General features: G+C 48.7%; 3 protein-coding genes and 1 long non-coding RNA gene across 16 annotated transcripts in view; 3 read left to right on the forward strand and 1 right to left on the reverse strand.

Moving 5' to 3' along the window:
- Nucleotides 1-8026: 8026 nt before the first annotated feature.
- On the reverse strand, nucleotides 8027-10475 carry GPR27 (G protein-coupled receptor 27). The gene has a single exon (XM_013091796.5). The coding sequence runs from the start codon at nucleotides 10032-10034 to the stop codon at nucleotides 8892-8894; it is 1143 nt and encodes a 380-aa protein (XP_012947250.2). The 5' UTR covers nucleotides 10035-10475; the 3' UTR covers nucleotides 8027-8891.
- Nucleotides 10476-21348: 10873 nt separating this feature from the next.
- Nucleotides 21349-42238, forward strand: EIF4E3 (eukaryotic translation initiation factor 4E family member 3). Of its 3 annotated transcripts, none has more exons than XM_013091797.5 (7): nucleotides 21349-21423; nucleotides 31562-31634; nucleotides 33487-33581; nucleotides 35575-35635; nucleotides 38711-38777; nucleotides 40169-40324; nucleotides 40860-42238. In XM_013091797.5, exons 3-7 carry the CDS (start codon nucleotides 33556-33558, stop codon nucleotides 40904-40906), a joined length of 357 nt encoding a protein of 118 aa, XP_012947251.1. In that variant the 5' UTR covers nucleotides 21349-21423; nucleotides 31562-31634; nucleotides 33487-33555; the 3' UTR covers nucleotides 40907-42238. The 3 variants fall into 3 exon arrangements, with proteins under 3 accessions (XP_012947251.1, XP_027323441.2, XP_071900250.1); XM_027467640.3 differs by lacking the exon at nucleotides 21349-21423 and adding an exon at nucleotides 23675-23866; XM_072044149.1 differs by lacking the exon at nucleotides 21349-21423 and adding an exon at nucleotides 29395-29456.
- Nucleotides 42239-53248: 11010 nt separating this feature from the next.
- Nucleotides 53249-55933, forward strand: LOC106014435 (uncharacterized). Its single transcript, XR_002398441.4, has 3 exons — nucleotides 53249-53847; nucleotides 53938-53995; nucleotides 55312-55933. It is a non-coding gene; the product is annotated as an uncharacterized lncRNA (long non-coding RNA).
- Nucleotides 55934-66742: 10809 nt separating this feature from the next.
- FOXP1 (forkhead box P1) overlaps nucleotides 66743-69508 on the forward strand; it is a 364496-nt gene continuing 361730 nt past the window's right edge. For 4 of the 11 annotated variants that reach the window (XM_072044450.1, XM_072044454.1, XM_072044448.1 and 1 more), the window contains exon 1: nucleotides 66744-67043. The gene's annotated coding sequence lies outside the window, so the exon portion shown is untranslated. Of the gene's footprint in view, nucleotides 67044-68140; nucleotides 68482-69012; nucleotides 69094-69508 lie in introns of those variants that run through there. The other 7 variants (XM_038186088.2, XM_072044467.1, XM_072044462.1 and 4 more) reach the window with 6 other exon arrangements.

A 69508-nucleotide genomic window follows, 5' to 3' on the forward strand; every position in this document is an offset into this window, starting at 1 on the left:
AAACTCCCACAGTCCTAGAAACACCTTTGAAGAAGGGAAAAGTCTCATTCTCAGCACACACAGCTTGCCAGGTGCTGGAGAGCCTGCTGTTAATGCCTGGCTTTATTCACTCTGCTTAGGAGAGCTGTGCTAATGCTCAGCTTAATTTGATTAATACTGGAGCAATATTATTAATTATTAATACAAACATGTGTATTAATTTTTAATGTTATATTAATATTGATATTACAGATATGTTACAGAATAATGATGATATCACACCAAATGGGAGGAATTTCCATGTTTTTCACTAGGTTTTGGCTCAGCGGGAAGGGACACCACCATACACAACAGGCTGCTGCCTTCGTTTGGTTACGTGCTTATTAGGAGGGGTGAAGTGAGGTGCTTTGGTCTGTGGGTGCACAGGTGGGAGGGCAGGTGTGCACCTGTAAGCCTGCGGGCTGGGGAGCAGGAGAAAACCCAGCTGAGGCTCAACCTCATCTGCATCCTCCTGCCCACAATTCTCCCCTGGGAAAGGTTGTCACTGCTTAAAAAAGGTTGCAAAGTCTTTGAGTGTGGGGGTGGCACAAAATAAATCCTCCTGGTTCCTTGGCAAGTGGGATTCAGCTCTGAGCAGGTCTATAGTGTGGAGACATAACCCTAACTGCACTGGCTGTACAGGAGGGGTAAGAGAAGGGAGAAGAGTCAATTTAAGGATAGAGGTCATGCTGCAGGTTTGGAAAGCTCCAAAGAAGAGCGTGTACCTGTGTGGGGCAACTCTAAGGTAAGTGGAATGCATGGTTGTGGTTTTGTTCCTATGTCTGTGTAGGTAACCTGGAAGTCCTGCATTTCCCATTATATTGTAGCTCTAGCACGTAGGGTGATCTCATAATGTACCTCATAAAAAGGCCCTTTGCTGGCCTGCCTTGTCAGCATAACGAGCCGTAATGATATACAGCACCAGCGAGCGGGACTGCAGCCTGAGGGCCTCGCGGGTGCCCTCCCACCCCAGTAGCTCTCTGATTTGTTATTACTGCACAGATGGAAACTCAAAAGAAACAGAAGGTGCTAAGAGTCCCTTGATTTAAACAAGATGTCTCAGGAATTTGATCTTGACAATGTGTAACATGTTTTCCAGAAGGAATTAGAAAATTGCAGGAAGAGAAAAGACTGTGCAAATACAGGAGGATTTTGATAATAGCAAAATCAATGTGCCTCTCTCTATTAGATAGAAACGAAATGCCAAACCAGCAGGGGTGCAGCTGTTAGACTGATCAATGCTCTGAGCACGGGAAGGGAGATGAGTTTAATGCACATCAAACTTACAGCAGATCATCTGCAGCTTGTCAGGGAGAGCCGCAGCTGCGTGTGGAGCCAGCCCAGGGCAGGAGGCTGCTTTTTGCTGGTTTGGTGGGGAGGAATTCCCCGTGATCCAGCTGCCTGCAAGGACAGACGGCAGCCTTTGGGTCTCCTGGGGCTGTGGGGAGCCTCCAGGTGCAGGAGGCTGGAGCAGAGCGAGCCCAGCCTGCATGGAGGGAGGGCGGCGTGCTTCGCTTCATGGTGCAGGCCTCCGAGGCCTCCCCGCCGCTGAGCCTCCGCCACCAGCTCACAACACGTGGAAGGGATTAGATGTGGCTTTAAATGCAAGGCAGCTCTGTAAACCCCACGGCTGTAAGGCTGCTCAGCGGCAGACTGGAAGTGTGGCCGGGTTCCAGCGACGTGAGCAGGACCCAGCCCTCCTTATGTACTCTTGCCCTCGCACACGTGAGCGTGCTGCATGCTGCTTCGTGTGGGTGGACACGGTCTTGCTGTGAGGAGCTCACGGATGGGCAGAGCTCCTGTTTGCTTCAGGGGGTGCCTGCTGGGGCCTCTCTCCCTTTATTCCTCTGTTAGTGTACGGCAGAGCCCATCTCTGGAACAGCCAACCCGAGGGGAGGCTCTGGTGAGGCAGCTGCAAGCATGCTCGGCCTCTCCAAAAATTTCTCTGCATCCTGTCAAGTCAGCAGATCTTTCCTCCAAAAATTTCTTCTCTCACGTGGCTGAAACTTTTAACAGGAAGGCACATACCCCTGCTCCTTTCAATTCCATGGCAAAGCTTCCTGGCTGCTGAGTTGTCATAACTTCACCTCCACCTTGGTCTCATTGAACTCTTCAGCATTGCTAACAAACCTTTCACGTATTGCCACAGAGCCCTCCATTACCTGGGTGTGGTTTCCAGCAGCGCTTACACTCAGATACTGCACAAACAGAGCAAGGAGAAGGCCTCCTGGCTGAGTGTTTGGGATCTACTGGGAAGAATCACAGGGACATCCATGCCCGGCTGTGTGCAGGTCCTGCGGGGCCTGGTTTCTGCCACCTCCACCATCTTGGCGCCCGGAGGCAGCAGTAGCGTCGGCCTGGCCGTGCCCTCCTCCCTGCCATGTCGTGGCTCCGAATTGTGTCCCCACATGCAGCACTGCCAGCTCCTTGGCTCAGGTGCCTGCCTTCTCCCCCTTGAGTCACCATGAACAGATTGCACGGCCATCCACCTTCCTCCACACCCAGATGTCTCCTGTGAGGCCCGCTGCCGGGGCAGCTCGCTCCACAGGGATATCCCCTCTGCACCCTCCTTGGTTCTGGTGCTGGTTTGTGAGACCTGAGGAGAAGGGGAAGGAGCAGAAAGAACCCGGCTGATTTACTCAGCTATCGAGCTCGTCAACTGCTTCCTTTCCATCACCCTCCTTCAAGCGCTCGGGTGACAGATGGGAACAGATTGAGCGGTTCGACGGAGGGAGGTAATATTCTACTAAATCATTCCTCGCTCTCTCACTGTCTGAAAGCACCCAGACCTCAGCCCTGGCTTCTGAGCCTGGCGTATTTCCCCCCTCTGGATTTTTTTTCATAACAAAGCCATTTGAGCTCTACCTCTGCTAAAATTTCCAAGAGAAGCCGGTGCTGGTATTTATAAGACAAAACGGGTGTTGTAACACAGGGAAAGGAAGGAGTGAATCACCCTGAGACAGAAAGGACGCTGATGCTGTTTGCTGGCATCCCTGAATTTTGCCACCCCGTGTGCCCAGCTGAGCCCCGGGCACAGCCCCGGCTCCCGGGCAGGCTGGCCGTGGGCTGGCACGCAGGCTCCTGCTGCACAGCTCACAGATGGAGCATCCATTGCTTCCCTGGATGACTTGTTCCAACGGTTAATCATTCTCACACAAACACAGGGTTTTGTTTTTTAATGACACATCAGTCAGTAACATTGAGAGGCTTTAGGAAGCGGTTTCTCTTCACCGGGTGATCTCTTTTTTTTTTTTTTTTTTCCTCTTCCTACTCCATTAGCGCTGTGATGACTGCCTAAAATTAGCCGGGACTTCACAGCTTCCCCTTGCCCTTGCAAGACTAGCTTTGAACTTGAAAGCCTCCTACACGAAGTGCTCTCTGGTATCAACCTGGTCACAGCAGAGGTGAAAAATGTGGCACTGAAGAAAGTGGCTTTCCGATAAATACATCCACAGTAAAACCATGCATGACTCACAAGATCAAAGACGCAGTGCAAGAACCGAGGTCATTAAACATGAATAGAAATACAGAAATGCAACAGCTTGCATTAAAGGCTTAGCTTGACTTTAAAGTGAAGTGATGAAAGCTTATGTAGTCAGTGATTGTTCACCCCTGATAATGCTCTGCTTTTGCCACCGGTAGTTCTGGGCTTTACAGAGGTGAGTAGGAATAATTAATCATTTGTCGGATAAAGCACCGAGGCATGGGGCAATCAATGATTCGTACCAAGTGAAGACAGGCTCAGGGCTGCTCAGCATCATCAGCCCTAGGGAAAACCCAGAGTGGTGCAGACATCAGGCCTGTCTGAAATTCAGCCTGAGGCTTCCAGCTCGACAGCTGACAGGTGAGTAAGGATTTAATCCACACAAGGTGCTTTGAATGACATGGTGCTGGAGGTCACAGGCAGGGAAAGGGATTTGGGGTAAGGCTTCCATCAGCATGGCCTCAGCCCAACGTGACTCTATGCCAGCTTTTACGAGCCCATCTGCACTGCTGGTCTTTGGCTCCATTCCTTGGGTTGCTGTACATGTTATCATACTCTGAAGCCCACCAACCCCACTGCATGGGAGATGGTTCCTTGTTCATGTCACAGCAGAGTTAATTGTAGCCTGGGTAGTGTTTTGAGCAACGCTAAAAGAAGCTGTGCTAAAGTTGGAGATTTTAGCCGACCTCTGTCAGAAAACAGCCCCCTGCTGTGTTTCTGGTAATACTTTGATTTGAGGCATGGCTAACTAATAAGGTTTCTGGGGTATTCTGCTATCACAGAATCACCTAATCTGCAGCCTAAATTGGTGCAGTGCCTTGAGATGCCATCCCCTTCTGCCAATATGTGTGTGTCACTGTCCGAGCCTCTGCTTTGCTGGGGTGGTTTGCTGGCAACTCTGAGCAAGTGCAGGCGCTGCACTGAGCAAGGTAACTGTGTGCAACCGTGTGGGCAGGTGGCGGAGATCCAGCCAAGCCCCGCGCATCCTTTGCTGGGAAGGGAGGGACGATGCCAGCTCTGCTCTCCTCTGAGCTCAGCACAACGTGTCCTAGGGCAGCCCCGCAGCATATGGCAGAGCAGCCTTCTGGAGGTGTAGCTGTATCACATCCAGGTAGAGCCCTAGGAAAGAATTGTTGCTACCGGAATAAGCCAAAATCCTGCCCTTTTCCTTAAGGCTACTGATCTCACACCATTCTGGGAAGCAGCCTTGTCTCCCCTGGTGCAGACCTGGCACTGGCAAAGCAAACAGAGAGAGCTCATGGGCTACACATCCCTGCTCATCCTCCAACGCTGAATATATGACATCTACCCAACATCATAATTTGGCTGGGGTCAAATATTTCAGCCCCTTTCCCAGCAAACTTTCCAAATCTGACCAGCAGAGACAGAGGCACCCCGCTGCACTTCAAGCTTCGAGTGTTGCAAAGCAGAGATCGCCATAGCCAGTACTTGCTGAGATTTCAGATCAGTGTCATTTTTCACGCTGGTCTGACATGTAAGTTTATGCTAAAACCTCCACTGACTTCAGCACAGCAAGATTTCTACTGGGAATGTTTGCAAGGAATGTGTTAAATACCTGGTGAGTGAGTGAAGATGCCAGCAGCGATCAAGATTTTCCAGTGCGGCACAGCTCACGGAGCAACTGCAATTCTTCACCACAGATATGCAAAAGCAAGCGTGCTGTGACCTCTGAGCCAGACAGTGGAAAGTCTCCAGGGGAGATGATGATGGTATTTCCCGTGATACTGAGCACTCTTGTTGCCCAGAAGACGGAAAACTATCATATATATGTCCTGTACGGGAGGGGTACAGAGAGGATGTGATCTACATCAACCACAGGCAGGTGGAGGAGGTGAGAGCCCTGCAGCTCATCAAGCCCCCAAGGACTTTGTGTTTCGGTCAGAGGGGCTGGGGATGGGTTCAGAGCATCTGAGTTTTTGCAGATGAGCTCAGCACTTGCACAACAGGCTGCAATAGCTTCCCATGTGGATGTGGGAAGTAATTGTTAACACCCAGCTCCTGCTGAGTCTCATCCATTAGCACTTTGAGCCAGACCAGCAGCACTCGTGTTTTGGTGGGCAGCTGAGGACACGGAGGCTTGCAGTCGCTGCTCAGAAGTCCCAGCAGCATCAGGGAGGGCTCTCCGTGCCCAGCCCATTCTCCTTCACTTTATTTCTCTACCGCTGTTATTCAGAGCAAGTTTGCATCCCCTCTGACACCCCTTCTCCGATCTTGGCCAAAGCAGTTAATCTATGACCCACTTTCCCCACATGCAGATGCTGCGAGAACGTGTCGGTGCTGTGCTTTGGAAACGCTGCCTTTTTCCACAACTCCCTTATCTCTTCTCAGATTCCAGAAGGAATAGTTATCCTCTGGTGTCCCTCCAGCCCTCCCCTGCTTGGCGTGCTCTCTCGGTGAGTGCTCAGCCAGCAGGCTAGACTAGCAGTGGTGTTTGGTGGTGTGCCTGTGCCGAGCACTGTTTCATTTTCCACCATCTATCTGTCCTTGGTATTTAGTTTCACATTTTCTGGAGCGCAGCTCTATTGTACAACGCCTGCCCGAGCCTTGCATTAAAGCTACTGGAGATCCTTCTTGTTTGTACTAGCATAGCCAGGATCACAACCTGCTTTATATTAGAAGTACCTAACATATCAAATTAACCTCAAACAGCACCAATTCTGCCCTCAGAGTATATCAGAAGGCCTGGGACAGCCCAGAATGCTAGATGCAAGAAAAAGGTACGGTAAAGATACCCATCCTAAACTTCTTGGCATCCTGTCACTGCAGCAAGGCCAGGTCTGGTTGCCCCTGATGGTGACAGCAAAGCATCTCTTCTTTTTGGCAGGTAAGAACCAGCCTCACCCCCCTGCGATGGCACGGCTGAGGTGCCCACGTGCACAGGCAGGCACTCAATTCAGCAGCGTGGCTTCGGTTCCCCGAGTCTAAATACACCCAGCAGGTCACCCGAAGGCGACTTGTCATCCCGCATCTAGGACTGACTGTACAACTTGTGCCTAATCTTTCTAGAAGTGAAAATCATGCAGCTTTTAAGGATGTTTTAAAATAACTATTCTCCCATCTCTGTGGTTTAAATAGAATCATAACCATACTACTTATAGCTCGAATGCCAAAACATCTGACACTTTTAATAGACTAAGAGGGGAAAAAAAAACGTGGACTGTTTCCTAATCCTGCTGGTACCAGAAGGCAAGACTTTACATGGAGATCACAGTTCTAGCCCCCTGATAGATGCTTTTATCTGCATAAGAAGTTTCTTAAGTTTTAAGAAAATACAACTCTGTAAAAGTTGGAATTCCACTGAAAAGACCTAAAACAGGCATGAAAGGGATACTTGGAATACAATTCCCAGCAACAGCACTGATGCCTTGCATGTACATCTCCATAATGCAACTCTACCTGATTACTCATCAAGATTTACTAAGCTGTGATCCAGCTTCTCAGGATGAAAATTTAATTAGCACTGAGAGCCAGCTTCTGCTGTGATCTGAAGGTATTGACAGCTTTCCTTCGATACCCAGATGCATTTTCACTAACAGCTTTGGAAATTATCATTAAGACTGCTGCTCCTGGCCCCTGCCCACCTTCTCTGTGGTTGCACGAAAGCTCAAACCGCAAACTTCTCCTCCAAGAAAGGCTGCCTCTGTGGTGTTCAAATCTGAGTTACAGGAGGTAAGGAGAAAAGGCAGGACAGCAAACCACAGGCTGTGCCTGGCTTTATTCCCTGCAGCTGCCACCTTGCCCCCTCTTGCTCCAGCTGTCACACACATCTCTGCTGCGCTCGCGCCGCAGTCACTACAGCCATGTCCCCACTGATGTCTAACGACTTTGGACTACTCTCTGCAGAAATGCTCTCAGCACAGACGCAATTTCTTCATGGAAATTGAGCTCATCTCTGTCATTTTGTGTGCGACTGGCTACAGAGCTGCGATGATCGATGTTTGTTAAATGTTACATGATACATCTGAAAGCAAGCACGGCTTCCTCTGAGACGGCTAAAAAAGTTGTGTCAGGATCCTGCCATCAGGCTGCCAGTTAAAGTACTTTCAAAGAAGTCTTTCTAGAACGATGAAGCAAGTCAACATGCCACGCTTATTAAACTTAAATGACCCGTTAAGAGTTGACAAATGAATAAAGCATTGACCAAGCCACCATGTTACGGAACTGCTTTGCCGACTAAAATTAGTGATCCACAATTATCTGCTCTCCTCTATCGTTATCAGAGGAGCAGTTACCTAAAACAGAAGTTTGCTTTCAGTAGACAGAGAGAATTGCGCTATTTAAACCTGTTGCCCATCATGAACTTAAGTCTCCTTAAAAATAGCATCAGTCACTTTTATTGGTATAAACACCTAAATTGAGATCTAACAGCAAATAAGGATTGTGCTTGTCCATAATAACTTCGGCTGTGAAATCTACTCAGACACAAGACATACAACCTTCCATATACATAAGTTATTTGTCAGCAAAAGCAGAATGCTGCCATTCTGAAACAATTACATACAGTAAAAGTTTTCAATATTTTATTAAAGAAAACAGTCAAAATGTACAAGTATTACCCAGGTTTGTAGATAACTTCCTATAAAGGCAGTAAAATATGAATTTCAATCTAGGTTTTAAAAACTGCTATAGTTGATTATTTTTAAAGTTGGTATTTTAAAATCACATTTCACAAATAGTTCTGAAATATTACCAAATGAATAGTGCAACAAGAAAATTTAAATTAGTTCTACACTGTTTGCATGTCAAGCAAAAGTTATAAGTAACTGCTTCAAATACTCAAACCATTTGAGAATGAATGTACCCACAGCTCCCACCAAAAACTGACTTCTGACCACATTAGGAATGTCCTCTTCTTGTTCTTCACTGGAAATCAAATAATAATAAAACAACACCTCTTGAGGTCATCAAAAATAACTTTAGTATAAAATTGTCTTGGCCTTTATCAAATATTACATGAGTAAAATTGTTAAGCCTTTATCAAAACAGACAGGAATAGGAAAAAAAAATGTCATGGCCTTAATCCGTATCTGTTGGAATCATGTCTAGAAACGTTAGAAGCAAGACCAGAAACTTGGAGCCCTGTTTTGTTTTTAAAAACCACACAATCACAAAGAAAAACAGCTTCTTACAGCCTAAGGTTTGGGGGTGTTCTGCTCGAGTACCTGTTCCCATAGACAGCAATCTTTTATGTTCTGAAGAGAGCATACGCAAAATATAGAAAAATAAATAAAATAGCTTCTTACAGCCTAAGGTTTGGGTGCTGGGTGGTGGTTTAGTACGTCCCCCACAGGTCACACTCTCTCGAGACCGTATGCAGAAACGTGGAAAACGATGTCCACCTTTCTTTTTTAGACTGAGAAAAGCCCCCCTACATCCCAAAGCTCTTGAGATCGCAAAGGATGGTGCCCTGGGTGCTCTGGATGCTTTGGCAGCAGGGGAAGTGGGCTCGGAGACAGACCCTGAGCTCCTTGTTGAAGATGAAGCAAAGGATGGGGTTGACCCCAGCCTGGGCAAACGTCATCCAGACGGAGGTGGTCAGGTAGACCTGGGGGATGGAGCTGGCCTTAATGAAGACCCGCAGGTAGCAGGCCACGATGTAGGGGGACCAGAGGAGCAGGAAGAGCAAGGTGATCATGTAGAACATCTTGCAGAGCCTTTTCTCCATCTTGAACTCCTCCAGCACCAGCAGCCTCTTGATCTGGCTGTGGGTGGCCTGCCTTATGCCCACGAGGGTGGGCGGCGTGGGCCCCCTGCCGAAGCCAGCCGTCCAGTTCGCAGCCGCTTGGCCCGTGGCCCCCGGCCCGTGGAAGGTCCAATTTTGGCTGATGGCCGGTACCAGCTGGGCCGGCTTCATCTTGCGGTGGCCGTGGATGAAGAAGAGCAGCTTGATGTAGACCAGGTGGGTGGCGGCGATGACGGCCGCCAGCATGAGCATGAAGCCCAGCGTGTCGTTGGCCTTGACGTAGCGGTGCTCGAAGATGCACTGCTCCTCCTCCCGGATGAACTTGTAGGTGCCCACGTCGAAGACGGGCGGGAAGGCCATGGCCATGGAGAGAGTCCACACCATGCACACCACGGCCAGGCAGGTCCAGCCCGTCATGCGCTTGGCGTAGAAGCGGTGGTGGGCGATGGCCATGTAGCGCGTCACCCCCACGCAGAAGAGCAGGAAGGCGGCGTGGAAGCAGAAGAGCACGGCCAGGAAGGCCAGCACCTTGCAGCTCAGCGGCCCGTGGGGCCAGGCGGCCCCGCTGCGCACCGACAGCATGACGAAGGGGAAGCAGGCCAGCGAGCGGAGCCCGTCGGCCAGGCAGAGGTCCAGCAGCAGGTAGTACGGGGCGCGGTGCAGGTGCCGGTCCTTGAGGATGAGCCAAGCGAAGAGCACGTTGCCCGCCAGGCTCACGCACAGGATCAAGCCCAGCGTGGCCAGCTTCAGCCCGGAGGCGCTCAGCAGGCCGCCAGCGCTGGGCAGGTGCGGGCTGCTGCTGCTCCCCAGCTCGCTGCTGTTCGCCATCGGGTCCTTCCTCCTCCTCCTCCTCTTCCTCCTCCTCCTCCTCCTCGCAGCAGGGCCGGGGGCTCAGCGCCTCGGCAGCGCACCGAGACCCCCCCCGCCGCCCGGCACCCCCATGCCCGCCGCCGCCGGCCTCCTCCCCGGCCTCCCTCCTCCTCCTCCTCCTCTTCCTCCTCTTCCTCCTCCGCCGCCCCCCGGGCGAGGAGCGGCGCTGCGGCCGGGCTCCCCCCGGGCCATGCGGCTCCGCCGCCCCCTCAGGGCCGCGCCCCGCGCCGCCGCCGCCGCCCCATGCAGGGGGGGGCGCAGGGGGCCGGGAGCGGTGCGGAGCGGAGCGGTGCGGAGCCCCCCGCCCCTTACCGCCGCCCTGCAGCTGCTGCGGGGCCGGCGAGGACAATGGGGTAAAGCCCCGTCCGTCCGTCTGTCTGTCTGTCCGCCCGTCCCTCCCTCCTCTTCCCTCCGCCTTCCCTCCGCCCCCCCCGCGCAGCCCGGCCCCTGCGCAGCGCGGGGCTCCGGCGGGCGCGCAGCGGCGCGGAGCGGTGCGGAGGTCCCGCTGCTGCGGCGGGGATGGGGAGGGACAAAATAGGATCCGATGGGATGGATGGGATGGCACGGGACGCGGCGGGGTCTGTGGGATGGGGATGTGCGGTCACCGCCCCCCGGGTGGTCCCCAGGAGCCGCCCAGGGGTGAAGGGATGGATACGGGTAGGGGCGCGGTGCAGGTGGGTGCGCACCCAGGGATGTGCCCGCTGGGACCTGTTGTATGGGCAAAGTGCTGCAGCGTGTCTGTAGGGCAGGGGGGTGCACACTTTGCCCGTGCTGCAGCCACAGGTGTGTTTTGGATGGATTTAGGCGGCCCCGAGGGTGGTGCGCAGGGGAAGCGAACCCAGCAGTGCCTGTTGCTGCTGAGTGACCTGGCACGCTGTGCTGGGGGGCTGAAGGGGACGGAGCTCCCCTACAGACATCTCAGCATGCACAACAAGAAGAAGCTGCCTCTGCAAGTCAGAACGCTGACATTTGGGGTCTGACACGGGTTCCTGAAAAGAAAGGGAGGGGAGGTGGCAAAGGGAGGGGAGACAGCAAAATGTCGCTAAGCCACAGTGATGCTTTCTGTGTTTCTGCGCTGTGCAGGGGCTCACCCAGCTCCCGGGCTGGGTTTTATGATTGCACGGTTCTGTACGGGGCATGGGGAGAGCTGGGGGTGGGTTCTGTGCCTTTGGCCTGACTCGCACAGTGCTGATGCCCCTGCACTCTTGGTGTGGGTTCACAGTGAGCAGTTTAATTAGCACAGGCCGGTGAGGTGCAGGCGCTTGTCCTCTCTCTCCCACTTTGCCATCCGTGTGTATTTAGGGCAAGGCCTCTCCATGCACCCTGCAAGGCACACACCGCCCCACAGCCCTGGGTGCTGGAGATGCTAATGCAATTATTGCACTGCTTCTGAATTTCCTTCATGGCCTCCTGTGAAGGGCAAGTCTGAAATGCTTTCAAGCGTTCTATTAAAAGCCCTCAGTAAATTAAGCATTATTCCAGAAACGATAGCAATTAAATCATCTGCATCAGCCCCAAAAGCTGCATCAGCCCCAGAGCTTGCTGGCTGGTTGCAGAAAGTCTCCGTAGAGCCTGCCAAGGGCCAGGTCCTGGCCTCAGGTGTGCCACCAGCTGCCCAGAGCTCAGCTCAGCGTCCAGACACTGGTGGGACCAACTGCAGACTTTGGCCCAAAGTTTGGCTGAGATCTCCATCACATGCAGGACATCGCTCACCCATGGGTCAGGTTTTTATCTGCTCTTTATTGCTAGCATTCAGAGAGCAAAAAAATCCTGAAAGGGGAAAAAAAAAATAAAAAAGGCAGATAATTGAGGCTGCTTTTTGCTTCCTACCAGCACATCTGAGCTGTTCTCAGTTGTTAGGTTTCTCATTTGCACCGAGGTTGTACTGTGACAGGGAATTGCCCACGGGTTGTTCAGTGCTCTGTGCGATTTCCCAGGCATTTCTCACATCACTGCGGCAGGCAGTGACGAGCATCGGGTGCGTGGTGTCCCCTTGGCAGCTGGCACCAGGAGCAGCCTTTCTGGAGGACACGGGGAACCTCGAGCCTGGGCTGTCCCCAGCACGAGGCAGGGCCGGGTTACAGGATGCCCTCACATCAGGGTGCCAGCAGCCTGAGCACTTTGCCAAACCCAAGCACCAGGATTAATTGTCCTTGGGGTGTGTGGCTTTTTGGAGGAGCAGAGGAGACCTTATGGCCTCCGTGAGCTTTGCTATCTCTGAGATCAAGTGAGCAGAAGGGCCCAGCACACCTGCTTCCCTCCTCCGTGCCTGCAGGAGGGCTTCTCCTCTCGCTGAACGCCCGCCAGCGCAGCTGAGCTGGCTCGGGAGCTGCCGTAATTCACTGCTATCCTGCCAGGTCGGCAGCAAATTGCTAGCTCATCTTTCTCCCACCTGTAGCAAGGGGAGGGCTGGTAGGGATCGGTGGTTCAGCCATCTCCCCCGGCTGCTCCTGTGATGGGGCAGCTGTACAGCGCTATAGGGTGCGAGGCAGGGGTGTGGGGTTTCCTCGTGCAGCCTGCGGAGAGGTACAGTGCTGTAGGGACAGCTAAAAGGAACGGGAAAATAAGGGGCGGTTGGGGGGCTAGCAGTCCTCACAGGAACAGGCTGCTTACCTCCCCGAGGGGCTGAGGTGGGGCAGAGCAGCCACAATAACCACCCATTACACCCCAGAGCCCAGCCAGGTGCTCGGTGCTGTTGTGGACAGGACATCCCCACACCTCAGGGCACCTCACATCCTCTGTGTCAGACCCTCTGGGCTCCAGCAAGCACCTCACCCAGACTCTGTCTCCGTTCAGACATTTGGGCAGTGTCACATTTACAGCACCTGCAGATCAGAATTGGCTCCGTGGCCCAAAAATGAGAGCTGGGATATTTAGTGACCCCTTCAGAAAGTTGCCTGCAGAGCTCTTCCAGCAGGCACTGGGATACCTGGGGAGGTGTGAGGAGTTGGCATGGCCTGGACACGGCACGGGACCAAAACCCTGGCTCTCACCTCCCTTTGCCCAGACAGGGATGGAAAAATGAGGTATATATTGATTTGGGCACAGCCAGACACGAGCCAAATCCATCGCAGCAGTCATGGGGAACAGTTAATTTCCAGAGATTGTAATGAGCGCGTTCAGCTATTTCCCTTTCTCACTCCAATCACTTCCACAAAACGAGCTTAATGAAGAGCTATTCTCTGCCCACAAAATGGTGCTGCACGAGCTAGATGGGTTCCTCTGACCTTTCCATGTGCTTTGCTTGAATTGGCTGCCTCTTCACGTTCTGCGCTCCCTGCCTCCAGTGAGAAAGGCAGCTGAAATGCAGAACCTGAAAGAAAACACTGTGGCGTGTTGCCTTTTTCCACCAGTCCCCGGTCTTCTTTGCTATTTATTATTGTTGGTGTTACTTGTGTTCTTGCGCCTGGGAGCTCTGCATAATGCTTCTGGAAAGAGCAATGCCCTGTGTCCCCTGGTACCACTGTGGCAGGAATCAAAATGCTACCAAAATGCTAGTGGCGTCAGGGAAGCAGCAGGAAATGTTGGGGTATGCCCAAAGGTTGGGAACGAGCCCCTGCCCTGGCAGAGACACCTCTGGGAAGTGGGGCAGGTAGGAGCAGGCAGCACAGACAATTTTGCCATCACGCACAGTTCAGGCAAGGAGAAGTTTCCAGGCAGAGCAACCAAGGAGATGCAAAGGTCCATCCGTAGCAGCAAAAGAGAACAGGGACCCGAGTCAGAGCGCACAGGAGAGCTCCAGACCCTTCTTACCAACTTGCTGCGAGTCCCAGACAACTCTTCTGACACTCATTATTCGTGTTATGTGAGTCAGGGGCAGGATGCTACAGCAGCAAAACAAAAAGCTCTCCCCTTTCCAGGGGAACTTAAAATCTGACTGTGAGATGAGAGAGAGCAGAGCCCTGGAGAGAGAAGGGGGAGTGGGAACGGTATCGGCATCGCCACGGCCATCGCTCATCGCTGCCGAGGGAGGAGGGAGCGCGAGAAGATAATGAGGCAGTTTTGTGGGTGTTTACAAGGATCATGATAATGCCTGGTGACAGCGGCAGAGCAGAGAAATGACACATTAAGGTAATGTTTGGGCACTGGTTAATGCGAAAATAGTGCGAGAAGTTTTAAGCCTGCAAAATTTGCACTACTACCTAAAATAACTGCTTTGCACAGGAGTCATGCTTACCCTCTGTAAAAGCAGGGCGCAGCCACGTTACACGCCACCAAAGAATGAGGGCAGCTTTGAAACAAGAGTGAAAACCTCCGGTCCTACTCCTTGCCTGCGGAGGGTCCAGGTGTCAGGTCGGGGATGGGGTCCTGGGGACGGCCATCAGGCTGAGGCAGTGCAGCTCGGTGGTCAGCAGAGCAACCACAAAGGGCTTGGGATGCGGTTTTGTTCACAGAAGTGTTTGTGCAAAATGCCCAGATGACACCAAGGCGGGCAGGGGTATTGATGTCCCCGCTGAATCCAGACCTGCTGCATGGCAGCGCCGACTCTGCGGGCGAGCAGTCCCCGAGCTGCATGCGGCTGGAAGAGCAGTACCTGGCAGCTCGCTATCACACCGTGCCAGGGCTCCTTCCCGGCTGTCTAATACTTCACACGCTCTCTTGGGGAGGGAGGAGAGAGGAGTGGAGGAGTATATTTGGCACAGCAGGGAAGTGGACTCGGGTCTTTTCCATCCCTGAGCGCTGTGCTGCTGCGGGGAGAGCCAGCCTACTTCCACGCCGGCACTAATCCTCCTCCACAGCGAGCTGAACGTTTTGAACTCCAACAACTCCTCTCATTTCTCCCCCATGTGATTGTGAGTCAGGCTGCGATTCTCTATTCTTCTCCATAATTGAGTAGGAGATTATTTTGACTGGAAATAACCAGACACAGGTATCATGGCTGTGAATGCCTCCATGCGTGCCACTTGCTGGAAGTTCAGAGCGTTCTGCAGAGGGAGCTGGTCTTGAAAGAGTTTGCTCAATGGAGAGGGAAGAAAAGCAGAGGGGAAGAATAGCTCCTTGTGCTCGCTTCCCTTGCTGCCTCTTCGAAACGTAACCCTCTGCGTGTCGGTGACACGCTGTTCTTCAGAAGCAGCACTTTTGTGGAAGAGCTCCCCGGTGACACGAGGCACAACCGCAGCCAGACAGGCGATGCCACCGGCATCACAGCTTTCCATGGGCACTTTTAGCTGCTGCTCCAGGCCCACAGTTACAGAAAATCACAGAAAGGCATTCCTCAAAAATTCTGGGGGGGAATCTCCCCATGCCCCCTGTTTCTTCTCCTCCTTTTCCCTTGGCTACAGGCCACCTGCCTGGGTTGCACTTCACACCTTTGTCCTGGGGCCACCCAGTGACTGCGTGGGGCGCTGGGTGAGACACGCAGATGTGATGCATCTGACTTCTCCTCCGCCTTTTATGCATTAGCTGGGTATAAATTAGCCCTGCAGCACTCTTGCAAGGTATAACCAGGAGCAAAAACTCCGTATGCATCTCTAAGCTTTTTGTTTGGTTGCTTACCTATGAGCAGTGCTGGCATTAATGTAACCATCACAGAGGGTTACTGGAGGTGCTAGTACTGGGATCCTGTCCTGTTGGCATCATCAGTTCAACAGGGGGCTTACCAGTAAAAATCTTTCAATATAACCTCTAGTGAGGAAAGATCACATGAAATAATGACTTAAATTGCAATTATACAGTGTTGGTTTTGTTTTCTTTCTTTTTTATTTTTCTTCATAGCTCTATAGAAAGTGCTTAGGCAAGCATTTTGCACTGTAGTTGCACAGATAATATTTTTCTAACATTTTCTAATATGCTTGTTGCCCAAAGGTTTTTCCATACTGACATTAGGTGCTGGCATTGGTTCACTTTGCTCCCACTTCCAGTGTCCAGTAATTGTTCAGAGTCTGCCTCAACTCTCATTTTCCCTCTTTTTTTGTATGATAAATGTTGTTTGTGCTTTTTTCTAACGTTATGCTCTTCCCATACAGACACTTCTGATACCATCTTTTAACTTGAGGAAATACAATCTGAGATGTGATATCTCTGCTGCTGTATTGCCCTTATACATCACCTTTCCTCTTGATTTATACCCAGTGCACAGCTTAGGCTGAAGCCAGAAGGACTTTCTCCTAGCTCAGCACAGTGCAAACGGACATCCCCTCCTTTCCTGCTGCCTTCCCCACACACCGGTGGTTGAAACGAAAGGAAAGGCAATGCAAAAACTTTCTGTGTGACTAAAACTGTAAGATTTAACAGCATAAATGAGTCCATGAGCACTGCTTCAGTGTTAAGTTCTTAGGTAAGCTGCTGCTGTTTGTTCAGAGGAAGCCTTTGCCGGGGTGTAGGAGTGGGATGCAATTAGCACGGTGTATTACCGTGACCCTAAGCGGAGCAGAACAGGTGCTCGGATATTGGTTCAACTCCTTCCCAAACTGCTTCTGAAGCAGTAAAACCAATTCAGCTCGATGTCTGGAATTAAAATCAAGCCGTCATTGGATTCATGTTCAAGGACTGAGAGTCGCTAACTAACCCTTCTGTGTTTAAATTGCTTCTTCAACAAAGGCGTTCGCTCTTTGTTTAATTGTGAACTGTAGAAATAGCACGTAAAAGGGATTTGCAATTTGGAAGCATTTGTGGGTCTCAACCAACTTTGTGGGCTAAGTAAAGTGTGAGAAACATTTTTTACCATGCTATTCTATCAACTGAGCTTTTAAGACAGCCTAATGAAAAGGAATTTAATATTTTAATAGCATTTTCTCTCTGGAAAAAAAAAAAAAAGGTCTTGCTAACTTATTGAAGCAGGGCTTGAAATAACAGACAAAAACTGTCAGCAAAGCTGTGATGTAGTCTGGAGCTAAGTGAAAATTGTGACCAAAATCCAAGCCTACCCAAGCCCTGAGTTAAATGCCAAAATGCCGCAGGATTCCTCGGATCATCATGCAAGCTGTTAAGGATAACAAGCAGCTTATTTGTTTGACGTTCTACCCCCAGCCCCCCACCTTTTTTTTCTTTTTTTTTGGTTGTTCCTTTTGTGCTAAGTTTTTTATTTTGGGAGGATTAGGTACCTGGCAGGAGGAGGGTACAGCCTTTTGGGAAGACCCAGCAGGATTTCACATTTTCTGTGGTCTTGAAAAAAAATTGTGGTTAAATAAAAGCAAAGCTTAGGAAAAGAAAAAAAGAGAAAAAAAAAAGAAAAAAAAAAAGGCATTGGTTATGTACATAGTACAAAGCCTCTGTACAGCATTTAAATGCAATTTTTACCTTTACAGAAAGGACGCGGTGATTGGAAGGGCCATGGAGAGCTGTGTGGATTTCATCCACGCAATGCGTGGGTCAGGCCTTGGGAAATAAACCCCATTTGCCATGTTCTTTGAGGCCATTTGCAGCTTTTCTTCCCCGAGGAGGGACCCGGCTCTGTTACCGATAAATAAAGTGGAAATTTTGACACCAATTTCAAAGGGAGCTAAACTGAGCTCCATGAAAAGGGAGTGCTAGCATGCAATGCTCCTTTTCTTTTTGCTTATTAATGCAACTAATTAAATGTTTGTATTTTTTAAGCACTAACTGGTTTTTGATGGTTGTTTAGAGACTTTGAGAAAGTCAATAATTTTGATGAAATAAGACTGTAGGCTCCAGAACAAAGTCCACAAGGAATCCGTGATGTTGCTAGGATACAGCTATTAGTATTTTCAGTGGCTGGGATATTTTTTGGTGGGTTTTGTTTGTTTGTTTGTTTGTTGTTGTTTAATAGAGTGGTCCTCACTTCTCCTACAAACAATAAAATATGTGATTGCCTGATCTCATTTACATGGCCTTGTCTCAGTCACAGCAACTAAGCCGAATTTGACCCATGAGTTTCTTTTATTTCAGAAGAAGCAACACCAGGAGTAATTTTGACCTGAGCTATACAGAGCACTTTTTATCTGGAGCTGGATGTCTTGGAGGTGCAGGATCAATGTCACAGTATGAAGTCAGTCTCCCTCTAGTGGTTTATTTCCAGAGGGGCCCTTGGTTTTGCTGGCTTCAGTGAGTACGGAATTTGCTGGCGTGTGATGCAGAAAGTTCAGTGACCCTCTATAAGCAGCATCGAACTAATAATGTACAACAGGTGAGTATAAAACCTGCTAAAACAAAACCAAAACCACTGCATTTTCTATGTTTTTCTATTTTACAATCTTTATATTTCTTGCAATATCAATACAAGATGAAGCTTTCCATCCCTGGCTTACTCTGCAGTCCAGGCTAACATGCTTGCTCGGTGTGTAGGATGAGACCCTTGCACATTGTTTCCTTCAGCTGTGCACCAGGCTGCCTGTAAAAAAAAAAAAGATCAGTATTTAATCTCATGTTCCACATCAAAGCAGCTGCCAGATGTGGTGCCAATAACATTCTTTTTGATTTAATATAACACAGAATAGCATGGTGGATGATGCTATTTTGGGATCGCCGTGTTTGGGGAAGCAATATCTAAGTGAAACACTGCAGATATTTTACTGGGAAATAAGGAAAGGAAAGCTGCTTGGAGCTTGTTTCCAATGTATAATTCAGCTCAGATTTGAGGTCCGTCAGGTTTCTCTCATTTCTGCCTGTAATCTCATCTTTGCTAGGCATTTGTTTCTTTAACACCTAAGATAGATCCAGTACCTTAAAAATGTAGGCAATGGGAAGGTGGAGGGATGAAAGCAGAAGCCTACAATCCAAAGCTAAGTTAGAAATTCAGGTCTAACACCTGATGCATGGGTTTTGATGCTGAGGTGAGCCAGTTCAGCTCCCCAAAAATGGATGGGTCAAGAATAAAGATCTAATGTAAGGCATACTTAGTTCAATAAATGCCTTTACTTAACTGTAAAGGGCTGAGCCCTCCTTCATGAGCAATGGTAACCAACAGGGCTGTGACTGCAATGCATCAAATTGCCTGGAAAGACTGATACCTTGAGCTAGCACACTGATCTGAGGCAGGTAGAGAGCTGGTGCTGCTTTCTTCGTGAGCGTATTCACTTCTGGCAAAAATCCTCCTGGATTTTTCCTTGCTTTTTCACATACCAGGGATGCTATTTGGCCTTGCTTTTTGCTTTATAAACTGTAACACAGAGAAAGCTTGGAGAAATTTAGGATTACCTGCCCCAGAGGTGAGCAAGCTCCCATTCAATTTTCATAGGTCCCTGGAACGGGAGGTTATAAGATGCCAGCGTCTCTCTGTGCCGCACTGTACAGTTATGCAACAGCTTTAAGGGGCAGGTTTTACTTTTGTTTGACTTTTACTTAATGGCCAGCTTGTGTTGGGCAATCAGGACTTCCGCATCCCTTAGGAGATCGTTTAAAACACTTTCCTTCATACGCTGCTGTGTAAAAGCTGCACAGTGGTTCCTGTTAGAGTGGTTTTGGAGCCTTTTTTTTTTTTTTTGACCTTCATTTTTGTTTTCACTTTTCAGGCTGAAGTTTCCACATATAATGTCTGGGCCAAAGGTGATTTGGTTTTGCTTTTTAACTTGAGCAACTAATTTTGTTTATATAAAGAATAGGCCTTTACTCCTTTTTCACAGCTCCACAGCTAAAAAAGTGGATGTAGAAATTCAGTATGCACATACTCCTGCCTGAGATTTCTTCTAGCGTCACTCAGAGACAGAAAGTTAATAGTAGCCCTATGTTTGTGAGGAGGTTACGGACACTTATGGGATGTCCACAGATGTAGGTTCGTGCCCCTGAAGGAAGCCTTCGGTGGCAGGCAGCTTGCAGCAGTCGGAGGGGTGAGGAGCCTGTCCTGTGGAGCAGTGCTCGGTGCTTGCTGTCCCAGGCAGGACTGGGCTCAAGGCTGCCAGAAAAACTGGGGCAGCGAGACAGTTTGTTTTGAACAAAACAAAGTTATGCAATACCATTTAGTTCTGACATGTTCCCAATAAGCAGCAAATGAAGAACTCACTAAATACAGTATATCTCTGGCCATATCATTTGAATATAACTTGTTTCCATGACAACCTCCGCTTAACAGCTTGGCTGATATGAAATCATTCCTAGATGGGGGAGCTTTTGCCAAAAGCATTTGGATTCAACACTTTAATATCATGCTTTAGGTTTTAAAAAACATTTATTTAAGCCTTTGGAAGCAAATATCAAATCAAATCCCTTCCTCACCTCTGCTTTGGCTTTCGGTTGATCAGTTTATCTTCCTGGGAAGCTATCAGAAGCAGCTCCCGTGTTACTTAATATGCTTCTGAAGTCACAGGCAGTGTTTCAAGAGCCAGCGATCGTGACACCAGCGTTTGGTACAGAAATTACATTTCATGGCTGTTGGCTCAGTCTGCGAGCCGGCGGGGCACCGGCAGCAGCAGCTGGGCACAGCAGCCAGGGCTTGTGCGCCAGCCAGCTCCCAAGTCCATGAAGGTTTTATGCTGCAGCTGGCTCTGGCTCGAAGTAAAAGACCAGCTTCGGCTAGGCAGAGGTCTTCCCCAACATTTCACACGGTTATTTTTTTATTAGGAGCACCGAATAAACAAAAGCAGGTTATCTGCTTGGTGTTTGCTGAGGTGCCATACCTATCGCCTCGGAAATAGCCGTGGGAGGCTTCCAGCGTGGAAGCGCAACACGACTGCTCATATGGCGCTTGTTCCCTTCCTCGCTCGCAGGTGCTAAACTGTGTTAAAACGCAGCTAAAATAAGCCTAATGCTTTGCTAATATTTCTCATGCATGCAGGCATTGTAGTTGCCACAGCGATGTTATACAACTGCCAGCAAGGGAAGGGATGGTCCTGAATGTTTGAGGAGGCTGCCTGCCCCTCCAGCCACGGCCACGTTCCGCTGCAGGGATCTTCCCCTCGAGCTGGGAGCAGGGGCTGTGCAAAGAGCCACCCGAGCAGGCAAATAGCAGCTCAAGCACGTGTGATACAGCCGGTGCTGCCAAGGCTCTGGGATCAGCACAGATGATAAGGGCAGGGTGTTAAATGTCAAGTAAGACCATGGAAAGAGTTATGTTCAGTGTTCCAGCTATAGTGTGCTTGCTTCAACTTTAAATAGCCCCAGCAAGAAAGTACTTGGACCCTTGGGGCAAAGAGGTTCACGTGCTTAAAACTGAGTTCAGGAAAGCAGTGGCCCACTCAGAATGGGCCAAAATGGTATTTCCCACTCCACTTTTTTTTCCCTACTATTTTTTTCCTCATATTATTTTTTTTCTTTTTTTTTTTTTTTCTTTCCCACCAATGGTTACCTGGGAATGTTTCAGCTGTTACCCATCTGCAATCAGCTGATCTGATCTGCCTGCTGACTCCTGCTCTTGGCTGCCTGGTTCTGCTTTATAAGACCTTTCATGGCAGACAATCCCCCCTTTGCCTAGAGATTCTGCAAGCAAAGTGAGGATGTAGCTGGGATGGGACAAGTAAGTAAGGGATAGAGACAGGCAGTCCTGCTGTGGTGGTGAGCTGTAGTCACCTTGTCTCTGTGCTGCCTTGGAGCACGGAGTTGCACCATAACGCAATTTGTGTATTGTAGGTCTGCTTGAGAAGGTGCAAAAGCACAGGAGATGGCATCAGCAGGGTTTCTTTAAAAATGAACATTCTAGATATGAGGCAAATATCAGTGAAATACATTTTTAATTAAAGTTCATAAATCTGTCTAAAAGTGCTACTAATTTCCTGGAACTCAATCTCCAAAATGTTTTTGTTCAAGGCATGCTGGCAATGCGGGAAGGCTGAGCAGGATCAGGATGTTGTTCTCACCACTGTTTCTCCTTGTGAGATCCACCTCAGGAGACTTGTTCTTGCCTCTGTGTCACGACTTCTTAGAAACGTCTGTAGGCAAGGGCTGCGTGTGCTAATTCAATGCATCCTGTGATTGCCCTTCCTCCACAGCCAGATTAATTTACTGTTATCTGAGATTCCCATGATGTACCTTGTGCCGCTGTGAGGCCTGGTGTTTACCGCTGTAAACAAGAAACAAATAGAGGCTTTACATGTCTCATTTGGAGTAATGATACAGGCTCTGCTGCCTGGTATTCACTCAGTGTCTTGGAGGTGTGGGGGCTGTACTTTGATATTGTTCCTTACAGCTCAGGTTGTTTGTAACATGGTAATTTGTTTTCAACCTGAGCTATAATGTTTTAAATGATGAACTGCTTGCTGATGGTGGAATCTGGAGGCTTTTGCTGGAGCGTGTGGTTCCTGACAGAGGCAGGCAGTGGATTCAAGGAGTTAGCTGTGTAGTATGTGCTTGTGGTCTTGGCCTTATTTCCAGCAAGATTGGCTGCATAGACAAAAATAGGCACTGCACTGGCAACCTCAGCAGGGCACCAGAAATGCCACTGGCATGGAGGCTGTCTGCCGCAGGCCCAGAGGCGAAGTGTGCCCTTCAGGAAATCACCACCCTGCTACCTTCTCTTCTTCTCCAGCTCTCCTGTGAAAACCCAGGCCTGCTGTGCCTAGATACAACCATTTAATGTAGTACTTTGTTCAGGATGAACGTTTTTGGTGGGTGCACCATTAACACAGCGGGAGAAAGCTTGGAGTGGGCATACCAATGAATTTCAGACTCCAAGCTTTCCCAAGCAGTCATTATCTTGTCTTCTATTTAAAGAGCAGTAAATTAAATTGCAAGAGATGGTGCAACTGGTTTTCCAGATCTTATTTAATTTGGCTAAGTAGTTAGCATTTTCCATCTGCACAACATAATCATTAACTTTTTTTGTTTCTTCACTGTCACTGTACAGACTGCTTTTTATGGGTGATCTCTGGCCTTACTTACTGTTAGATTTCATTTTTTAAAGGAGTGTGGCTTCACTGATTTTTCTTTTAGGAAGAAGTGCATATAAAATTATTCATCCTACTAAATGTGTTTGCAAGGAATCCTATGTGATTCATGGTCTTTGATCCTGCTATCGCTTATGTGGGTGTTTAACTTTACTATTGTGCATAGTCCCACCGGGGAGAATCTTAAATTAAGAAATACTATTATAAAAATACTGTGAGATTTTTAAAGCACGCATCCATGCTGGATTATGGGAAACGTCTCCCTTTAAAAGAAGCATGTAAATTAAATAGGAGGGGGAGAAGATGAGAAGACAGATAAATATCGCCCTGTCCGAGTCAGCTGTGTGCTCAAGTCACATCTATCACTGCCTGTCACCACCTCTCTGTCCCTGTGTCCCTCTGGTCCCTGTGTGCAGTTTGGGGTGGTAGAATGTAAGAAAGACATAAAACTGTGTCCAAGGGAGGTTTATGCAGATGGGGAAGGTGTGTGAGGAGTGCTGAGGTCCCTGGGTCCAGCCCCGAGCAGAGCAGGCCGAGGGGAGGCCTCATGGCGGCCTGCAGCTCCCTCACAGGGAGCGGGAGGGGCAGGCGCTGAGCTCTGCTCTCTGGGGACAGTGACAGGACCCGAGGGGACGGCATGGAGCTGGGACAGGGGAGGGTCAGGCTGGGGGTTAGGGACAGGGTCTGCACCCAGAGGTGGTCAGGAACAGGGACAGGCTGCCCAGGGACATCAGCACAGCCCCGAGCCCTGAGCTCACGAGGCGTTAAGGCACGGCTCCCAGCCACAGGGTCTGCTTTTCGGGCTGCCCCCCTCCACCAGCCGGCTCGTCCCCTCCCGTCCTTCCTCTCTTCCCCTCCTCCCCGCGTCCCTTGTCCCCTCCCCGCGCCCTCTCCCGTCCCGCCCCCCCGATGCGGGCGGCGCTGCGGGGCCGGCCGGGGCAGGGACATGGCGCTCAGCCCCCCCGCCGGCCCCCCGGGCCCGGAGCCCCCCAGCTCCCCGGAGGGGCTGCCAGGAGGGCCGGGGGGGCTGGGGCTGCCGCTGCCCCTGCACTCGCCCTGGACCTTCTGGCTCGATAAGTGAGTGGGGGAGCCGTGGGGGGCGGTGGTTATCGGGGGGCTGGCTTCGGGGGGGAGAACTTCTGGATGTAACATTCATTTGCTGGGTGTCCCCCCCCCTTTACGCTTTCAGCCAGCTGTTAATAAAAGCACTTTCCGAGCCAGTTTTGCTTTTGTGGTTCCCGATGCCGGCGCCCCGGGTGTTGCTTTAAGCCCTAAATTTAGCCGTGACGCGAGGGAGGGGGCCCTGGGCTACGCGGGGGTTTGGGGTCACCGTGCCGAGCCCTGGCCAAAAATGAAGCTGAAATCCCGGCCTGCTCGCCTGTCTGCTCCCGGACTGTGCTTTTGTCTCGTTATTAACCTTCTGTATCGCCCCTTCCACCTTCTGGTGTGTTTCTCCTCTCCCTCAACCAGGAGGAGAAGTTCTCTCCCCGCAAGCCTTGCTGCATGCTGACCTCTTTCCTTGCCCTGTCCTGAGCTTCTCTTCCCCTCTTCTGTCCCTTTTTTTATTTCCTGATGGAGAAATAGCATGACATTGACGAAAGCAGGCAAATGGTCTCAGGTCCAGCAAACCAAACCTTGTGAGTGACCCCACAAATCATGCCTGGTTCACCCCTTTGAACCCTGACTTCGTTTCGGTCAGGCTCAGGGTCTGAATCGTGTTTTCTGTTTGTTTGGTTACTTCTAAAAAAACAGCATTTGGACCACTTCCGAAGCAAGCTATCACAAAGATCTGCTTGTTTACATGAGCACGGGGAGATAAGCATGTCCAGCTTGTATAATTTATGCCAGAAGTTAAAAATCCATTTCACGTTACTGACCTGTATCGTGAGCCCCTCACCCCCAAGTCCTGGTTCAGCTGCATTTCAGGCATTAAAACTCAGCTATTCTGCTCACTTTTCTTTCTCTCTCTTTCTGATCCCTTCTAAGTGCATTTAATTAGGTAGTGTTGTTCTTCCTTACCTTACAAAACCAAAAGTGAATGTATATTTTAAAAAAATTGTCACCAGGCGTCAGCGTGTCTTCAGCCTTACCTACACTCAGCACAGTTTTGTTTACCAGCTGCCTTGTTTACCAGCAACAGTAGCAGAATAATGACAGGGAACAATATTACTATTTTTTTTTTAATGTAAGTCATTAAAAAGCACCCAAGAGAGCTCTTAATGGACGACTAGGAGCTCAGATTACTGCAGTGTGTGGAGGTTTGTGTGTCCACAGAGTCCCACTGAAGCATCTGTACTGTTTATTGGTACACCCACACGGTTTGCTGGGGGACTGGTGCTAAGGTTTGCATGGGATGAACTTTCTGTAGAATGCAACTGAGCATTTTTAACTTACTTCAGTAACGCCTAGTGTGGAGCAGTGGTGTTGTGTCATGCGATGGTACTGCTTCTGAGTGCCTCTACGTATTACAGGGGTTTGGGGCTGAAATGCAAGAGGAAGTGAAATTTGAGGGTAAGTAGATGTTGAGATGGAGATGTAGAGGTAGGCATCTTTCTATCCCTCTATGGTGAGAGATCCATGGCACACGTTCTAAGATCACCAACATGTGTCTTTTCATTAAGTCACACTCTTAAAGTAAATATCCAGGAAGCAGCACTTCCTCTAGCAGCTTGTGACATGCTTCCAAGTGATTCACTTGGGTTTAATGGCCTCATTTTTACCTTAGTGTCCCGGATTCATCTCCCACCTCAGAAGTAAATGCCTTTGTTTTATCCACATTAGCACTTGTTTCTCTAAATGCCTTGGCGTAGGTTTAAGCTCTGAGGGCTGCAATCCTGTGACCAGGTTCTGGTTCACTGTCATTATCACACGCATATCACGGGCCAGTTGCATTTCCTGGAAGTGCTAAGCCTTCTTTCTTGGTACATGTCTAAAATATTAACAGTTGGATTTCACTTTCTTATATCTGACCCCGTGTATGCTTTAGGAAAGTGAGAATGATGAAAGTGTTTGGGAAAATATTATTCACTAGTTTGACAAGTAAGATCCCATGAATGATCTTCAAATGCTCACAGGCCATTTCACATACAGAGACAGAAGCTGTCATTTTTTCCTGTTAAAAGAAATGAGATTTTTTTTTTTAAAAAGTTCATGTTTTAAGGTGATATACCAAGTGTTCTAAAACAGAGGCTTTAGATCTGCTGTTTTGTGTGTCCATTCTGCAGGTTTCTGAGTTGATACCTGCATGTCTTATTTGTAGTGCTTTGCGTGCCATATCCTGGTGATGTTACAAGGTCTGGAGAATTTCAGCAGGTCATGGGGATGCCTTTGGTACCACCTTGGGAAGCTGATTCCTGCTGGTGGCTCTTCACACTCCTGCTCTTGTCAGTGTGGCTGTGAATTAGTGCACAGTTCTGCTTGTAGTTGTCTCTGGCTTTTAAATGAAAGATCGCATTTCTAGTTTTTGCAATATACTTTATTGTAAAAAAAAAAAAATAATAATAAAAAATAGACGATACATGTACTGTGATAATACCTCAATGAATGTAATAATTTAAAAACGAACCAGGTTAGGCACTTGAAACTATCCCTTAATGGGATTTGGGATTGTAGATCTAGATACAATATGTGTGTAAATATGAAGATAGTAAACTGATTTGGCTTTTTGATGTGTATGTTTGGGCACAATGCAAGTATCCTACCTGGCGTTGTGTGCCCTCTCATGATCAAAGCTGCACTAAGTAAGCCTTTCCCTGCTAAAATAATAGAAGATACCAGTACTAATAGCTGTCTGCTTTTTTCAGCCTCTCAATGAGAAGCCAGAGGTTTTGTCAGTGGTTACAGTTCGTGGTCCAGAGTTTGTGTATGCACTTGCAGTGATGAAGATGTCACACATCCTTGCAGAAAGACGTCTTTTGAAGATCTAAGTGCGTCTGAGCTGACAGTTCTGCTGACATGCCACTTTCAGTCAACAGCGAGGAAAATACGGGTACCCTTCTTTACAAATCGCTGCTATCAGAAATTGAACGCAGATCACAAAAGCCTAGTACAGAAGTCTCATTTCCAGATAAGCGCTGTCACAGATGCGCTCATGTCAGTGGAAGTGTGTGTGAGTGTATGCACACAGCAGTGCTGGTTTCATTGTAGGGGCTTGTCTGCCTTTTCTTCTTGCCTCACTTCAACAGTGCTTTTTAGGTAATTTTGTTTATGGTTCAACTCTTCTGTATCATTGAGAGGAAGAATATGCTAATGAATGTTGTCAAATGTAATGCAATGTTAATAGACAACTCCAGGAAAGTGAAAACATTCTCACATAAATACACCCCTATATGCTGATTTTCCTCTCCCCAGTTTATAGTGTTGAGATCTATATAAATAATGCTTAGTAGACAACTGAGCTGTTTTCATAATAATTGTGAATCATTATAACTGAACACATCAAATATTGGAAACTAAACTTAATAATTTCCCTTCTTCCCTATAGCAAAATCCTATTTATCTGGAATCATCTATTTCATCTATTAAAGCTCATGAGTAGGTGGCTTACAATGAAAAATGATGGTTAATATTATAAAAACGTTCAACCTGGTAAATGCATTTTGACAGGCTTTGATGGCTTGAAATCAGTCTTTGTCTGCATTCAGGATGGATTGCCAGATTTATTTAGTTGCCACAGCATGTTTTTGAGTTTAAGCTTTGCAAGTAAATATTTTGCTTATTCGTACCCAAACCAGTGTGTCTCAGCACTGACAGTGGTATCTTCAAAAGTGCTCGGCAGCTTTTAAAGCTCCCGCTAAAGCCGTGGAGCGATTCCCGCTGGGAAACAAAGGCCAGTGTGAGTACGTATGAAAAAAAAAAAAAAACTTCTATCCTTGGCTCTTCGCAGGGAAACAGAAGAGCTACAGTTCAGCGTCACATTAACATAAGCACAACCACCTGGAGGTTTATTCATGCATAAAACAATGGAATTTATCTTTGTCTCTTGTTCTTTATTCATGCTGGAATAATAAAGGAGTAGCTAAGCAAGCTGGCAGTAGGATGCAGTTTGGGTAGGTTATTTCTGGTTCCATGCTCCACTTCTTCCTAATGCCCCTGCAGTTTACTGGGGTGGGCCTGACCTCGTTAGGCAACTCAGTTCTTCCAGAAGTTGCACTGAAACTTCTCCCATAAATATTCTGAAGGTGCAGGAAGGTGCTGGGAATCGCAGGGCATGGAGCAGGAGAGCTGCTGAATATTTCATGTGCAGGCTCCGTGGGGAAGCTGGGTGTGCATTAATGGGTTGGTGGCCCAGGGGCTGACATGCCCACCTCCAAAAAAGCCTTCTGTGTCCAGCTGCTTTCTGACACAGCCTTTTCCCTCCTGCTTCTTCGTGTTTGCAGTGCTTGTTGAGTTGATTCAAAACAGCACCATGGCAATAATTCAAAATTCATTGTGGCACATCAGCTTGATGTTACTGTTGATGGCAGTAAAACTATCCCAAATGGAGGAGCCCCACAGTGACCTGCAAATACAGACCCTTAAACAAAGCTTTCTGTTTTGTAGTAGAATATGTATTGAGTTTTTTCAGCAAGGTACACAAACATTTTATTACTCCTAGCTTACATTGCAAGTGTTTGTTGGAATACGTACAGAAATAGGAATATCTACAGGTTTCTTCATTAGGAACTCATCTAACACTTGTGCTAGTTTAATCTAAACTTATTCTGTGTACTTAGTTAAAAAGAAATAATTTCTTGGGTTTCGAGGCACACAACCCGCTCAATTGTCATCTGTATTATCTGCTGAGTTCCTGGGAGGCTGTGGCAGAACAGCTGCAGTTCATTGCTGTCAGCAATCTGCCATTTTGAATGAAATGCACTTTTTCCTTCTCTGGCTGTCTGTGATTTAAAATCCCGTTTCTGTCCTATACTCACGCGTTCAACCCAATTTGTGCAGGTGTAACTTCTGCAGCAAATGGTCCTGAAACTTTTAAATTGCTGCATGCTGTCATTTTATCATTTACAGCCCCTTCTGTAGTATTTGCTTAATAAGGTTTAGGGGTTCATGCTCAGACCCATAAATCAGTGGCACTTCTCAGAGCTGGGTGAGAGGCTGACATAATGCAGTGTAATCTTGTGGGCACAGAGTGCTTGCCAGGCAGGTTACTAAGAATAAATGAGTAGTCAGTCATCTTAACTTTTAAAACAAATGATTTGCTGGTTGATTGGTGTTTTCTGCCAGGTGATAATGTTTTTTTTTTTCCCAGACAAATATCAAAATGAACCATTTGATGACCTTGGAGTGGAATATTGTCTTTCATTCTTAGCTGATCTTTAAAATGGCGTTAAAATAACTACACGGCTACCGTGATTATCTAGATAACCTTTGAAAGCTATCATTACAGACTGGGTTTCTCTTTCATTTGAATAGACCTTACCATGGCAGCATCTCGGGAGCAGTATCAGTGTGAGCATGCAGAGAAGATGCCACACGTTGTACAGCAGAGTTAACCCCGTAGGTGTTGGTGATCTGCAGTCAGCAAACTGGCAGTAGCATGCAAGAGAAGAAATTCTTTGAACGGTGGTTTGAAACAAGAAGAGGCAAAACTTACTCATGTTTTGCCTATTAAAGGTTGATAGTACATGACACGCAGTGAGATGTGCTACTTCTGGTCAGCAGCAAGGAAAAAGTAAGTGATAGTTTGCAAATCCACAATTCCTCATTGACAAAAACACCTCCTGCTGAGTTTCCATCTCCTTTAACTTACTGCTTTCATTGTTTTTTGTGTTTGAAAGTTGGCTTTGGTTTTGTTAAATATCGTGGATTTTTCTTTTTGCTCTTTAATGATGAGTGCAGAGCACAAAGATGCCACCAGTCACTATAATAATTCCTTCTGAGCACACTGAAAGCTTTGTTTGTTGTTATTTTCACATTATCAGTCTTTCCCATGGGAGTTTTTGTAGTTCATGAACCACAGGACTCAGACCTGCGCTATATTGATTTCTTGTCTGTTTTTTATAATCTCTAGTTAAATTAATTACTGAAATTGGGGCATCAAATGCCCTGTTTTCTTGTTGAGTCCATTACAGTGATGTAGTCTTGTATCCAGTGATCATTAGCTAGGCTGTCCTATGCTGGAAAAGATGGAGGACTTTCTCTGCTGCTTTTGTGTGCACTTTAAAGTCATTTTGCTTTGATAGGAGCCCCCCAAGAAACCTGGGGGCCAGCATTAAAGTTCAGTTGATCTGGTGCGGCTTCAGCAGTTTTGCTTGCTTAATTATTTCATTTCTTCTGTGTGGACTCCCCTTCTGCCCCAGAGCCTGAATTACATCTGTAACAACCGAGAGTTGTTGTAGTGCTTTACGTGCCATTCAGATGTACTGGGACAAGCAGCTGCAGAGATGGGAGGGTTACTAGGGTCTGGTTTGCCCTTATCCTGGGATCTTTCTCCAGAAGGTACCCGAGCATCAGCTGGATTCCCCTCTGTCTCCTCTGCTTCTGTTTTGGGGTTCAGTCTTCTGAATGCCATCCTTCCTGTGCAATGGGAGGTTGCTTTGTGATCTTCGTTCTGCTTTACAAATCCTGTGTCAACTTCTGAGGAGGAAAATGCTTCTGGTTTTAACAAATTGAACAAGCCCTGGAAATGCTGACCTCGTTCGCACTAAGTGTGCCGGAGGGTGTGTGCTGGGATTGTCAGGTTGGTGGTGGAGCGAGGACACCTGGGGATGTGGTGGATGTGCTGCCCTGCATTGCACACACCTGAGAGATGGCACAAAGGCTGAAAAGGACACGGTACTGCAGTGCCTAAAGGCAGCAGCCCTGGTTGGGATGGGAACATGGGAATGGTCGGTGTGAGGGTGACCCAGAGAAGCTCACCCTGTCTGGTGTACAGCAGCGTAGCCCTGCGCCCTGGGTGTGAAACAAGCCCAAGCACCTCCTGGCTTTGTGGCAAGCGCCAGCAGCAGACACAGCTTGCAGAATGAATTATTGCTGGTGGAAGGACTGCCTGAAATCCCAAATTTACCGTGTGGGTTGCGTTAGGTGGCTCACAGCACTGAATCCAGGAGCTGTCCTTTGGCATTCCGCATTCCCACAGCCCGTACGCGTCTCCCATAAAACACTGAAGTGCTCTGCAGTGAGATCAGCTCAGTGTAACAGCAGTACACCAGTGAGCCCTGCATCTTTTTCTCCTTCCATCCATCTGAGGGATGCAGGAGCAGGGCCGGGGGCTCCTGGTGCTGCGCTGGGCTGGAGCCCGCTGCCACCTGGCGGCCACTGCCCCCCCCTGCGGCACGCCGGGGGTCTCGGGGTGCCGGGGGTCTCGGGGTGCCCCTGGCTCTTGGCAAGCACTGGCAAACAGCCTGGGGATGCAAGCTTGGGTCTGCAGGTTCCAGACAAATAACTTTTTTTCTAACAGCTGAGAAGTGTGGCGTGGCAGTTAGCAGCATCCATGTTTTTGGTTTAAAATCTGAATTTTACCTGCTTACTGAAAGTGATTTCATAAAACAGCAGCTGGGGTTGGTCTTTATAGGTCCCTTCCAACCGAATGACTATTAAATTCTATTACAAAATCCCAATTTACCTGGTAAATCTCTATTTACTCAAAAGTATAAAAACAATGGAATTCCTCTCTTTAAATGATCAATTATGATTAGAATTGGAGTTCACTGGATAACTTTGATTTGTGGATATTTTGTCTTCGCACTCGTGTGATTCACTTCTCCCTGTCTCCCTTCTTCCCCCTTGTTAAAATACATTTTTATTAATCCCTACTTTCTTTTTCCCCCCCCCAAGGTCACTACCTGGTACTACAGCAGCCGAATGTGCCTCCAACTTGAAGAAGATTTATACAGTACAAACAGTACAGGTAAGGCTGGCTTGGCTCTAGCAACTGCCACACAAGAAAAGCAAAACTTAAGGTGTGAAGCAGGATTAACACCCATCTGGGTGAGTCACGCCCATGGCTTTGCTCACCTGTGGTAGGAAGTGTAAGCATTATTGTGCGTGATCGTGTGTGGTATCACATAGTCATTGTTTGAATTTCACTTGGCTTTCCAGACCAGAAAAGGAGGAAATATTGGCTTGATCAGGCAAGCCCACCCATAAACTTTCCAAAGTTTCCACTTGTGCCTGTGCTGCATTGTTATACTTGATGTGTTTTCAAGTATTTTTCCTGACTTTTCTCTAAGTTTTAATACAGAAAATCATTGCATGAAGACTAAATGTTACAGCCTGTGTTTTTATTTCTTTCTGCCCTGGAGCATGACTTTTTTCTTAAAAAAAAAAAAAAATAAAACTAATCTATCAAACTGACACATCAAAAGGCTTTTACATGTACATCATGCAACAATGGGAAATTCTGCGTGTTTGTGTCATCTGCCAGTGCCCATCAGCGGGCATCTCTTGCAAGTACATTGCATTTCTGTTTTATACCAGAGTTACCATGCCTGTGTTAGCAGGAGTGGTTGCATCAACCGTGCAGCAGAACACCTCTGTCAAGTTTGAGCTGACAGTACCAGTGGGTTTGTTTCAAAACCAGCTGTGCTGGCTCTTTGAACTGTTGGAAAAAGGTCAGCGTAAGACCACAAAACAGTGTACGCAGTATCTGGTAATGACCATTTTCCCACTCTGCATCCAGCCTTTATTCATTAAATTATTGGGCTTTATTGTTCAAAAAGCTTAAGTCTTTCTTTTCATGAATTTGGGGCTGAAAACACAAAGAATCCCTCTGGGAAGACCCAGGCACGAGGCCAGGTAAGCTCAAGGGGGAAAGCTGGAGCCAGCACTTGGTGTTGGCTCTCCCGTGGGAGCCACTGTTTGTGCCTTTTTCCATCTTCATCGGTGAGAGGAGCAGCACTGCACGATGGCCCAGAACTTAATATAAATGTTCCTAGTTCTCTCCAATTTTTCATACCCACTTTTATATTTTTAATAGTTTTTCTTCTTTTGTGACTGGATGTTGGTAATGGCTGTTAAATGGAATTGCCAAGGGCTACAAAATCTTATCGCATAATGTTGCAGTCTTTGTTTCTAAGTCGTGCTAATGATTAAGTATTAGATGAACTAATACTTAATTAGTTGTACTAATGCTTAATGTTGCATCACTACATGTTGATGCAACATAAGTCTTTCAAATCCTTTCTTCTTCCTGGCTGTTGGATAAAGAAGAAAGAGAATTGGGATCCCTTCAATCATCCCTCCCTGTTGCTCACCACCCTTTCTAGGTGCCTTTTATCCACCCCAAGCACATGTGACAGCTGCTGCTCTCACTACCAGAATAGCTGGGATGTATTCTGATGGATCCTGCATCTTTTCATTTCTCCCCCATTCCTGTATTAACGTGCATCTTAAGTTCTTTGTCTCATGAAAATTTGAGAGCTAGTTAGGGATTTAGTTCAACGGAATTATTGCTGTTTCTTTGTAGTTCAAGATGATCCCAGTGAAGTTTTAGACTAGTTGTTAGTGACACAAGGTGGAGATTTTATGTAAGTATATCTTCAGTATGTTAAGGAAGTTCAGTGTACTGGTTTGTTCTGACATACTTCAGTATAAACACACAAAAGTGAAATTGCAGTAAGTTTCATTTTCTTATAATGCAGAAGGTGACAGGTCTCTAGGAGTAAGATGTGATGGTTTTAGAGAATATGACCAAGGAAGTAAATTCATTTGAAATGTATTTTTTGTGTTAATGCAACTAGTGTTTTTTGTGTTTTATAAAGAATTTCTGGAGTGTCTACAACAACATTCCTCCTGTGACAAGCTTGCCCCTGAGATGTAGTTACCACTTAATGCGGGGAGAAAGACGGCCACTTTGGTAAGTGTGTTATCATCAGACGCTTCTGGGAGCGGGCACTGGGAAAACCTGACGTGGGGAAAGGAGGCAGGGAAAGGAGGTGTGGGCAAGGAGCATCACCCTCCTGCTGCCTGCAAATGCCTGACCTTGAGACCTGCAAAAAGTATCCTAGGGGTTATGTTAAGCTTAAAAGTGACTTGTACTAAATAGAGTCATTATTAAAAGTGCAGGCTGTAATTTAATTGTCCACCTTTGAACATAAATGTCAGAAATTAAATTATGGATTAACAATTAAGAAATTAAAATGTGCCTTTGAAATCTGGTTCAAGACTGCACAGAACGTTACTTGTCTTTGAAACACGCTATTACCTTGCAAATTTTTCTTTGCAGTGAAGGTAGCGTAATAATGATGCAAATAACTGGTGCGTCCTTAACTGTTCTTCACCTGTACAAAATTATGGAGTGTGCATTAAAATCTACTTACAGGCTTGGGTTAAAACCAACATAAGGCATTATGAAGTGGTGCATTGCAGCAAGTCCCTACTTGATTGTGGGATAGTAATGAAATAAAGTATAAATCATTGATGTTTTCCTTTCAGAAATTGAGTTTAGCATACCTTCTTCCTGATCCAGTTCCTTCACATCTTAATTATCTTAAACATTTGCTGAAGAGATTTGATCTTTTTGACATCATTTGCACTAGATTGTAATTGGATTAGGGTTCTCTAACTGGATCATCGTGTCTCTAACTGGATGTTGAGTTACTACAGGAGGTTTCTGTCCTAATCTACTGAAGAGGCAAATACTTCTTTAAAGTGAAACTCATCTGAAGATCTGTGTTAGTTTTCTAAAAAAAATACTGTGACTGGCCAGAATAACTAAATTGGGTTTGAACAAAATGTTGGTGTCTGTATAAATCAGCTGGACCAATATGTGCAGCTCCTTGATATTTTTGAACGGATTTTTTCATTCTAGTCTAAATTCTATTTTGATAAATCACTGTTAAAGGTGTAAAATGCAAGGGCTTTTCCTGAAAAAGATACATCTGTTTTAAGACTAGGTGTGTGTGCTGCCTCTTAGGGAAGGGATTGCAAGAGGTTGGTACCATTGGTAACCCCCTGACTTAACAGTAATTACTGCAGAGAAGCTTTTCTCAGGTCGCAGTTGTACTATACTGGCTAACCACAGCATTGTTTTTTAGAGGAAAAACAAACTCAGAAGAACGAATTAGAGACTTGCAAAGGTTTCCCTCCTTCTTCCACAGGTGTTTGTATGGACCAGTGTGACATCATTGACCTGGAGAGTCTCTGTGGCTTTCATAATGGCTTTTTGCTGCTCCAAAAGTGACGTTTAGGTTGTGCCTATAACTTTGCTTTTACAGAGCCTTAACAGAATACTAAAAGCCCTAAAATTTTAAATTTTTTAGAAAGAACTGTAACAAACTTCAAAAGTTCAGAGGTTTCTGTGTTGCACCATTGACATTAAAAGACAGTTTACAGGTTGGCTGTCCTGGCCCCAGACAACTTCAGTCTTCTTTTTTTTTTTTTTTTTTTTTAAACAAAGGCAGTTAATTTCTAGTTGTCACAAAACTGAAATGAAGTATACTCACGTTTTTCTATTGAAATGGATAAATTTGAGAGTAATAAGTTGCTTTTGTGAAAATATGTGCCGGAGATCTTCCAAAATAAAAGGTTACCATAGTAAAACATAAAATTGCTTTGTGGCTTGTTCCCATATAGTGTGCAGCCACTTCAAAGCTAGTCCGTAGCCAGGGAAAATGTATATATTTTCCAACACAGAAAACTTGGGAGAGGGATTAGGTGTTGAGAGATACAGTTCATATGAACAATGGAAGAATTATGTCTGATGTCAGAAGTCATAATTTGAGTCATGCTACCCGGGGTTAGTAACTGCATTTCCAATGGGATTTTTCTGGGAAAATTAACCCCTGAACGTAGGTTTATCTTGATGTGGATCTGAATGCTTATTTTACTGATCTATTTCCCATAACCAGGGAAGAGGAAAGCAATGCCAAGGGAGGTATATGGAAAATGAAGGTCCCTAAAGAAAGTACGGTATGTAACACTGACTCTTTCCTTTGATTTTTTTTTTGGAAGGGGGTTCCTTTAAATTCCATGTGATAAAGCTGTTGTAAGACTTCCTAGTTTTGACATCACCTGATGCAACAACCAAACACCATTTTAAAGTCTGTAATCTTTTGCTTTGAGATGGTGAGCAAAAGTTTTATTTTCAGCTAATTTAGTATCTCTTGGTTTTGATCACGTTTGTCAAGGTATTATAAATCAAATGAAAGCTGCAGCATCGTATTCCATTTGACAAAGATGTTATTCTATAAACACCTTTGTTTTCAAAACTCAGTTTGATTACAGGCATGCAAAGCAAAACATAGAAACCTCCTCCTGTTAATATTACAGCCAGAACCTCAGTAATGCTCTTCAACAATCCACACGCGTGGTTCAGCACAACTTCCAGAGTTTCACAAAGTGCCAAATGCTCCCAAGTTTTGTGTCAAACTCAGTAGGACTGCTTGTGCTTGGCACTGCTTGTATGTGCTGTGTGTGGGAGTGAGGAGCACTGTGCCTTCCTCAGGACAAATGAGGGCTAAGGCTTTCTCTCCACAGGTAGCGAGACCCATCTAATGTCTTTCTTCCCTTGAAAGAGGGAAGGTTTTGTTTGTTCTCTTTTCCTCATCCCCCTTGTGAAGGCTCTGGTGCTCACCAAACTTATTTGTGAGCCAGTTTAGCACACTATGCTTTAAAATAGCTTGTTTTTAATTTAAGTGTATAGCTAGGAGAGTTTATTTTAATGAGTATATGGGGTAAAGGAGAGAAGAATAGTGGGATCATCCCCTTTGGCAAGATTGAGTTTGAGGCTGTCAGTCACCTCACTTGTACATCTTATGAAAGTAGTGCTGCTTAGTTTTCTCTTTTCGGAATTTAGAAATGCAAAAGATAAAATGTGCAGGCATGTTGTCGTTCTAGCCCTGCTGAAACAAATGACTTTGTGTGCTGAGTGTCACAGCGTTGTCAGATGCATGCAAGTGACTTCAAATGCCTTTTCCTGTGACCTGCCACAGGGAAGAGGCCTGACCTGTTCACATGTTGTGTGTGTGCAGGTGGGGTCTGGATCAGGCCTTTAAATGCTAACCATGAACTGTAAGAAAAATGTGACAGCCTTGCAGAAGGCATTAAATGCTGAAAGATGGTACTTGAAACTTCAGCCAAAAGCTAATTGGTTTTGCCTGTGGGCTCTTTTCCATATGTGAATTGCAGCTTTCCTGCCTTCAGTCCCCAGTGATCACAAAAGACGCTGAAATTTTGTTTTTCCTATTATAACCCAAGGTGTGAAGATTGTCAGCAGTGACGAGAGGTTTTGGGAGCCTGCATTATTGTGTGGTGCATTTAGGGACCCCAAAGAAGCCTTGGTTTTCATACAATGATAACCACTTTCTGCCATGAGGTTACTTCCTGATATCTCAAACTAAGTACCACATGTCCCTGATCACCTCTGAAAGGTTTAATGGGAGATGAACCTGAGTCAGCTTTTAGTACCTTTGTAAATGGCATAAAATACTATTTATGCCTATTTCTCAGTCTTGGCTTCATGCTTCTAATCACCACACACCCAGACCGCATCTCCCTGGCCAAGAAGAGCCGTCTTGTACAGCCCTCACTGGAAGATAATATGCTAGAGCAGTGCTTGCAGGGGGTGTGGAGGGAGGGAAATGTAGTTATTTCTGAAGATACCAGTCTTAGAAGTGGTATGAAAAACTGACCGACAAAATACTGACACTTCAATGTTGTTGCATGTGTACGGTGACCCTTCTGTATGCTGATTTTTAATACGAAAACTAATACTTTTTAGATCCTTATAAGCCTGATCCTGCAACTGCTTACTACTGGATGAAGTGCTTCCTACCCATGAGGCCGTGAGGACAGCTCACGGTAGCGAGCACTGCGCCCGGTAATGACTGTGCGTGGTCATCTCACCTTAATGTACGGACTGGACGCTGTCAGGCAAGGGCATCATCTCGCAGGCTCACTCTGACGTCCTCAAGCTGCCTCGTGAGCCATGGCAGCAGTTCTTCCCATAGCGTAGCTTCATGTTACGGATAGGATGAGGTGGTAATGAGTCACAGCAACGTCTGGTCCTTTGTAGTCCAGAAGATGGCTTAGGAGGACTTGGAAGCTCCATTAAAGCAGTTTATTGGTTTGTCATCCCTGTAGCTGCTTGCTTTTTGTTTTAACCCTGGTGCGTTTAATTGCTATTCCTTCTGCTTTTGTTTTAACCATGGTGCATTTAATTGCTCTTTCTTTTTAATAGTACTAAAATTCAAGTTAATTTCAAAGAGCAGAAAGGCATTCCTTAAAAGAAGTGTATTAATAAAATCTTTATGGTGATATAGCAAAATACATATATTACAGAATACATCGATGTCTATATTTTCCGTCCCTGTAAATGCACACCTTGGAGCATATTACTGAACGTGTTGATCCAGAGGCGTTCCAGGATTTGTATGGTCTTTTGCTTAGGTAATAAATGCCAAAAGCAAATAACAGTGTAATTGGTCTAACAGAGCCAAAGAAAACTGGCAGATAGTTGGTGTTCCCCCCCGTTTTAACTCTCTAGTGTGCCTCTGAATCTGTTGAAAGACAGGCTTATTTCGTAGTCAAGGCAAATCAGACTTGATGTTTAAATAATAAATCCATTTAACTTGTTGGTAGGGATTTCTGGTGCTTTTTGTAGCATGGATGGTAATGCTTTTTCATAGTAAGGCTCTACTTGTGATCATTTGTTTCTGTCTTTTATCATGGGAAATTCTTGGGAAATCTACTTTCATGCTGTATGTTGATAAGTGCATTCAGGGTGGGTCATGGACACAAAGTAAATAGAGTTAAATATTAAATATCTATTTTAACAATTCTTTGTAACAGTATTTATTTCCAGGGTCTAAACTCTTGCTCTGACTATATTGAAGAAATTATTAATATAACACAGCGTGTAATTGCAACAAACACTTTTTTGTTTAGACAACCTCAGAAAGCTCAGTTTTGAGTACATCCTCTAGCAAACCAAACTTTTAAATTAAGAGATAGTAAAGCAAAAGTAACTTTTCTTCTTCTTCTTAGGCAGCAGTATGGAAAGAGCTCCTGTTAGCAACTATTGGAGAACAGTTCATGGATTGTTGTGCAGCAGGTAACTTTCAAAAATGATACTGGTATCATATCCATTCCTACCCTCAGGAAGAGGAGGATGAGGTATTTCAGCTGTTCCAGTGCAGGGCTACCTATGAACTCCAGCTGAACAGCCTGTGTTCCTGGGAAGCCAGCAGATTATCATGGTTTTAAATGTCTATCTCTGCCAGCATTTAAATGATTAATATTAAATTCTACAATGCCAGAATTGTGGAACACCAAATTACATTTCTATACCAGATTGTTTGTACTGTCACAGTTGGAGGCAACTGAATTCGATGCCCATTAGCTATCGTGGTCTCTTCTGGTTATGTGCTGTTTGCGGAAGCACCAGAGCAGACCTGAAGCACAGAGAAGCTGTGTGGTTTGCCTGTGGTGGTGTTAAAAACCCATAACAGAGCTGTAATGGAAACCTGGGTCTTCTGAACCCCAGCTTAGCACTCTAGCCAAAGGTGATGCTTTCATTATCACTTAAAAGCATTGCGTAGGTCAAAGTAGTCTTTAGTGTGATTTAATTTACGTAAAATTCTCGAAATACCTTGCTGGCTTACCGGAAAACAGTCATTAATTATCCAGAAGTTCGTCTGTGGTTTTGTTCAGATGTAATGATTTAATGAAATCACTTTCAGAATAAACGTCTCTTCTGTGCTTACACATTTCATTTGGAAATGGACTCCAGGAAGGCGCTGGGAATGCCAGCATGCTTAAGGTGCATCAGCAAGTGCTGCCCCTCAGACACAGGCAGCAAGTATGAGCCTGTGACCATCTCATGCGTCTGGGCTCAGTTACAGAGCTGCCTCTTCTGTCTGGGTGATGTGAATGGTGCTTTTGCATCATCTCTTGTGACCCTGTTTGCCTCTCCTAAACACAATCATCAGATTAAATTAGCTGTTACAATGATACTGAGCAACCAGTTAGGAAGTGTTCCTTCACTGCTTTATCACAAAGGAGAAAAAGCCAGTTTCTGAGGAAAAATACAAGACAGCTAATCTGCCCCTGCAGGCTTTTGCTTGCAGTATTTTATGCAGTATTATTTAAGGTAGATTTCCCTTAGTAGTTTATATTGCTAAACAATCTGAAGAATCACAAGATCTTGTGAATCACAAGATTACCTCCTGGTCAAGGGTAAGTGTTAATAAAGATAAATTTTCTTGAGGCACTTCATTAAAACCATTGTGAGGTAATATTTGTAATAGTTACTATAAATAGTGTTTGTTTCTTTCTGGTAACTGTTTTGTCTGGTTTGAACACTTGTATTCCCTGCACTGGAGATTGTTCTTTTGTTGCTTCAGTTTGTTCAACTTCTGGACACTTGCACAGCACATAAGTATCGAATTAGACATGTCTCACTTTTCAAGTATTTTTTTTAATGATGCTTCCTCTTCCATGCAGATGATGAAGTAATAGGGGTTAGCGTCAGCGTTCGTGACCGTGAAGATGTTATACAAGTCTGGAATGGGAACGCTTCCTTAGCGAGTGAAGCAAAAGTTTTAGAAAAGATATATAAACTTCTGCCACACACCTCCTTTAAAGCAGTGTTCTATAAACGTAAGTATTTTTACTAGTTCATTTCCACCGCTGTTAGAGGAGCGATATGCTGGTGGGATATTTCCATGGGAATAACCTCTCTGGTTCCTCAATTAGCCATTTAGAAACACAGCATCTCTCCTTGCACTGAAATTTTCACTTAAAAATTACAGATGGTCCTGTGCCTTCAATGAGAGTTAGCTACCATTCAAAGCATAGAATATTTTAGATTTAATTTTAGAATGTTTTTAGCTTTATGCTTAATACACCTGATTCCTAAAGTTAGTGAGAGACATCTTGATAGCTGCCAAGACTGCATGCTTCTTAATGTGTATATTGATTTAGTGGAACCAGTTACAGACAGGATTTTCAGGGATCCCTTTCTTTAGACTCTCTATAAATGTGGAATCGGAACAGTGTATTCCCAAAGATCACTCCTTGGCACATTGTCTTCCTCCACTGCTTGTGCATCACTGTCTTTCCTCTTTATCTTTTCAACCCCTTGTCAAAATTTACATGTTTTCTTTTTATTTATCTCCCCTTCTCTCTCCCTTAGCGCACAGAGAGCACCATGCTTTTGAAGGCAGACGTGGAAAACATTAAGCACAGTCTTGTGCTTGACACTTAGTGTTTGGAGGTGGTCTGAACGAGCAGAAGGATGGCTGGAAGTCCTGCAGAACCACTATGTGCAGTGGCCCTCTTGAGTTTCTAACACTTCAGATTGGGCTATTGCTGCTGAAAATGAGGAAACATGGTTACCCTGCCTGCCAAATGTGCCATTCATTACTTTTTGTTTGGTTGTGTTTTCAATTTTTCATTGTTTCTTTTTAAAAGTTATTTTGGCCACTATTTTTTTAATCATATCATATTTATTCTGATTTCATTAAGATAGAATGCTTTGTTTTTCTGTACTGTACTTAGTTAGATGCAAATGTGCACAAACATGATATGCTGCTTTCTCTAGATGTGCTGTGCATAGAGGAATACTGGCTTGGTGAAATGTGTTTTCAATTTTCATTTTGAGACATTCCTATCATGCTAAGATTTACTCACTGTCTTTGTCCCAAGAGATGAAGGAGTTGCACTGCATTATCCTAATGGACTATGTAATCTGGTCTTGCACTGACAACAGCACACATGCTGTAAGAGTAAAGAGTGAAGAATTCACTGAATGAACAACTAAAGAGACACGTTTATATTGGAACTGACCCTCTGTGAGATAACATTAACAAGTGTTTAAAGTGTGATGACTTCAAAAGACTCTGTTCAGGCTCGTAGTGAGAGATCTTTAGGTAAGAAACCCTGCAAACTCTACACCTCCTATTTAAGAAGGGCTTGTGTCTTTATTTTTTTAGCGTGTGATATTTTTCTGTACACTATTGGAAAAAGTCATGAATCATTTCTAATGCATTTGACTAACTGGATCCCCATCCCTCAGACTTCTGCAGTTATTTTAGTCAACAGAATTGCTGTTGACTTCAGTGCAAAGGAGGAAAACCTATCACACAGTTCCTAAGCTGTCAGGGCTCCTTTGGTCTTTTTTTTATTTAAAGAAAATAAGTGGATTTTGTTTTACAGCATGAATGTGAACATTAACTGTGCTACTCTTTAAATGTTTGTCTATATTAATTATGAGGTGTCAGTTTGCTTTACTATATACTACCAAAGATTTAGTTCCTTTTGCGAGAAGAAGCTGCAGCGTAGAGAGGAACGTGTGCTCTGCTCAGCATTACTTCATTGGTAAGAGTTCTTGTTTGGCGACTGTTCAAATTGCACTGATTTCCACATGTTTGGAGTATTAAGAAGCAGCCATTAGAATCAAATTTAAAAGTAAGGATTGCACATGAGGTTTTTTTACAACTTTGTATTTATGAATTAAAACTGCAGTTAATGAGATTATTAATTAAAGAAATAAAGAAGTTTTCTTAGATCAAATGTCTTGCTTCTGTGATTGATTTGAGACAAAATGTTTCCAGACCTGCTTTTTTAAACCTCTGTTTTTCAGTAAAACTTCTCTTAGAAGCTATCTACATTTTGTTTGCAGATTAAAATAAATATATATATTTAAAAATAAAATATATGTATATTTTTTAAAATGTTTTTTGTTCTTAAACCAGAAAGGCGTGAAGTCCACTAGTAGTATCTCTTGTATATATTCAGTTAATACTCAAGGTCTTTTTTTTTTTTTTAAACCAAGGTTTCAAAATAAGACCACTAGTGTGAATGTAAAATGTCAGAAACTTCTCAGAATAAGTGAGAGAACGCGAGCAGGTGCTTTACCTCCATGGTGAAGTGGAGTCGTTACTGCAGCACTGAGTGGAGCTTAAGTTAATACAGTTATTAATGGATGGGTATTAGTGCAAGTGTGCACTTAGAGGCCCTCATTTCTATGGGCAATGAGTGGGTTCCTTGGGTTCCTCGTTTCCTCCAGCCCTTCTTCTCTGGAAAGACTCAGGGCAGGAAAAAGTTTTCAACAGCTCAATGAGCAAGACTTCTCACTTGTATTCAAGGGCAGGAAAGTATTCCTGGTAGGGACTTTACACCTTGCCCCTATAACATATCTTCCACAATCTGAAACTGGGCTTGGGTCAGAACACGTAATACAAGTTATAAAGGAACAAGACAAACTGCATTTGGGGATTTTGCAAGCATTGAATGTAAAAACAGAAGAACTTTTGCAGTGGCTGCCCTCACCTCCCTGGAGCTCAGTGTTACCCCTGTGCACTGCCCTGCAGCTTCCCTGGCTGCCGCACAACTGCGGGGATTAGTTGGGAATTTCACTTAATGGGGATGAAGGGCTGCCTTCTGGGGCAAGCTAATTAACAGGATTCCGTGCTGGTAATTAAATAGCAGTTTGTTGAACATAACTTGTTTGAGATCTTGGGGAGGCATAACAATTAGCAGGCAAGGGAAAGGCGGCTTTGCCCCAAAGCTCGTACCCAATCAGTTGCTGCTCCAGCTTAAATCTTTCATTCTCCAGCAAAGATACGTTTGACTCAGTTTGGTTTTTGCTGCTGTCCTTTAGCAGTAACTTCTCTCTCTGCTGTAGCAGCTGCTGGTCCCTCCAGGGGCTGTCTCAGCCCTGGGGTCTTGAGATCTCCTGCCTCACCTGCTGCTTCTGCAGCTGCTGAAATCTTGCTCTTTTTTTTTTTTTTTTTGTCTTCATAACTGACTATAAAGTATCTGCTCTAAGAGATTGCAAAGCTTTGGGAGTTTTGTTTTTGTTTTTAATTTCCCTGTGAATTAAGTAATCTCTGGCACACTCGGTGTTTGTGTTGTCTTCCCCAAATGCTTTTCTCTCCCTGACTGGTGGTGGTGTCCCCGTGGGGTGGTTGTTACACCTTGGGGATGCCCGGGTGACAAATGAATGTTGGCGGAGCTGGGAGCTGCTGCCCTGTCTGCTGGGAAGCCCTCCCTCCATGTCACTGTGCCACCAGTGTCCCTCCTGCTGCTCCTGCACACAGCACGTGGAGCTTCCTCGGCAGGAGCTGCTGCGCTTGCGTGCGCCAAAACGGGCTGTGGGTGTGTGGTGGTGTTGTGATGTCTCACTCCTGGGCTCTCTCACTTAGTGCTGTTTTTTTAAAAAAACTTGCAAAGTGGTTCAGGAAATGTGAGATGTATCAGGATTAATGATTCCGCTCTGCAGCGTATTCGCCCCCCAGAGGTGCTGGTGGCATTTTGGTTTGGAGAGGAGCGGTGAAAAATGGCACGGTGGGAGCAGGCGCGAGTGGCGGGAGCGTTTTTGTGTTGTGCAGTGTGCCCGGGTGATGCTGCCTGATCACTGTGCAGGAACACATCAGGGCATCTTCAATGAAAGCCACTCCGTGCTGTGGGCTTTGCTCAGCCTCCTGTGAGCTTCTGTTTTAGCGTGGCAGGCTGGCACGCTCTCCTCAATAATAATTAAGGAACTCCATACATCAGAGAGAGGAGCGAAAGGCTCTGCAGGGCAGGATGGGCGCAGTCAGCGCTCTGCTTTTGCCAGGTGATGGGAGCACAAAAGAAATCGCTTTTTATGTTTTGCCTATTCCAGACTTGGCTGCAGGGGATGAAGCTTAAAAGCTAAAACTGGGCAAGAAGGGTTTCCACTGGTGCTGCTGCCATGGAGGCTCCATAAATAAGCAAATCGGAGCAGGCTGAAAGCGAGGCCCGAAGTAGGCATCATTCATCATGCGAGGGGGCCTGGAGTTTGTTCCAGCTCATAATGCGTAAGGGAGAGCAGTGTTATGAATAGGCATGGGATGAATCCCCTTCTTTTTGGATCGGGATTCTGTGCAATAAACATGCAAGACAATTTGTATAAAATAGTGAGGATTCTTTCCTAGAGAAGTCATTTAAAGCTGTAGTTGCACATCAGGGAGTAGTCTGAAGGAACTCTGTATAGTTAAATTTCTGTACAAGTGTGCAAGGGGAAAGCAAGGTGCTCAACAAGGTGGGGCGTGCAAACCTGAGCCACGCTGGGCTGGGATTTGCATTGGGATTGCCATGATGTGGGAGAGCAAGCATCGTGCCATGCAGAGCGGTGCTGGTTCTGGGGCAGCACGGGGGGAAAGAGGCTGGTGCTGAGCCACTAATAGGGAACGGCAGGGTGGTGGCACCATGGGTACAGGGACAAGGCTCTCTGGAGCAGAGACAGCCACCCAGAAGGGAGGGATGTGTCTCAAAAGCTTCATGGCACTGCATGGCTCCGAACTGCACCGAGCGCTTCCAGCGTGTCCTGAATGCCAGCTGGAGGAGGAAGGGATATTCTTGAATGTCTTCTGGCCACAAAACACAGGGTTTGGAGCAAGAAAATCCTGATCCAAAATGCATCAGCACTGCTGGCCCTTAGCAATGCTTGAAAATAATATTTGCTGGTCAGAGGAGAGGGTGGTTTACCAGGTAAAACGTGAAACGATCCCGTGATGGGCAGCACCCACGAGTTCTGCACGCAAAGCCTGCTGCCTTGCTTCTTTTTCTTTGGGCTTATTTTTTTGGGGACTCCTGTTTTGTTTTGCCTTCAGTATTTCCCAACCAGCTGTTAGTCACCCTCCCCTCCCTGCCCCGCAGCAGCTGTGCCACGGCTTCGCCCATCAGCTCCCACGCCCTGTGGCTGTGTGGTGGGGACACTGGGTGGCACCGCCTGGTACTCGTGTCCCTCCCCTAATTTCTCACGGCAGGACACCCGTGCCATGACCACTTGGAGACCCAGGTCCCCCCCCAGACCTTCAGCTGGGTGCTGAGAGGGGCCAACCTGAGCCTGTCCTCTGCAGAGTGGAAGATACCTGGTGGGGAGCAAGGGCAGTGCTCGGCCCCAGGGCAGGGTGCTGAGCCGCAAGACCATGGCAGTGACCACGGGACCTGAGGGGTCCTCAAATGGTTGGAAAAAAAAATAATTCTGTTTTTTCTGGGTTTTGCCTGCTCCAGCAGAGTCCCCCCTGCAGTGGCGAGGAGCAGAAACCTTCCTTCCGCCAGCACCCAGGCCTTAATCTCCGGGATTAGGCCTCCTCTGATCCTCCTGCAGGCACGGGATGAGCCAAAGCCTGGAAGAAAAGCTCTTCTGGCAGCGTGGCTTTGCCAACACACCCCATCGGCCTGCTGGCACGCCATGGGACGGGGAGAGGCATCTTGTTTGGGTGTCTGCTACTGCTGGTTCTCCCACTCCTCTGGGCAGGGGGTGCTGGGGGCTCCGCTGTGCACCCATGGGTGCTGGGTGGCTGTCAGCATTTGGTGCCCATGGACAGGGGGTAGCGCTGGAAACGTCTCTGAGCTGCAAGGAGGTGGGAGTGGAAGTTCAACATTTGCAATAGTTTTACAGTTCGAAGCGTGCAATGGCTTCCAGATTTGAGTATGGGTTTTTATCTTTTTTTTTTTTTTTCTTTTTTTCCCCCCCCTCTCTCTCTTGAAATAAAGGAGCCATTAGAGATGGTCCGTAATGTGGAAGACACATGTTTGTATAGTGTTACCATTTATATAGCAGCAGTCTGGACAGGAAGGCCGCTTGTCTTCGAGGAAGATAAATGATCTCTGCCTTGTGCTCCAGCCTAGAGCTGCCTTTGAAGGCTCTTAGGTTCTGGACACGGAGCGTTCGGTAATTAAAAACTTATTTAATCTCTGGATTTCGTTTGGCTTGATAGATCTGAAACCTTTGCAGCTCAGCAAGAAAATACCTGCGGAGTTGAAAGCCAAAGGAGCTGCTCAAGCTGGCAGCGAGGCTGCCATGAGATGGCAGTGCAAGACAAAGGATGGAGCGAGCAGCCCGGGGCTGCAGGGACCAGCCCGGCTGCTCTCGTCCTGCCAGGCTGCAGAGAAGCACCCTTCCTGCTGGAAAAAAAAGTGCCAAGGAAGAGAAAGGACTTATGTAAGGATAATTCTGCTATTAGTCAGGGGAGCCTGTCACGGAGCTTTGTCTGGACTGGACTTTTCCTGCTTACACAAAGCACATAATGCTGGAGGAATTCACGTATAAACAGTGCGAAGAAGGGGGGCGGCTATCCCAGTTGGGAGCAGCCGTAAGGAAATGGATTTTCTTGAACTGTTGCTGGCAAATTCAGAGAGTCTTTGATTTCTGGGGGGTTTCGGAGCTTAAGTGCATGTCAAAAATAGTCACAGCTTGTGCGTTTCTCCCCTTCTCTGAGCACACACAAAGCTCAAACCCAGCCTGGAGGAGCAGGAGAGAAGCTCCCGTGGCCTCTCCCCAGGTCTGCGCTCCTGCTCACGCCCTGTAAAGGCAGTTTTTGTCCTGAGGGTGTGATGCAACCCTCCCCAAGTCACCTCTGAAGCCTCCGTCACATTCGTGACCTCCCTGACACCGTAAAGGAGCAAAACGCTCTTGAAAACAACTTTTACCACCAGTTTTGCCCAAAGCCACGTGGGAAGCAAAGCTACAGCTACGACTCCTAATTAATTGCAATTAGAAAGCACAAACCATGGAGGACTCCTCGTTATATACAGCAAGGGGCTTACTTCTAGAGCTGGACTGAATCGCTGCCTTCCCCCCTCCTCCTCCCCTGCCCAGAAAGAAGCATTTGCAGTGCTCAGACAGGGCCTTGGCTCTGCAGCTCTCCCAAAGTAAACAGCGGCACATCAAATAGCTCTGTGCCGGCAGGAGGAAAGAGGGGGATGCGTCTCCCTGGCTGTCCTGCGGCACCGGCAAGGTCAGGAGCAATTCTGGCAGCAAGCAGCACAGACCAGGCAGTGCAGCAGCCTTCCCCACCAGCACACAGAGCAGGGCTGTGCCGGAGCCTGCCCCACGGCACAGGGGTTTGGGGGGCAGCAGTGGGGCTTGTCCTGCTGGTGTGGCTGGGCGAGGGCATGGGGCAGTGCTGGGGGAGCTGGATGTGTTGTAGGAATGTTTTTAATGGAGTGCAAACCTGCTGCTTGTACCCCCAGCCACAGTTGTGAGCAGGACCTGTCACCCCTGCACATTACATAAAATGCACCAAGTAAAAGCAGCCCTTTGTGCCTGACCCACGCTTCTTCAAGGTCCCTGGCTTACACTCCTTTTTTTTTTCTTCTTCTTCTTTTTTTCCTTTTCTTTCCCCTGCCCCATCAAAGTTGTTTTCATGCATGCTGGCCACGCAAAGGCTCAGCTCTAACCCCAGCCTGGAGAAATCTTCTCTACTCCCGTTCATGCTCAGCACCGCTCGGGCACTCTGCATCTGGGCAGCTCCGCCGTGGCCTTGGGAAAGGCAGCACAGCGTCAGGCTCAGCCCAGACACCACCCAGCAGCCAAGGCTTGCTATGCCTCGTGCTGCCCTGCCTCTCCATGCCTGCTAGGAAAATCCTCGGGCTTCAGCATCCCGTGAGTGCCTCGAACTTTGACTGATGGTGCTGGGCGCACATGGGCCAGCGGTCACGTGGCTGAGCCTCCTAATGCCACTCGGGGTATTTTTGCACCAATTGCAGCCTATTCATCAAAATAAAATGCCAATAAGTAAAGCATTACGATGCTTTCAGAGGGGAGCGCGCAGAGGAAAGTAGGTGAATCCTGCCCCCAAATGGATATTCAATCTTATAACAAGCACCGTGTATTAACAGAGAGGGAGCCTGGCTCCTCGCCACGCTGCGCTCGCGGGGCTCATGCTTTATCCCCAGCAGCTCGTGGCTGTGCTTCTGCCTTGGTTGCACGTGGACATTGAAACGAAGCGACCTGCGGAGAGCTAATTGGGATCTGTTTCATTAGCCAGCCCTCCGAAAATGGCAGCAAGGAGAGGAGCTGCAGGGCTGAGGGGACACTGGGACAGGCGGCTGTGCCCCTGCGGGGACACCTGGGGAGCCTTCGCGGGGGGATCAGGCAGGGCAGGGGGGGAGAAAGCAAATGTCCATGGGGAGCATCTCTCACCCATGGGGCTGTGAGCGAAATGTCAGCAGCTCGGGGCCCCGGGAGGTGTCCCCCAGCCCAGCCAGGGCTTGCAGGCATCTGTCCCTGTGGTGCGCCTGAGACGCGTGGTGGGGCTACCTGGCGCTGCGGGGAGCTGAGGGTGTCACCTCAGGGGGACAGGATACACCACTCCAACCTGTTACAGCCAATCCCCGTGGTAAATAGTTTTTAAGAGTGTTTTATTTTGTCTTTTTATTTTTTTTTTCCATCTGTGCCCTGAGCTCCTGAATTCGTGTTCTCCAGCTTTTTCTCCACAACACTGAGGATGCAGCAGATTCCTTTCCTATCAGCACCACCCCTCCTCAGCTTTTCTAAGGGGCTGCTGAGAGGCTGCCTGCCCTTGGGACGTGGTGCTTGTCCCAGATGTCAGCAAGGGCATTTCTGGGCACCATGGGCACAGTGTGGGGGGGCTGACACCCCCGTGGGATGGCCAGCCGCTGAGGGACAGCAGGAGGGCAGGTCTGGTGGAGGGCTCCTGCAGGTGCTGCTGTTCAGTAGATATCTTTGGGATGCTCTGGGGACACCAAAACCAAACCCTGTGAGGCTTTTGGATGGGAGGGCAGCAGTGACCATCCCTGTCACATCCCTGTTGGTCCTGACCCCCACCGCAGCACAGCGAGGGCCCGGCTCATCACACCCACACCAGCAGGTGTTTTTTTGGTTAAACCATTATGAATGTAAATGATCCTGCTCAATTACAAAAGCCTGCGTGAACTGGCATCTTTAAAGGAAACTCTGAAAGATCTCCTGGCACGGCGCTTCTTCAAATAGTTGGAGGCTTCGCTGAGTCTCCTGAAACAAAGGCAGGCGCCGCCGCCCGCGAAGGGAGCAGGGATGGCCAAGAGCAGCCCCCTGCACCAGGCTGGCCACCAGCATGCACCCAGCACTGGTCGCTGCTGGGATGGCAACTGGGTGGCACGAAGAGCGAGGAGGGACAGAGAAGCCACCTACCCTGCTGTGCCAAACCTGTGGCTGGTGTCCTGGCTGCCTGCTTGGAAGACAAGCTAAGCATCTTCCTTGCTTCAGTGTATGTTTTCCTCCTGATATTCATGCTTTCACCCTGCTGTGCTAAACTGAATTTATAATTTTTGCTTCTTTTGGGAAGCTAATTCTGCAATAAGGTGCCCGGTGCAATGAGACACAGCTGTGCTGCTGCCCTCTGCCCGGGCTGTGCCTGTGGCTGATGGGTGCTCGTGCCAAAATGCCACTTGTGCATGGTTTGGGCAGCGCGATGCCCGGCCAGGCAGGGCCAGGTGGAAGTGAAACGAATGGTTAAATGTGTGGGGTGGCCACCTTAACACACTGCGACAGCGCTTCCAAAACAGCGAACCGCTTTATTTCAGGTTTGATATCTGCTATCAATTGAGATTGAAAGTATTGATCCGGGCTGATTGCTGGGGACAATCAGAAAGCGGGAGGGTAATTGGCTGTCATGTCCCTCATCGATCGGGCCCCGCAGTTCGCAGCCGCTAACATTATTTCGAGTACTTTGCAGCGTCTGCTCTCACAAGGAAACGCAGCATTTAGCTAACAAAGTGGCTCGCGTGCTCTGCCGGCCAGAGGGTGGGTGAGGCCACTGCTGGCCAACACAGCACCGCCGTAGCCAAACGGAAAGGTGGCAAACGGGAGAGTGAGAGGGAAGGAAAGTGTGGATTTGTGCTTGTGCCATTGAGATGCTGCAGGACCAGCCCGCTCGCCTTGCTGTTCGGCTGCAGCAGATATTAAAGAAGACAAAGAAGGCGCTGCATGCAGGCCATGTGCCAGGAGAGTGTGACCTTGTCTGTCTAGGTTGTTTGAAATGTTAAAGCAACAAATACTTTATACCATGTGTTCCACCAGGGCTCGCTAGCAGCTGATCCAGAAAAACTATCCTGGGAGAGGAACAAATTGGGAAACATCCCAAGTTGCTGCAATCAAATCCACAAAAAGCTCATATAAAATTTTTACATATAATCAGAAGGATGGAAAAATTACCTTATTCCCTGCTGTGCACTTCAGATTAATATAGCCAAACATTATTCAGTCCTAATACTTACGGTGACCATGAAACCTCTTCCAGTACTTACTAGCAACAGGCAGATAAAATGGCTTTCTCCTAGAGGACACGTATCTGCTGCTGGCTTGTAATAATCTGCTGTGTGTGCTGTTGGATTTTAATAATCCTGACTGCCTGACATTCCTGCTCCTCACCTGTGAGCTTTTTTTGGTGGGGACTGCTCCCTGCGATCAGAGGTGCAGTGCAATCACATGGGATTTAGTTGATCCATGAGATTCCTGTTCACAAACACTCTGAAGAACCTGAGTGGGTGCAGGGATGGAAGGTCCTAATTTTGACTATGCCAAACCCCAAGCTTGCTGCTCCTCATCCATGATGGGGGATAGCTCAGGTGCTCCTCGCCCCGCTGGGCTGTGCTGCTTTCCCACTAATGACACCGGCTGCTCACAGATATGAGCAGCTGAGAGCAGCTTCAGGGATGCTCTTGCCGAAAACCCAAGCCTGCAACAAGCTCTGAAGCAGGACTTGGCAAGCTTGTTTCTACCAGTGACTGGTACCAGGCATTTTGCTGGTCCATAGTGTTCAGCTCACTGGGTGCCACCAGCCCAGCTCCCAGCACTGCAGGTGTCAAAGCCCATCCCCGAACAGGTTGCATTTCAGTCAGAGCTAAAGCAAAGCAGAGGGTTACCATGTATGCAACTTTCCCCAGACATTCTCCACCTGAAAGTTGTGTACAGGCAGATCTGGAGGATTTTGTGTGTTTGTCTCAGATTTCCCAATGTCTGGCAGCCTGTTGGGAGCTGCCAGATGTCCACAAACGCTGACCTCGCCCCCTAGGCATGCACGAGCTCTTTCACTGCAGTCTCAAAGCGAGTCCAGCTCCTCCAGCACCCCAGGGTCACCGTGTGTGTGCTGCTTGGTGCCTTTCAGAGCCTGCAGGAAGCCCAGGAGATGCCAGGGCTCCTGCCTGCACCCTGCCAGCGCTACAGCTGGCTATCCATTTGTGTGATGCACCCTGAATCCCTGTCCTGGTGTGCAGCACTGTTTGTTCAACATTTTGCAGTGTTTCAGGAGCAATGTTCTGGTGAGAAACCATACGCAGGATGAAGCCAATGGATCTTGTGCACAAAGTGTTGACTGAGTTGTACCTGTCTCAGCCTCGCCTCTGCTGCTGGAGCACTCACACTAAGCCCCAAAGCTGTCTTCTTGCTTGTAAGTGAGCTGCCCTTGCCTGTTCCCAGACTTCCTATTTCCTTCAGATGGCCAAACCCCATTCAGGTAAGCGTTGGACCCTTCCCACCCCCAAAATCACCCCACTGCCTTGCTTCGCCTCAGCTGCTTGGTGCCGCTGGCGGAGCGGAGCAGCCGGTGGTGGCGAAGTGCTCGCACCTCGGGGTGCAGCCCCTGTGGCGGGCGGCAGGGCTCGTGACTCAGCCGCGTGTGTGGGATGGTTTCTCATCCCACCCGAAGTTTCCCTTCCTGGGAAGCGGGGTGGCTGCGCCGGGACGCGTGGGCTGCGCTGGCCCCGGGGAGTAAAAGCCAAAGTGTGCCGGCGGAACGGCTGTGGTGTGGGGCAGCCCGAGCACAGAGCCGCTGTGGTAGAGGCCTCAGGCACTGGGTGAGGGTCACAGTCGAGGTGCTGGCTCAGGCTGCGGTTACACATGCAGGAGAAACAGGAAAGTTGCTGCACTAGGTCGGGTCAACAGCTCGGCTGAGCTGAGGCAGTTGGTTCAGAGAGGGGGAAGTCCTACCAACAGCACCCGTGCGCTGCCACCCTCCCCCGTTTTGCTGCTAATCCCAAACTGGTGTAAAAATGGAGGTGGAGGAGTGGGGTCCCCTCTTCAGAATTGCTTCCCTGAGGGTTGCATGCACACTCCTGAGTAAGGAGCACATCTCTTTCCACTAGATCGCCTGGAGGAAGGGAAGGAGGAAGAGAAATGCTGGCTGAACCAGCAGCTAGCACTTAGGGGCAGAAAAATAAAAAATAAAATGTCACAGCATTCATTTACACAAGATAAGAAGCATTTCTCCTTAGCGAGTGGATATATTGCAGGAATATATTGCAGAACAAGCAGGGCAAATGCATGCCACAGCTTAGCGAAACAAGAGTTAAACAACATCAAATCATTCCCCGTGATGGATCATTAAGGATGTGGAGTCTAAATGTGCAGTAAGATTACAGCATCGTGCAGATGTTCCTATACTGGCAGCTTATTTTGCATATTGCAAAGTATATAGATAATTCCTGGTAGCAAGCGCACGCAAAGTCTAGCCCGTCCTATGGTGAATGCACATTTGGATTGTTCTACAAGGTGAATTTTGTGGGGTGGAAAGGACTGATCTAAACTGCTCACTTGGATTACAGCTGCCTTCATCTGGCGGCAGGACTTCCCTGCCTACGACCTCGCCACCTTTGCCCAGACAGAGTTTACAGGAGGGACAGACGGACGGTGAGTGAGACGGGTTAAGTAAACAAGAGAGGGGGACGAAGTAAGTGAAGGCTGAGGATTTCTATTTTTTTTTTCCCGTGTATGATATTGTAACAAAATTTAAGGCAACATTCCTCCTGCTAATTAGTGTTTCCACGGCACTGCAAAAACTACAGCTGTAGGAAGAATTCAGGAAAAGTAATCAGCAGCACAATTAAGCAATCTGCCATAATGACAGAACACAACATTAGGGTAGAATAATCAGAAACATATATATTTTTCCTCCTTGATTTTCACATCCCACCCAATGATTTGCTTTTGCAGGGTGTATATAAAGCGATGCCCGATAGAAATGCCCGTATTTATCTGCCACAGCTTGCAGGCTGTGCTCCAGTGAAGATGCCCATGTTAATTCTTGTCAATCACTTATAACTGGCATTGCTTTTAATATATATATTTTTGAAAACCCAGTGTTTGACACCCTGTTTGATGTTCAGAAGGGCCCAGCTCCTGTAACGGGAAGGTGTTAGTCCTGACAAGGAAGCCTGGCACAGAGGCCCCTGTGTTTCTGCCGGCCGTCCCCCTCTCAGAAGCGGATCAGGGAGGTGGTGTGGTTCACACAGTGTTTCTGCAGCCTCGATCTCCAGTTCATGAGAGGAAAATGCCACCACCTGTGTGCAGATGGTGAGGGGACAGCCTGACCCGCCACACCTGTGCTGTTTGCCCAGAGCTCCCCAGGCCTGGGGAGCCCAAGAGGCAGGTAGGCCCTGCCTTGTGTGAGGGGAGGTTTGAAGGGGATAAAGCACAGTTTCTTGAACATGGAGGTTCAAGCATCTTGGTATCCTGCTAGCTGAGATCAAGGCTCGTTAGTCTCAAGCCAAGGAAAGGATCCTGTGTTGCTGTGGGAGGTAGGTCTTCCTGGGCTCTGCTCACAGGGCTTGCTGGCTGCTGGGGGGGAAGCGGCTGTGGAAGGGCTGGGGGCGATCTGCGTGTCCTGGGGGGCTGAGGGGTTTGTGGTGGTGCTTCTGGAGAAGCCTGGTGGCCTTTTATTGAGGTAATGGTGCTGTGTGGTGGTGTCGTGGGGCTCCAGAAGTCTGCTGTATTGGTGCCGGGGGCTGTGGTTAGGAGAGGGGGCACAGAGCAGCGGGCTGGTGAAGCACATGGGGCTGCTGCTGAAGGTGGCATGGTTCGGGTGGTTGTGCTGGGGGTTCCTGCCTCTTGTTCACAGCCAAGGTCTTGCTTGTTGTTGGTGCTCCTTACAGAAATGGCTGGATGGTTCTAGAAGTTCTTGGGAGGAGTAATCCAACTTTGTAACCTCTAGTGCAAGGGCAGGTCTGAGGTGTTTGAATTTGTGTCTGGTTTATAAAAAAACATCTTATGTCAGAAGTAAGCTAGAAAATGTAAATATGTTCCACCAATGCATCTCTTTGCTTTGCGGCCTATATAACCTAATGAAATGGCAATTATAAAATTCTATATTTTTATAATGAAAACTTCCTGATAATGTCATAAGATCAGCTGGAAGCATGGTACCTTTATAACGTAACATTTGTATTTTGGGCTTCAGGAGAAAATTTAGAGTAAGAACTACCAAAGGCACATAGGACTGAAGATGGCTCCTTCAGGCCCTACTGAAGATCTCAGTTCCACTTTGTTTGGTTTTCAGTATTTGCTTTTGCACGGCTGGTGCAGGTCAGGTATCTGGTGGCCAGATTCTGCCATTGCTCAAGCTGGCACACAGTCCCGTTACCATTACAGCTTCCAGAAAAGCTCTTCTGAGTTCAGAGCTGCTGTTGTTCTGCATGGTCCCGTTTCATCTGGGAGACCATCCCCACCAACACACACGGAGCTGTGCCTCCCTTTCCTGTGTGCTCGTTCAAGTGGAAACCAAGAGCACCATGTCCAGAGATGTGCCTGCAAAATTTGTTCATGAAATCTGAAGCCATGGAGGAATGCTGGGTTAATTTTTCATCTGAGTATCAACTGAGAGTAATGTATACCCCAAATTAATGCAGACAATGCCTAGTCTGGTCGGCAGGCTCTCTGTATTTTTGAATTCTTTTCTACTAAAACTCAATAAAAACATGGGGGTGGAAGGTGCTGCTGGGAATTTGCTTTTTGTTCTGCTTAAGTGCTGTATTTCTCAGCAGTCTTCAAGTTTCTCAGCGTGAAGATATTGTTACCTCAGAACTACCGTGGGTTTAACACAATTCTCAATTTGCAGGCAAATGGATGTATTGTGTTGGGGCTTATCCACAGAGGACTGTGAAACTACAAATTACAATCCAGCTGCATTTTCTTATCTGGATTTTTTCCCCATGTGCCCGTGAGTCCTCCCCTCTACACAAGTAGAAGGTGCAAAGAGAAACTTGAGTGAGAAAGCAGAGATGTAAGCCCAAAGGGACCCTGATGGCACAGAAGATCCTGTCTGTGTCTGTGGGTGCTGGGTTTCAATGGGATGGTGTGGCTGGTGCCTCTCTGGGACTGGATGGAGCTACCATGTTTTACATTCACAGAGGATGTGACGTCTCTGAATTTAGTTGTTTCTTTTTTTTTTTTTTTTTTTTTTTTCTTTTGTGACTGCCTGGAGACTTTGTTTCTGTAACTGTCCTTAATAAAAATAAATCAAGGCAGCCAGAGGTAACAGTCAATACATCTGCTGCAAGTCTCTCCACCCAGGAGGAAGGGAAAGAAGAGGGCTACCCTTTCTCTTGCTAATTATGGCAGTGAAATAGGGGATCCACCCACTCAACTTCCTCAGCTGTTCTCCATCCTCACCCCCCTTCCTTGAAGGGAGTATGCCACCAGCAGGCCCCCAGGGGCGAGACAGCACTCAGCAGGAGTTTGAGACAAAGCTTTCCCACCTCTTGCTGGGCCCCAGCCAGGTCTCAGAGCCTCACCTACCTTGTCACAGCTACGTGGTGGGGGCCAGGTTGGGTACCGGAGCCCCGTGCCTGCCAGGGGACCCCTGGCTCGGATGCAGTGCTGGAGGGAAGGAAGCCTGACCGGGGCTGCTGACAGCCAGGGCAAGCTCTCAGCTGGGGTTCTTCAAAGCACAGGGCTGTGTTACCTGATTCTGGTGACGTTTGGGACACCTGCTAAGCAGTAACAGCGAAAACTCAATGACTTCATGGTAACACTAGGTTTATTTGCTTCCTTTAAATGGCTGTGGATGTACAGGATGCTGACAAATGGGAGGTGAACTCATCATTTAGTTGGCCAGGAAATAAATGTATCAGAGTGGCAGTACTTTTTTGGGGGCTCTTTTTGCCATTTGAGGGTTGCTGGCCACTCTGTGTGCTGGCTCAGCTGAGGCAGCAGCAATGTCCATGTGTTCTGTCAAAGCACTTTACTTGTGACAGGCAAAGTGCTGCCCTGAACTGGAAAACCATTCAGAGCAAATAAATGCATTAGTTCAATGCAGAGTATCTTATATTTGATACACACCACTTCCTAATCACTTTACTGAACATCTGGATTGCCTTGAAATGAAACCAGTGCTGGCGTCATCTTCAATTTGGACATGGGATCCATTTCTGGAGCCTTTTTCCAGGAGAGGGCCTCTTGGATCTCAGTGTCATTTAGGTTGGGTCCTACAGGTCTAATCTATAGCAAATAAAATTAATGATTGCTTCAGTATTAAAGGAGAACAGAAAGTAGCAGGCAGGAGCCAGCTGAGCCCTTTGGTACTCGTAGTCGAAATCGTAGAAATGCATTAAAAAGTGTGGATGTTACTGAGGAGGGGGCATTTTCACGCCCCTTTGAAACCTGGTTTTAGGGAAGTATCCAGTACAGGTGTTTTCTGGCAGAATTAATGCTTAATAACTAATTGTGATTGTTAACGTGGCATACAGGAGACCGTAATTAAACTCACTGTGCTGGTAAAAGATGTGAAAGAGCACGCAGCACGCGAAGGCACTGGGCTGCTCGGAGCGTGGTGAAAAGGCAGAGCGAGGGGGATGACACAACGGCACAGAGATGCACTCGTATCGCTGCGGGCTGGGCTCGGCTGAGCAGCAAAAACTGTTTGCAACATCTTTTTGTCAACATCTGTTTGTCTTCGAGTTCACGAAAGTGGAACAAATCTCATTAATTTTTTTTGCTTGCCCTGGAATTTTGCACGATTGTTTCTGTTATCTTGGCAGCCAAAACGATGCTGGAATGTTTCACCTTTTTCCAAGTTTTGGAGCCGAGTTGTTCAGTTGAGGTTTGTCACATAAATCATGAGGTTTTACTTCTGCTGCTAGCCAAATCGTAATCCTTATATCATAAGCCTTTTGTTGTTTATTGTTTCTTTTTCCTTAAAGCTCCAGCTTCTGGAATCATGAGAATGCATGAAAATCTCTACTTCTGCTTTCTGTCATGTGTTTGTTTTTCCTTGAGTTTCTAGCACCGCGAGCTGTGGAGAAACTTTTGGGTGTCATCTGAAATACGAAAAGACAGAATTCATTAAATTTCTTTCTTTTTTTTTTTTTTTTCCCTTTTATACCAGTTAGATAATTTTTGGAAACTGTGACTCATGACTTTGAACGCGTCGATCTGGCACCGCTGCAGCTCCCACGTGACGGGGAGCGCTGGAAGGAGCCGCGCGGGGCCCGGCTGCGCGGACAAGTCGCGGCACAGCGAGCCGGGTGTGGGGCTGCGGTGCCCTCCTCGCTCAGATTCCCCACGTGGATGCACAGAGTGCGGTGCCTACCCCATGGAAGCAGTCTCAGGACGTGTTTCTATGCGAGGAACAGACAGCGTGAGGTTCAGAGCCCCTCTAGGTGACAGCCACACGCTTGTGAGCCGGAGGTAGCTGGAGAGTTTTGTGCTTCCAAGTGATTTTGTTAGCAAGGGCACGGCTCTGAGCTGCTGCTGCCGTGGGGGTGTTGAGCACCTCCAGGCTGGGATGTGTTTGGGGATGCTGAACGTGAGGCTGTGTCCCCACCTCGTGTGGCAGGGGCTGGCTTCGTGTAGCTCCCATCCCCTTCATCTCAGCGGCTCTCTTGTGCATCCTCTGAGCCTGTTGGAGGGGACAGGGGTGAGGACCTCTGTTTTTTCTGCTCGGCACAGGCAGGCGTGCTCTGCGGTACCCCAGGGCCATGTGTGGGAAGGTGGTGACACCCGTGTGACCTCTGGGGGACTTCCTGAAGCCTGGGTGACTGCACTTACCATGGAAACTCTCCTGCGGGCTCCCCACCTCCAGCAGCTGGCTGCCACGGGGGCGGTGTGGCTCGGGGTGAGCATCAGGGGGATGGGGACAGCCCTAAACACCAGCGGGGATCCCTTTGGATGAGCTTGGGGCAGCCTCGAGGGAGCAGTTCCAGCTCCCTGCTGGATGTTCACATCAATTGTGGAGCAAGAAAAGGAAAAGGAGACGTCAAGGCAGACCTGGCAAGGGGGGACCAGGGGAGAAAAGCCTCTCTGGGTGTAATTCAGCCCGTGAGCAGGGCAGAGCTCTGTGCTGACTGCATCAGGGCCTGGTCTGAGCAGAGGGCACGGGGCTGGGAGGGGAGCTCAGCCTGGGTGCCGGCCGGGCCGAGGTCTCTGCCCCTCAGGAAGCTGCCAGGGATTTGTGTGTTTTCCATGCAGCACAGACAGGATGCTGAGGGGTGGGAGAGAGACAGATTTCCTTCTGCTGTGAATAGGCTGGGGGTGGGGTACGGCGGCTGGGATTTAACCCTTGCCTGCTCCTTTCATCTCCAGAAGGAAGCAACGTCTTAGGAAGCCGTGCCAAGAAATGGCAGGAATTGGAGGCACAAGAAGTACGAGGCTGTTGGCACAGGGGTGATGCTGTGAGTTTTATTACCCTAGTTCTCTTCCCCCCCCAGGCGCGTCTCCCTGGCTCTGGCATTGCTTTTTGCTTTGAAGTTTGTTTGCTCAGTGGCATCGCTAGGACCCAAAGGAATGCTGGAGGTGCCAAGGGAGAGGCTTATAAAACGGGACGTTGCTTTGCGTCAGGTTGTGGGAGACAGCTGTGCACTGGGGGGCTGGGACGAATTGCCCTCAGAAGTCTGGGAAAGATGGGATTTTGTTCCTCTCTTAAAGGGAAGAAAAAAAAAAAGGCGAGTAGCTCCTGAGATGGTGCCGGTGTTCAGAGTGAGGTCTCCTCTGCATCTGTGGCAGTTGCTAACAGGATGACCTGGAGGAACAGAAACCACACATGGCCACCCCCAAACCTGAGCCCTCAGAAGTGTTGCAGACACAGGACCTGAGTGCAGGAAGCCCTTTAGGGTGCGAGTACCTACAGACGTTTGGGAGAGGAGCCTGCTATGAGGGAAGCCAGGGCAAACGATGTTGTTTACCGCAGCAGAGCAGTGGAGAGTCCACATGGCTGAAAGTTGGCAGCCGGGCTGCAGGTGTGGTGAAAGAGCCGTGTTTTCTAAACACATTAAATACTTATTGCTCTGGCCTTTTGTAGATAAAGATCAGCTTCGACTTTAAAAGAAATTATAGCAAAAGTGCTTGTATATGGGAGGATGAATGCCTGCTTCCAGGTTGGGCTTTGTAGAATAGGACTTCATAAACAAAATATTTGATGCGATTAACCAAGTCAGAGGGTTGGTGGAAATGTGCCTCAGACTCTCACAGTATCGGGGTGGAAGCTGTAATGTGTCTGCCAGAGAATTACCCTGAGCAGGAATAAACAGCCAGAAGGTTCTTGGGTGTGAGGATTCCCATTTAAATAATTCCTTCTCTCTGAAAAAACCCGCAGCAGAAATAATAACCTCCTGAAAGTCAGAAATTTCGGTGGGATTCAAAACACTCTCTTTGCTCTGCGGACGTTTGATGTGCAAAGATGGCAGAGAGCACTTGTGCACCACCGAGAGCCAAAGAGTTTGTAGGAAAACATCTGGTCCTAGGCTGAGCAGATAAAGAAAGCTTTCGGTAGCTCTGATAATGCCTCTGCCTCTATGGCTGTGCTAATTTCACCGGGAAAAACGGTCCCTCTGCTGACCTCGCTAAGTTTTATGGAGCTGGGAGGTTGGATACAGAGATAGCAGCCTGCTCATCCCTATGGTAAGCATGACTTACAAACAAACTTAAAAATAAAGCCCCAAAAAAAAGGCTGGACAATCCACTTCACCTCCACTGGGCTCACGTGCTGCTGAGGATGGGATGCGAGTCCCACCACAGCTCTGGTGGGCGAGGGTTGAGTGAGAAAGTGGCTTGTGGTGGCTGGAAATTGCCTAATGGGGTGGGCTTGTATGCTCCGGGGGGAGATCTCCATCCACAGAAGCTGGCCAGCGAGGTGCTGAGCTCTTGGCAGAGGCCAGGCTGGGGGAGGTGGGACACGGGGCTGGGGCTGGCGGGTGCTTGGGGCATCCCTGCGGGTGCCATCCGTCCTCAGGTGAGGCCAGGCTGTCCCATCCGCTCGAGCCGAAGCTCCTGCCCCGTCCAATTGCTCCAATTAGCGCTGTGGTTTGTTTTTCTTTCTTAAGAAGGGTGCTTGAGACCTGCCTGTTTTTGAGCCGGGCTCTCTTTAATCTGTCCCTGCCATCATTGAGGTTAAGTGAGCTCCTTGCCCAGCAGCTCCTTCGGCAAATTAGAGAGAACCGTGGAGACACTGCCAATGAGCTTTCCGCCGTGCAGATCTTGCCCAGCAGAGCCGGAATTAATTAGGTCATGCTGCCATATGCAATCCCTGCACCTGAGGTTTGACCTAGCTCCTGTGAAAGCCGGCGGGGCAGGGCCGTGTCTGGGAGCTGGACAGGAGCTGTGGCTGGGGATTTGGGCAGGCCAGGGCGGAGCTGTGCCCTTCATTTTTGTGGACCAGTTTCATTTGCCCGGGAAGATTGATGTCTTCCTGCGGGAGCTCTGTCTGTGCCGAAGCGTCTGGAACAACATTGCCAACGTACCTTGGGGCTGGGCAAGGTGATTATTGCGAGATCAGGTGCTGAAATCAAATAAATAAGTTAATCATTTTACAAGCTCAGAAGAAAATCCATTTATTTCATCCGAGACTTCTTCGCGGCAGCTGTGTGTAACTCTGTCATCTTCTGCGTAACGTTGGGCTAAAATCTGACAGTTTTCACCCAATGACTCTGGCTTCCCGTGGGCCTGGCCACCCTAAGGTATCTGTTGGGGGAGGCAGGATTTTTCTGCTCGGCCCTCGTGGGCATTTGGATGTCCGCCTGCGAGCGGTGGTGGTGGCCACGCGGACCCCTCCACATCCCAACCCGCACTAACAGTGCAGAAAAGATCAGCATGCTACAAGGGGAGACTCCTCTTTTGAAAAGAGGCTTTAAATGATGTCAAGAACCACCACAATGATATGGTTTTTACATAAATAATAATTAATTACATGTAAATCAGCCTTTTCCCCACCCCTTCCATTAGTATCGTCTTTGCGGAGCTCTCTGTCTTGTTGCTGTCCGCTCACTTTGACTAGTTGAATGGCAGCAGACATCATTTGCAATGCTAACGTCAGATACGGGTCAAAATGGACAAGGAAAACACAACCCGGGGTTTTATCAATGCAATAACAACCAATTCTGTCTAGAGATGGCAGCGTACTGGGGCTTAACCTCTTCACTGCCACGCAGCGAGACCCACCAGGAATTCACTTCTCCGGTCTCTTCTGCTGTTCCTAACTTGATTTCATCTCTCCTTCTCCCGACCACTGTGTTTTTCCCCCTCTCTCCCCTTTCCGCTGTTTACTAGAGCATCTGGTAGTGTTTATCTCCCAGGACACAGGAGACTGCTGTTTTCAGAGATATGTAACCAGAGTAAAAGCTTTAATCTTTGTTGATGTTGGACCTTTGGATTAAGAAAGTCATAATAGTGGAAAAGTTGGGATGGAATAAGACTTAGCCAAGTACACTTCTGAGACGGCATCAACAGAAAACCCTCCGTGGGAGAAGCTGCATCCCCTTCCCAGCTCAGCTCTGGGGAAGGATGGGTGAGGGAGGCCGGGCAGGGAGATGATTTGTGCTGGGATGGGGCTGGGTTGGCCTGCTGGGGGCCGGAGGAGCACCGCATCCCCACGGGGACTTGTGCACCACAGCAGGAGTTAGAGCAGCCCCAGAAGTGGCAAGGTGATGTGAGAAACCCGTCTCCATCTCAGCTCGCTTCTCCTGGCAGGGCGGGGAAGGAGCAGCTCTGGCCTTTGGCAGATGCAGCCGGTGCGTGGCTGGAGGGTTGGAGCCCCTGGGGAGCCGAGGCTCTGCTGGCAGCTGGAGGAGGAGAGGAGGAGATGGTGTGTGAATTTCTCTCTTGCTCTAGAGAAGCACTGGGGCTTCCTGCAGAAGCTTTAAAGACGCTGAGCCTGGCTGAATGAGAAGCTGTCGAGGTGCAGCGAGAAGCAGAGGTGCAGGAATCAGGCAGCACAATGCAGGCAGGTGTCTGCTACCTGTGCTGTGGTGCTCACAGCGAGGGAGTTTTGTTGCTCTCCTTGGGGACAAGGCGCTGTCCCAGACCTGCAGCAAGGTGAGCCGTGCTGGAAGCAGGCAGGTAAAACCCAGCTGGCCGCTGGTTTCATGGAGAGAATAAGTTCAGTCACCAATATTGGTGCTTCACAAATTTGTTAGTAATTTTTTTTTATAGCAGTAGCATTTCACATAATCCAGGTTTTAAACTCGATGCCCTGTTTCAGGTGCTCCTATTTCCACTCCTGCCAGGTAAGTTGTAAACCTGGCTGGAACTTGGCAGGAGGAAACCACGCTGGAAAAGCATCACTTTGGGTGATGAAGCTGGGGAAACGGAGCTTAGCCCGCAACTTTGTTCCTGCAAAGGCTGTAATGAACCAGGCTAATGAGTTACCTGAAGTCATCCCGGGCTAGGTACGTGGCAGGCTGTCACCCAGCAGCGTGTCAAGCCGGAGACGTGCAGTCAGGCTGTCCTAACCTTTGCACCTTCTCCCGCTAACTAGTGAACTAGTTCTGAAAAAGCCCAGGCCCGCGGAGTCCTGCAAACCCGATGGTAAAATATTAATAAGCCAAAGAGGAGATGACAGGTGTCACCGGGGCTCTGCGGCAGCACAGGCGTCGCGGGAGGCTGCTGCTGGCCTCCTACGCCTCCAAACAAAGGGAGCTGCACAGGGGGCTCGTGCTCAGAAAATTTCACCCAACCTCTTTTCTTTTCTTTTTTTTTTTTTTTTTGCATGCAAAAATGCAGATTCAGCAGCACCAAAACGGTTTGTGCACACATGCCAAACTTGTCATTTATAAAAACTCAAAAAAGCTCTGACAAATGCTGAAGCTGTTAGTTTTGACACTTCTGACATGAAACACTTTGATTTTTCATTTTGAAACTACTTTGTGTTCAAAATGTCCTTTAATTTTATTTTCAAGCAAGGGGGTGTGTGTCTTTTTTTTTTTTTTTTATTCCCCTAAAACTCAAAATTGAAATCTTTGGATTGACTCAAAATGAAATTGTTCTTGGATTTTGGTTTCACCAGCTTTTTTTTCTTAGATGTTTGAGTTTGGCTTTGAGTAACTTTTTTTTTTTTTTTTCAACCCCCCGAAATTGCCAGTTGGTTTATCAAGGGCTGCAGGGAATGTCGGCCCTCCTTGAGGGACACGGACTGCGCACCAGAATATACACACATATATATTTTTTTGGTGGCTGTCAGCTGCAAGAGAGGGAGCCTCACTTTCTCTTTCCAGGAGACGGAGTTCATTGTGTGTCTCGCTGGGATAAATAAGGACCTGTAGCTCTTCTCGCTGCAGCGGGTTTTGTTACGTTATCTGCTGCAACATTCCGCTATGTGTTAGCAACGTGAATAATGATTATTCCCTGCTTCTGAGCTCTCCCTCTTGGCTCGGGAGCTGGGGGTTCAGGAGACACCTGGCACTGTTGACAGAGTGCTGAACTCGAGCGCCGCGCGCTGTGACAGGGCAAGCCCAAATATTTTGGGAAGAGTCCTTGTTATGTTACGCCAGGGGTTGGTAGCGCGGCTGCTGGGACTGCTCTGCTCGAAGAGCAAGCCGCTTGCTGCTTTGTTGTTAGAGGAGCAGCACGAGCTCCGGCGTGTGGTCCCTCTGAGGAGGGTTGGACTTGGGCATTTCTTTTCCTAGGAGGTGCCAAGGACTTCCCAAAAGGTGCTGGGTCGCGAAAGAGGCCAGGAGGAGGAGGAGACCCTGAAAGGTTTTATTCTAGGAGGCAGGAACTGGAGAAAACCGAAGCAAAACTGAAGCTCTTCTGTAGGAGAATAAGAAGTGCGGTCCCTAACTGTAAATGAAATACCTGAGGCACAAGAGCTTGTACTGCAGTACCTTTTTAAGCATATTTTCCACTCTGCCAGGCTCTGCTTGCTGCCTGCCCCTTCCCTCAGCTCCCTGTGCACCCCCAGCACCGCAGGTGCCCGGGGGCTGGTGTTTCCCATTAAGGGGCTGGTGGGTCAGAGACTTCCAGCAGGATGGGACATCTTCTGCTGTTTGCCCATCCATGTGTCGCACATAACTGCGTTCAGGAAGCAATAAGAGTTAAATGCCATTAATTGCCACGAATATTCAGTTCAGGGTCTCTACCAAGTTCAGGCAGATTAATAGCCCAACGCGAATACAGCGGCCGCTCATGGCCCCCACAGGAAAAGGCAACAGGCAGGGCCTGGCAGCTCAGGGCAAAGGGAAATGTGCTACAGGAAAGTTAACTCGGGGTGGCTCCTGACACTTGGAGGGACACCTCGAGGAGCAGAGGATTAGCTGCTGCGGGGCAGGACAGCAATTTCTGTCTGCTGCTTGGCTCTGAGCAGCGGTGTGAGGCCAGAGGGTGGTTATGGGGTGTCCTCTTGGACGTGATTCCCACCACAGCCAGGGAAATGAAGGGCTTCTGGTGCAGATCCTGACTTCCCATGCCTGGTGCAGAAGGCAGGACAACATCCCAGTGCCTCCACGGAGCACCAGGAGCTCCAAGCAGCCCTGAAAGCAGCCGCGCAGCCCGGCGAGGCGTTCTGCAAACCTCGTAAACCAGTGACTAAAAGGGGAAGGACTGGGAGGCCTGGCTGCGGGGCCACCGGAGGTGTGGCGTGACAGTAGCTTGGAAAACATTCCGACTTTAAAACAAGTAACACCTATAATTACGGAGGCGTCATCACCTTCATCATTTTTTTTTAGCAAACAAGCTGTAGCCGTAGCCTGTGCGCACCCTTGCCAAAATCTGCTCTGGGGATGGCTGTGCTGGGGGGAACAGCGAGCAGCTCTCTCTAGGCACAGCAATAGGGCCCTGAACAGCTCCGGCACCAGCAGCAGTAGGGGTGGAGGGGGAGCCGTCCCCTTGTCCACATCCTTAGGGGATTAATTGAGGTTTTCCAGGGCTGATGTGCCGGGTTGGATGGGTGAAGCTGACAACAGGAGACCGGAGGGATTTCCAACAACCACTGTTTATTCCAGGATGAACACAAAACAACCCGAAGAGCAGGACGGGGGTGCTTTAGGAAAGTTATCTGAGGCTGTTCCTCTCTTTCTGCTGCAGACAGGTGCCAAAACACCTCCGCACCACGGCGCTCCCAGCGCTTAAAGCCCCTGGTCCAACCGGGGCTTGCTGGCGTCCTGGCAAATATTTATTAAATATTTATTTGCAGCTCTTTTTATCCCCTTTTAATGACGGAAAACACAATGAATGAGGCCTAAAGTGCCTTGCCCTCGCAGGCATTTCAGGTGTGAGTGCTCCCGGCCGGGCTCCCCGCGCTGCTGCCGAAAGGTGGCGCCGCGGCCCCGGCCCTGCCCGGCCGAGCCCCGCTGGGGGGGGGGGGGGGGGGCGCGCTCCGGGGGCTTTTGGGGGGTCCTGGGGGGCTCGGGGGGGTCCGTGCATGGGAATAAGGGTCGGGTCCTGCCCCGCGGTGGGGGTGCTTGAGGTGTTTTCAGGGTGTTTCCAGGGAGCCAACCCTTAAAAGGGCTGGGGAGCTTTGTTTGGGACCCGCTGGAAGCCCCAAAGTTGCAAAAAAATTAAAAAAAAGGAAAAAAAGGAAAAAAAGAGAAAAAAAAAGGAAAAAAGGAAAAAAATAAAGGGGTAAAAAAGGAATAAAAAAAAGGAGTGGGGGAAGAAGCTCCGTCCCGGAGGGGGGACCCCAGCCCTGCCCCGCAGCCCCCTGCGCTGCCCGCGATTTTCAACTTTGCGGAGCTGCTCCCGGCCGGGCAGCACCGGCAGCTCCCCGCACACAGCCCCCCCTCCACGGGACCCCCCCCGGAGACCCCTCTGGGCCCCCCCCACTCCTCCTACACCCCCCCAGTCCCCCGTATCCCCCAGCCCGCGCTGCGCACCCGCGCAGTGCTTGCGCGCCCGGCGCAGGGGGGGGGTGCGGGCGGTGCGGGGCCGCCTGGATGCGGGGGGGGGGCGCAGAAAAGTTGCGGAGGGGCCTTGGGGAGGGGGGAGGGGGGGGCGCAGCGCTGAACCGGCGCAAACCCCGCGCAGAACCCGCGCTGAACCCGCGCAGGGACGCGCAGCGAGCCCGGCTCTGCTCCCGCACCCCCCTAAATCCCTCCCTTTTTTTTTTTTTTCCCTCTTTTTTCCCCATTATTCCGATTTCCCCCCCCCCCCCCCTCCTCGCACCCAGCCTTGTTTACCCAGCAGGTGGATGTGACGTCAGGGACTGACAACAGCAAAAAATAACAACATCTCCCTCCGCGGGGGCGGGCCCCCCCCCCCTCCCCAAAACGGCCCCCTCCGCGCTCACCCCCCCCCCCCTCCCCTTTCTCCATCCCCCATCCCCTTTAGGGCCGCGGCCGGGCTGCGCCGCGCGGGGCTGCGCGGGGCGGGCGCGGGGCGGGGGCGGCGGCGGCAGCAGCAGCGTGCGGGGCCCGGCGCCGAGCGGAGCCGGGAGCTGGGAGCTGGGAGCGGAGCCGAGGGGCGGCTCTATTGTTATTTACCGAGCGGCGGAGCACGCCGCCGCGCCGCCCGGGCTCGGCGTGCCCGGAGAGAGAGAGAGAGGGACGGGAGAGGGGAGAGGGACGGGACGGAGCCAGGCGGCCCCCAGCCCAACCCAGCCCAGCCCAGCCCAGCCGAGCCGGGCAGCGGCAGGGCCGAGTCGTGCGGGTGAGTCCGCCCCCCCCCCTCCCTCCCCGTGCCACCCCCCCCCCTCCATCCCATCCCATCCCCCGGCACTTTCCCTCTCGCACTTCTCCCCCCACGTGTGCCCGCCGCGACCCCTTTCCCCTTCCCCCCCCCCCCCTTTTATTTTTCTCTCCCCCCCATCACCACCCCGGCTGCGCAGCCCCCCCCTGCCCACTTTGCAAACTTCCCCCCCCGCGGGGAGGGATGCGGCGCCCCCCCCCTCCCCTTCACCCCTCTCTCCCCTTTATCCCTTTATCCACCCCCCCCTTCCCCTCTACCCCCCTCCCCACCCCCCTATTTTCAGCGCTCTCCGCCGGCTCCCCCCGCGCAAGGGGCGCGCAAGCCCCAACTTCAGCGCTCGGGGCAAGAAGTTGCGGCGGGGCCGCGCCCCCCCCCTGCACCCCCCCGTGCCCCCCCCAGCGGCCGGCCGGGCCGCCCCCTGCCCTGCGCACCTGTTGCGCCCCCCCCCCGCGCTGCCCTTTGCGCGGCCGCGCATCTTTGCGCACCCCCCCCCTCCGCGTCCCGCTGCGCCCATCCCCCTCCTCATTTATTTTTTCCCCTTTTTTCCCTTTTTTTCTTCATTTTTCCACCCCCCCCGGAGTGTTTAAGCGAACACCCGCACCTCCCCAACCCGGCGCTGCGCACCCGCGCATCCCTCTGCCCCCCCTTCCCCTTCTCTCCATGCAACCCCCGCGGTGCGGAGCCCCATAGGGACGGCTCCGTGGAGCCGGGGGGGTACCGGGGAAGGGGTGAGGGGGGGGGTAGGGGGGGGGGCACATCCGCGGAGCCCCGCGCAGCGCCTCCCGCACCTGCAGCCCGCCTCCGCCGGGCACCGGGAGGGTGCGCGCTGCAGGCGGCGTCCGAGCGGCGTGTCCGCGCCTCCCTCCTCCTCCTCCTCCTCCTCCTCCTCCTCCTCCTCCCCCCTCTCGCTTCTTTTTTTCTCCGAAAGAAAATAAAAAAAAAATAAAATAATAATAATAAAAAAACAAACCCGAAGCGGGCAGCGGGCTGGGCTACGCAGGGCGCAGTGGGTGCCCCCCCCCCCCTCTCCGCGCAACTGTGCCTTAATTCCCCGGCCCCTGCGCGCAGAGCATCGCTGGGCTGGCTGCGGAGCGCATCGATTTTCGCGAGCCCTCCTCCTGCCGCTTCGCTGTAATGATTTTAATTGCGTGGTTTTGCTTTGAGTGAACCCAACCGAGCGAGATTCCTCCTTCTTTTTTTTTTTTTTTTTTCTTTTTTCCTTTTTTTTTCCCCCCCGTCTCCCTCTGTCCCCCCCCCACCTCCCCAGGCTGCGCAGCCCTAGCGCACCGCCCGAGGTCCCGCCGCCTGCCCGCGCCCGGCCGCCGCTCCTCTAGGGAAGCTGGAGCCCAACTTCTGGGCTCCGAAGTTTAAGGTTTCATTTTTAGTAACTGCTCTTTGAGTGAGTAATGTCTGTATGCTGCTCGTAGCGTGTCGTCTACACAATGTAGCCTGCTGATTTCTAGGGGGCTGAGCGGTTATAAATATTAAAGCGATTCTCGAAGCCGTGTTTCCTTTTTCCATGCAGTTTTTCCTAACGTTGCGTTTTACCTGCTTTAACATAATGTTGCTGTCACTAATGACAGGCTCTTAATTAGGCAAACTTTAAAGCGTGTCGTCAAAGAAACTTGCTGCTTGCGCTGGTAATCCACGGTTTGCTTTAATTTAGGTGGAGGGAAAGCAGGCATCTCGCTGGGTTGTTATTTTTTGCAGCTTGTGCCGCTGCTGAGAAGCTCTTACTTTTTCTAAGTTTGAGAGATCCTGAAGGAATTCGAGTTCTCAGCGCAGCGAGCGTAGGCAAGGAGCTACGCTGCATCTTTGCGAGTAAATTTGGGGGAAGAAGGGGGGAATCAGGGCTCCTGGTTTCAATTTCTCTGCTCCGAATCTTTCCCCCCCCCCGCACGCTCGATTTGCACTATCTCACAACCAGATTGAATGGACCAGGGCACTGGGGGAGGAAGCTCTTCACTAGTTACCATTCAAAAGGTGTCGGCTAAAATCTCATTGCAAAAAGGTATTGTAGCTTTAACATCTTGCATTGGCAGCATTCTTCCCCCTTAGTCTTTGGATTAGTCATTGTATGAGAGACAGAAAAAAAAAAATCACTTTTTTTTTTTTTTTTTTTGGAAAAAGTAAAGTAAACAGCCTCCAACAAGTGAACCTTGACAACCCAGATTAAGGAAGGCAGGAGAGATCAAACAAAGCTGCTGCTGGGCTGTTGTCAGGAGCTGCCTCACTGAAAGCTCTGGACTATTCGATCAGGCAGCAAGGCTATATGTTCACTTATGCAGAAATGGACCATTACAAATGCTGATCTTTGTTGTGAAACCAAAGGATAACTTTGGGAAAAATAACTGCTATTTCAAACAAGGCTTTCTGGTGCTTGTGATTTCGCTTGCAAAGTTAGGTTTTGTGCATGGGCTGGGCTG

This window comes from Anas platyrhynchos, chromosome 13, assembly GCF_047663525.1.
Source record: "Anas platyrhynchos isolate ZD024472 breed Pekin duck chromosome 13, IASCAAS_PekinDuck_T2T, whole genome shotgun sequence".
NCBI lineage: Eukaryota > Metazoa > Chordata > Aves > Anseriformes > Anatidae > Anas > Anas platyrhynchos.

What these genes read in the sequence shown, in the direction of transcription:
- EIF4E3 (XM_027467640.3), top strand. Translation starts at nt 23,736, where the DNA reads ATGGCGCTCAGCCCCCCCGCCGGCCCCCCGGGCCCGGAGCCCCCCAGC. An exon ending in CATGGATTGTTGTGCAGCAG is followed by an intron (nt 38,778 to 40,168) that starts GTAACTTTCAAA and finishes TCTTCCATGCAG; the next exon opens with ATGATGAAGTAATAGGGGTT. An exon ending in TAAAGCAGTGTTCTATAAAC is followed by an intron (nt 40,325 to 40,859) that starts GTAAGTATTTTT and finishes TCTCTCCCTTAG; the next exon opens with CGCACAGAGAGCACCATGCT.
- GPR27 (XM_013091796.5), bottom strand. Translation starts at nt 10,034, where the DNA reads ATGGCGAACAGCAGCGAGCTGGGGAGCAGCAGCAGCCCGCACCTGCCC.